The sequence below is a fragment of the Pleurodeles waltl genome, chromosome 9 (assembly GCF_031143425.1).
Source record: "Pleurodeles waltl isolate 20211129_DDA chromosome 9, aPleWal1.hap1.20221129, whole genome shotgun sequence".
Lineage (NCBI taxonomy): Eukaryota > Metazoa > Chordata > Amphibia > Caudata > Salamandridae > Pleurodeles > Pleurodeles waltl.
The window spans coordinates 956,843,997-956,916,085 of record NC_090448.1 but is presented as its reverse complement, the minus strand read 5'-3'; the positions used below and the strand labels follow the sequence as shown (position 1 = coordinate 956,916,085).

The window sequence follows — 72,089 nt, the reverse complement described above, 5'->3', positions numbered from 1 at the left end:
TAGGAAGTTGGTCGGTCAATATGCGGTGCTTTTTGATGTTCAGACAAGACCACCTGCTTATGGGGATTTGCCACTTCTGCAGGAGATGCTTCTGTTGTGTGAATAGATTACCAGTTCCTTTGAGGCTTCAGTATTTCAATATTTTGTGACCGCATTTCAGTGCAAAACATTGATACATAGATTCTCAATTTGATATTTGGAAAGGATGCCTGCATCATGCATACCCCTTCCAGAATCGGTATGCATTTATAATCCCATTTTAGGAATTGGCAAAACTTTCTTGATTCCTAAAATGGGATTAATACAATTGAAAAACCATGTTTACAGTTGCAAATGACAAACTGGAGCGTTTAGGACTGTGAAAATACTTAGTACATCTGGACACAAATACCTTACAGACAGCAAACATCCTTGGCCATTGCCATCTGTTGCAACAAGTTCTGCCTTATTCAGGTAAAACAGGATCCTAGCATTTATTATAACAGCCAATCTAAACTGAACTAAACTGGTGTTCGCTTGCAATGAAAGCTTCTTGCTTGAAATTTGCATCAAATCTTAATTTAATTACACCCACATACTCTCATCTTAATTTGAAGCCTTGTGTGAAATTCAGTTCTGCGTTTTGCATAAAGACAGCGATAGTGTTATAGTTTTCTCCAGGCTTAAAGAGTATGGGGCAGATGCAAAAACAGAATTATTCTATTGCAAGTACAACCTCTGCTTCTGCAATCCTGATTTGTACAAATGTGCAAAAATCCTAACTCAATACAACACTTTTAAGTATGTGCATTTAGAGATGTGCGGGGATTGAGGCACAAACCCCAGTGCCCATATTTGACCACTAGCAGCGCATCCCGTGTACATCATTTGACAAACCCACACATCCCGTAGTCTCCTACACCAACTCTCGGTTTTTGCTTTTTGCACAAATGTGTGGATTCTTGCCATGAGGGATAGTTCAGGCATCTGTGTTGCTGTGCCATTCAAGCTCAGGAAAACCCTCCTTTACATTTATTTTTCACCTGCCAAGGGTTCATATAACTATTTGAAATGCATGAAGAAGGGCATTTTAATTCCTGACCTTAATTTTTAAGCCTTTGCATTACAGAAACAGAGGCTTGCTCACTTTGGCAGGACACTGTCCTTTTCTCTTGGAGCATGGATTCCATTAAATACACAGGAGTTAGGGCCTAATTACGAGTTGCCTGTTATTTAGGGTGTTATCTTGTCCCCCGGAGGGGCCGAGCGGGGACTATGCTTTGCCTTCACCTGCGCAGCCTCTTCCCCTGTGGAGCTGGTGTTTCACAATGGGTGGATCAGCACAAGGTATAACAGTGTCGGGTGTCTCCGGACCTCGTACTTTCAAGTTTGGAAACACCAGACCACATGGATACCCTTCGAGGCAACTGGTAACGAAGTCATTAGAAGTGATGGGCTCCTTCATGTGCATTGAGGGCCAGGTTCTGTAAAAATGGCCACTAGATCCTGCTCCTCAAAAATGCCCAAGCCGCTTTTGTAAATTTGAGATTTCAGTTTTTTGCAATGTTATACATATCCAGACCGCACATGGAGAAGACGAAGATCCGCTTTTTTTTATTACAAGCCACATCAGGCTATAAACTGCTTCTGTCCCCTAAAGTTCATAAATCTGAGCCTCAGCCCTAATTGTCCTTCAGTTGGTCCCTACTATATCTGGTAACCTCACAAGACTGCTTTGGATAAGTCATGTGTTGCTCTTAACTGTTCAACATTTATTTTTTATAAAATATCAGCAGGGACTTAGCTATAAGTGGTGCAGCCATCCAGTGGCTCTAGTGCCCAACCTGCCGTGCAGTCGTGTTTACATTTTAGTAGATGGGTGGTATGAAAAACAAGCCTTACAGTGACAGACAGAAGGGTTTTTCTCTACACATCTAGATCAGAGTGGCGGGTTAGATATGCAGGTGCTACCTGTAAGATTGTGTGACACAGAGTTGAAGCGCTCCCATCCTGTTCCATGTGCCACACGTGCAGATGAAGGCTTATGTCCGGACACCCCAGCAAGAGGAGCATGTCTGGTCTGTAAGAGAGCTCGTCTGCATGTTCCCAGTGCAAGAGAGCACATGCATTAGTAGGAAATACTGAGTGGGTGTGCCTTAGAGTTTCTGGGATGTGGCACAGTAACATCCTTTACAATCGGATCCTTAGGGTTGCAGCATGACAAGTTGTAGGAAGTTGTCTCTTTATATAGTGGACCAAAAAGAAGTACACTATATAAAGAGTCCAAGCAAACCCCAAAAGAATTACAGAGGCACAAATGACACCCCAGATGTTCTCTTCTGTGTTAGTGTGGGCGAGCAGTTCGGCATATCCGAGGATGGTACTAAGCATGTATTGTACACACAAAGGCAGTAATCGAGACACACACTCAATAAAGAAATCCAACACCAATCTGTAAAAATAACACACAGTTTTATATAAATTTAGATACTAAGTGCACGGAAATCGAGTGAGTAATTTTCGAGATATAGATTTTTCCAGTTTTCAAAAGTTGACAGTGCAATTTGTGGGTGTGGTAATGCTGTCCTATGGGGAAAAACATGTACTGAATTCAGGCACTTAACAGTGATTTACGGACTGTTCTCCAGGACTTAAGCTGAGTATGGGGCAGGGTCCAAGGTCAAACCAATAGGTCACCTTGGGAGGCTCTGGAGCGTCTGAGTGCAGAGGTGTGTTACTGCGTCAGATGTCCCATTCACTTCAATGGGAAACGGTCCGGTTACAAAGATGCTGCAAGCAGGGACTTTGGGGGCAGGCCGGGCAAACCCACAGGGGGGCTCAGTTCTTGAGATGCTCATGGATGTGGCCGCAACTTTGGTCCTTTATTCCCTTTAAAGTGCTTTGTTCCTTGCTGTTTGGTGTTTGTGTTCCCTGTATATCAGAGTCTGGCTTGTAGTGTTCTCACAATCCAGCCTGGCCTGTCTCTGCTCATCGAAGCTCACCCACTTCCTTTGCATGCTTTTTCGCTCAGAGGTGGTCCCTGAATAATCCAAGTGGTAAATCTGACCATCACTAAAAAGTTGTTGAGGTTTAGTTATCCCCACTTCCCTCCTCCCAGTGGGACGTGGTCCGGGGTCCTCCACTCCCACCGGGCTCACAGAGCAGCACTCGACAGGGGCATTTTTTACAATTAACAGTGACAGAACAATTTCCATTTTAATGAAGTCATAACCCTATTTTAATGAGATTAACTCTGGTACTTGATGTATGAAAGACGAGTAAAACTGAGAATATCTCAAGCGTATTTATTTGTCCTCACTTGCTGCTTACACCTTCATGTCGTACCGCTTGCAGTCCCACACACCCAGCATTCTAAAGCAGCCTCCCTCAGTATCGGCCATTCCGTTACCTCGTGAGAGAGAGGGGGTGGAAGGGCTGTACCATTATGTTATTTTTAATTGCTAACAAAAGGTGTTCTCGAACACAACATAACTATAATGCTAATTATAACACATCCCCCAACCTGCACAAATTTGAGCTGTATGTGGTGAGAACAAATTACATTACATGGCATCAACACATAGCAGTGCTTTGGGGTGCAAAAACCTAGTCAAATGTAATTCTTATGGCACCTTATTTTGTGACATAGGCCCTCATTACAACCCTGGCGGTCGGTGATAAAGTGGCGGTAATACCGCCAACAGGCTAGCGGTAACTCCCCCCAAATTATGGGCATGGTGGTGAGAACTCCTATAGACAGCCACTTTACCACACTGACCGCCAGGGCGGAAACAACCGGCACCATGGCGGTAGCCGCCTACAGCCAGACGGAAGCCAATGTTCTGCCCACTGTATTAAGACACAGGAAACCGCCACCTTTTCCTGGGCGGTACCAACAACATCAAAAGCCTGGTGAAAACACTGCATAGAAGGGAAAGGACTCACTTTTGGAGACACAGGGAACAACCACATGGCCATGGAACCAGAACTTCAGATCTTCCCAATGATTCTCAACATCCTGCTCCACCATGAACACCAACGAAGTCGAAGACAACTGCAGTGAGTACAGCCACCTAGCACACAGGGGAGGGATGGAGGAAAAAGAGGGTGACACACACACACACGCACAACACCCCCCCACTCCCAACACCATACACACAATCAAATGTAGAAATAAAACATATTTACCCCATAGCCCTCAGGAATAATGCAAGGACAACAGTAATGTTATAAAGTGAGTGTAATAATATAAATACAGTAGAAATACAAAAATGCAATATAATGGTATATACATATGTACAGTTCAAGGGACACTGCCCAGTCCTCAATGTACGTGGGACACAGGGCTACAGGCTAAAGTCCAAGGCCCCACTTGTCACCTGCAGCAACACGGAGCGAACACTGCAGAGGCATCAGTTGGAAAATTGGCAGGCACCTCAGGGGGACGGGGGACAGGGGGGCACCTCAGCCGGCAGATGAAACAACACCACTGGTCCAACATGCCCTGTGCTCTTTGTCCTGGGGAGTGCAAGGCCACAGTCTCTCAAGTGAGTGACTTGCTGGCTGGGTCTGGATGGGGCAACATGCCCTGTGCTCTTTGTCCTGGGGAGTGATAGGCCACAGTCTCTCAAGTGGGTGACTTGCCCACATGCTCTGGGGGGGGGGAGCAAGATGTCCTGTTCTCTTTGTCCTGAGGGGTGCAAGGCCACAGTCTCTCAAGTGGGTAACTTGCCCACATGCTTTGGAGGGGGCACCAATCCCTGTGCTCTTTGTCCTGGGGAGTGCAAGACCACAGTCTCTCAAATGGGTGACTAGCCCACATGCTCAGGCGGGCGCAACAAGCCCTGTGCTTGGTCCTGGGGGGGCTGAGGTGGGTCGGTCTCATACCCACTGGTTCTGGAGGGGACATCGTGCCCGGTGCTTCTGATCCTGGGGAGGATGGGGTGAGTGGGTGTCACATCCAGTGGTTCTGGAGGGGGCATCGTGCCCTGTGCTTCTGATCCTGGGGAGTGCAAGGTCACAGTCTCTCACCTAGGTGTCATTACCACATGATTTCGGGGGGCAGACCGCACAGCAGCCCATGGAGGCAGGACTACATACCGTCCGCCGGAGGTGACGGCTGCTCAGTGGTGGTAGTGGTGCTGCTGCTGCTAGTGGTGGGGGGAGGCTCCAGCCCATCCCCTGCAGCCTTGGACAGCTGCCCACTCGTGGTAGTGGTGGTGGTGGTGCTGCTGCTGCTGGTGGTGGGGAGAGGCTCCAGCCCATCCCCTACAGCCTCGGATAGCTGCACAATCATGGTTGGTGGTGGGGGCTCCAACTGTGTTTGCCTGTGCCACTCTTGTGTGTTGTCCTGGGTGCATGCTCGTCTGCATGTGTGCTTGGGACAGGGTGGGGTTTGTGGGGAATGGGATTGGGAAGAGGAAGTTGGAGAGGGGAGGGTGGAAACAGGGACAATGGCTGCCAATAGAGAGGAGACCAGAGCCTAGATTGATCTCTGTTGGGCCGCCAAGCCAGTGTAAATGCCCTCCAGGAATGCATTTGGCTGTTGCATTTGGGCTGCCAGCCCCTGGATGGCATTCACAGTGGTTGACTGCCCTACAGAGATGGATCACAGGAGGTCAATAGCCTCCTCACTCAGGGCAGCAGGGCTCACTGGGGCAGGGCCCGGGACGAAGGAGATGCCCACCCTCCTGGATGAGCAGGCATGGGCAACTCGATGAGGGGCTGCTGGGAGGGCAGTGCTGGTATGGGGTGTGGCCGCTGTACCTGGGGTGGGCACAGAAGTGTCTGCCACCACCAGGGAGCTCCCATCGGAGGAGGTATCTGTTTCCTAACTGTGCCCTCCAGTCTCCGCCATGGTGCTCCCCTTGCCCTCTGTTCCAATGGTACCCTCAGCGTCGGTGGACTCTGCCTCCTGGGTCCTGTGGGATGCAGATCCCTCCGTTGCCGGTGCCTCTGCTCCTCTGCCACATGATGCTAATGCACGTAAGGACAGGGTGACAAAACAAAAAGGGGAGAGAAGAGACAAAGGATACACTGGGTCAATGTCTGCACCAACACAACCGTTGGCATGCACAGCACACTCACACACAGGAAGCAGCCCTACGCACTATGCAATGCACTAGCGGTAATAATGATAGCCACCAGGGCATGGGGAGGGGCACATAACGCCAACTGCAGCACACCTGGGACCCACACAGCCCAGATCAGTAGTGGATGTCTACAAGCTAGGTAGCAGGATTATCACTTCAGAACCCTTGCCAACATGGGACCTACTCTGCAATGTCAGGCCTGGCCAAGGGGCAACCACTGACACACAACCCCCACCCGGGTACCACCCCACAAGGTGTTAGTAGTAATGATGGGAACTGTACCCACCCCCTTGTGGCAGCTGTGATGCCCTCAAACACCCATCCAGCACTGGATAGGCCACTGCCAGTATGCGGGCCATCAGGGGGGTCAGGGTTCAACGGGTACCCCTTCCTCATTGGGAGGCCATCCCCAGCTGGACCTCCACCGTCTTCAGTGCCCAGCGTCTCAGGTCCTTCCACCGTTTGCGACAGTGGGTGCTCCGCCTGCCGTAGACCCCCAGGGTCCGCACCTCCTTGGCGATAGCACGCCATATACCCCTCTTTTGATGGGCGCTGACCTGCGGAGAAATACACAGAGGAAAAGGTATCAGTCAGACCGTCCTGCCTGTTACACTTATGGCCCACCATACCCCTGCACATCACCATTTGCACACACAGGGCCTAGCACACAAGCTGCACACCGCCTAGGGGACATCCACCAACACCCCCTACACGAGGCCTTCACACACACCACTCTATGCATTCATGCCCCATGCATCGTGCTCACAGTGTACTCACCTGTTGGTCTGGAGGCCCATACAGCAGTCCGTACTGGGGTAGGATCCCATCCAGCAGTCGCTCCAACTCCACTGAGGTGAAGGCCGGGGCCCTTTCCCCAGTCACAAGGGCCATGGTAGGTTCCAGAAAAAGGTCACAGCAGCACATGCAGTGTAGGTCCTCTCCTGTTGAAGGTCAGGTACCAAGTGAGTGATCAGATAGAATATAGCGGTCACGTCAGCGGCGGTGCATACCGTCACCGCCGGCGTACATCGCCATTGGCCACTGTATCCCATAGGGCCCAATAATAACCAATGAGGAGTTGCACTGCAGTTCACGACCAACTCCTGCAACGGCGCACAACGTCAGCGGAATTACCTCACTTCCACCTGTCCCTCCACACAGGACAGACGGACGCCATTTCGGGGGGGGCAGGATAACAACTGCGTCACAGTTCAAAATTGGACAGACAGGACAAATACCACTTATGCATTAATATTAACATCATGCATTGTATTGTTGTGGCTACGAAGTTCAGTTTATGACCAGCTCCTCACTATTTTTCACCATAGATTGCTACTGCTGCGGATGAATAGGAGATGGAGACATACACCTGTGTACAGACCCCTAGTGGACTTGGCAACAATGGAGGACAGGCACATTATCCTCACCTATAGACTTGACAGGGCCACAATCATGGAGCTGTGTGCCCAATTGGAGACTGACCTAATATCTGCTATCCGTCACCCCACTGGGATTGCCACTCTTGTGAAAGTCTTATCTGTGCTCCATTTCTTGGCAACTGGTTCTTTCCAAGTGACAGTGGGCATGACAGCGGGAATGTCACAGTCAATGTTCTCAATAGTGCTGACCAGCGTGTTGTCGGCCCTGATTAAACACATGTGCAACTACATTGTTTTCCCCCAGGTGGAGGATTTGGCCACAGTGAAAGCTGACTTCTATGCAGTGGGACATATCCCAACATAATTGGGGCAATTGATGGAACACATATTGCATTTGTATTTGTCCCTCCCCCGGTAAAATGAACATGTGGTTAGAAATCGAAAGAGTTTTCACTCCATAAATGTACAGATGGTGTGCTTGGCGGACCAGTACATCTCCCATGTCAATACTAAATATCCTGGGTTGGTGCATGATGCCTTTATCCTGAGGAATAGCAGCATCCCAAATGTGATGGGCCAACTACAGAGGCACAGGGCGTGGCTAATAGGTAAGCCCTGGTTCCCACCAAGTAGATGTTGGAGTATGGGTATGGTGTGGACCATATGGGATAGTGTGTGCCTACATGTTGTCCCTCAATATTTGCAGGTGACTCAGGTTACCCCAACCTATCATGGTTACTGACCACTGTGAGGAATCCCAGGACAAGGACAGAGGAACGTTACAAGGAGGCACATTGGCGAACAAGAAGGATTATCAAACGTACCTTTGGCCTCCTGAAGGGCAGCTTTCGGTGCCTCCATGTAACAGGTGGATTCCGGTGCTACTCACCCAAGAAGGTCTGCCAGATAATTGTGGCATGCTGCATGTTGCACAACCTTGCCTTGAGATGCCATGTGCCTTTTCTGCAGGAGGAGGAGGCTAGAGATGGCCGCTTGGCAGCAGTGGACCCTGTGGACAGAGAGGATGAGGAGAATGAGGATGAGGACAACAGAACTGCAGTGATTCAACAATAGTTCCAATGACACACATATAAGACAGTGTTACTTCACATTTCATTGTCATTTTTTGGTTTATCTTTGTCACTGGCATGCTGTTATTTCCCGCTTCTATGTCTACTTACCGTACACTTTGGCAACTCTTTTTGCAGATGTTGGTGCCCCACTATTGCTCCTGGTGTGATCACTGCAGGACACTAAAGGTCTTTCCTCTGTGCACATTACTGTACAGTTGAATTGCAATGTTTGAACCTGGTTAAACGAATACATACTTAAAACATTGGACATACTCCATACTTGTATTTTTTAACGAGGTGTTTATTGAGGTGCTAAGAAGAAGAGGGGCAAGTGCATTGGGATGGGGTGATGATGGAGGAAAGTCCAGGCTATTGTTCCAGTCTATTTGTAGCACAGGTGCATTCGCATTGGTTCTCCTTCTGCAGGGGGAGGGGTGCTGGTGGCCTGTTGGTCCTGTGGCGGGGCCTCCTGTCCACTAGCAGCAGCAGAGGTGGAAGGCAGTTCAGATGTCTGGCTAGTGGCAGGGGCCCGCTGGCTGTTGTAGGACTGCCTCCCTCATAATGCTGGCCATGTCTGCCAGCACCCCTGCAATGGAGACCAGGGTTGTGTTAATGGCCTGCAAGTCCTCCCTGGTCCCCTGGTACTGTACCTCCTGCAGCCACCTGTTTTCCTGCACGTTGGCCAGGATCTGGCCCAGCGTATCCTGGGAATGACCAGAGTTGCTGTCATCACTGTGGGCCTCATCTGTGGGGGGACTGGATGTTGCTGGCACCTCCTCTCCAGTGACATTGGCTGGGATACCTGTGGGGAATGTAAATGCAGTGTTATTGTGTCTGTGTGTGAAATATTGTGGCTTGCCCTCTTTGGTTGTATTTGCCCTGTGAATGGTGTCCATGCATTGGTATGGCATGCAGGGCTTGGGATTGGGATGAGTGAGATGTGATGGTGGGCTGAGTGGGAAGTCGTGGAGAAATGGAGGGAGGGTGAGGGTGGGGTATGTGATAGCATACAGGTAGGGGGGTGATAGTAGTAAAGAGTTGACTTACCAGAGTCCAGTCCTCCTGCTACTCTGGCCATGACCTCAGGATGCATGATTGCCAAGACTTGCTCCTCCCATGTTTTTAGTTGTTGGGAGGAGGTGGGGGTCCACTGCCAAACCTCTAGATAGCGAGCTGGTGTCTTGCTGCTATGGAACATTCCTTCCCCCGTAGGTTGTTCCACTTCTTCCTGATGTCATCCCTAGTTCTTGGGTGCTGTCCCACGGCGTTGACCCTGTCCACGATCCTCTGCCATAGCTCCATCTTTCTAGCAATGGATATCTGCTGCACCCGTGCTCCAAATAGCTGTGGCTCTACCCAGATGATTTCCTCCACCGTGACCCTTAGCTCCTCCTCTGAGAATTGGGGTTGTCTTTGTGGTGCCATGGGTGTTGTGTGAGATGTGTGGGTGAGGGTGTGTAGATTGATGTGTTAGGGTGTGTGATGTGGGGTATGTGGGTGGTGTATAGGTTTAGGTGGTGTGTGGCTTGTGTCTTGTCTGTGGTCATGGTGTCTGTCTTGTGCCAATGGTTTGTATTAGTAAGGGGTTGTGGGTAGTGTGGGTGTGGTGTGTGTATGGGTGTCAGGTGTGTGTTATTCAAATTGACCAATCTAATGTTTTTTTGTATGTGTGTGTGTATTTTGAGCGCAGCGGTATGTACCACAATGGATTACCGTCATTGAATGTCCGCTGTGCTGATTGGTGGGTCATAATGTGGTGGGTGTTGTTCTGTTGCCGTAACGGTGTGGGTTTTGATACCGCCAGTTTATCACTGCCCTTTGGTGTGGCAGACTTGTGTCTGTGGCTGAATAGTGACGGTATGTTGGAGGCAGTCAGCATGGTGGCAAGTGGGATTTACCACCAATGTCATAATGAGGGCCATAGTCTTTGTGCCAACCAGGAGGCTTACGAATTCTTCCTTCCCAGCACCTGATGTTGGAGGGTGACGAGGTGCTATTGCTTTTGATGTTTCCTGTGGGTTCTAATCTGTCCATGCTTCACATTTGACCATTGTCCATTATAACAACATTGGGGGTCATTCCAACCCTGGCGGTCGGTGTTAAAGCGGCGGCAAAACCACTAACAGGCTGGCGGTAAAAAAAATTGAATTTCGACCCTGGCGGAAACCGCCAACAGAGACCGCCACTTCAACACACCGCCCGCCACGGCGGCACAAACAAACAGCGCGGCGGTCACCGCCAACAGACAGACGGGAGTCAATGTACCGCCCACCCTATCACAACCCACCAATCCGCCACCTTTTCCGGGGCGGTAGCCCCGCCGATAAAAACACGGCGGAAACAGCCATTTCAAACGGAAAACGCTCACCTCCATACACCCCACGAGGAATCAGGACAGCATGGAACCCGAACTCCACATCCTCCCAGCGATTGTCTTCCTGCTCCTCTACCAGGAGCACGAACACCGGCGCAGATGACAACGGTGAGTACTGCACCTACGACACAGGGGAGGGGGGAGGCCAAAAATTACGGGGACACACATACGCGACACACCCACCCTCACCCTCACCCACTACAACACACACATCAATGCATAGCAATACATCACAGTTACCCCCCCAGACCCCCCGGAAGAATGCAAAGACAAAAGGAAATGATTATAAACATTAGAATATATTGTATTACTGGTTTTAAAATATATCACACATTAAAAACTTTTATATAGATACATTGTCTAGTCCGATATTTGTATCAGGCATTGTACGTGGACCACTGGGCCCAATTCACATGGGCAAAGCCCACACAGGATACCTGACTCCAACGGAGAGAACACTGCAGGGGCATCAGATAGCAAAACTACAGGCACCTCAGGGGGAAGGTAAGGGGGGGCACCTCAGCCAGATGAGTCCACGATGCCAGATCCACGAGGGGCCTCCATGGCCACTGTTCCATCCTGGGGAGTGCAAAGCCACAGTCTCTCAAGTCTCTACAGTGGGTGGCACGCCCACTGTGCCATCCTGGGGAGTGCAAAGCCACAGTCTCTCAAGTCTCTACAGTGGGTGGCTTGCCCACTGTGCCATCCTGGGCAGTGCAAAGCCACAGTCTCTCAAGTCTCTACAGTGGGTGGCTTGCCCACTGTTCCATCCTGGGGAGTGCAAAGCCACAGTCTCTCAAGTGGATAACAGTCTCCACTGGTTCTGGAGGGGGACTGGTGCCCAGAGTGCTTCGTGCAGCCCTGCCCGACACAGATGCGGGCCTGCCCCTTCCGCCAATGGGCCAGCGGTGCTTGAGATGAAGGGCCCAGTTCAGCGGTGCTTGAGACGGCGGTGCCCAGTTCAGCGGTGCTTGAGACGGCGGTGCCCTGTTCAGCGGTGCTTGAGATGAAGGGCCCAGTTCAGCGGTGCTTGAGACGGCGGTGCCCTGTTTAGCGGTGCTTGAGACGGCAGTGCCCTGTTCAGCGGTGCTTGAGATGAAGGGCCCAGTTCAGCGGTGCTTGAGATGAAGGGCCCAGTTCAGCGGTGCTTGAGACGGCAGTGCCCTGTTCAGTGGTGCTTGAGATGAAGGGCCCAGTTCAGCGGTGCTTGAGATGAAGGGCCCAGTTCAGCGGTGCTTGAGACGGCGGTGCCCTGTTCAGCGGTGCTTGAGACGGCAGTGCCCTGTTCAGCGGTGCTTGAGACGGCGGTGCCCTGTTCAGCGGTGCTTGAGATGAAGGGCCCAGTTCAGCGGTGCTTGAGACGGCGGTGCCCTGTTCAGCGGTGCTTGAGATGAAGGGCCCAGTTCAGCGGTGCTTGAGATGAAGGGCCCAGTTCAGCAGTGCTTGAGATGAAGGGCCCTGTTCAGCAGTGCTTGAGACGGCGGTGCCCTGTTCAGCGGTGCTTGAGATGAAGGGCCCAGTTCAGCGGTGCTTGAGATGAAGGGCCCAGTTCAGCGGTGCTTGACATGAAGGGCCCAGTTCAGCGGTGCTTCGGATGAGTGCCCAGTTCAGCGGATCCGCCCATGGCGTGGAGGTCATTCGCCACCTGACCTCTGGCTGGTTGCGCCTTCCTGCCCACCTGGGATGGGGCTGGTGGGGCCCTCCTGGGCTGCAGTACCGGGCCTGTTGGTGTCCTCCTGCCCACCTGGGATGGGGCTTGCGGGGCCCTCCTGCACAGCTGGGCTGCTGGCGGTCTTGTCTGGCGTGCTGCCCTTCCCAGCCTTCCCTGTTCGCCTGTGGCCCTTCCCCACCTTTGGCGGTGTGCCTGCTGGCACAACACTCCCTGCCGGAGCCATGGTAGGGATTTTGGTCCCTGGTGTCTTAGGCCTCTCGTGCCGGGCACTGACAATCTTCGCATGTTTTTGCGGGGGTGGGCTGGCCGTGCCTTGGCTCCCTACTGAACTGGCTGCCCTTGAGGGTGGGGGACTCCACAGTCCATGGCAGACCGTCTTTACAGGGCCCGCTTTTGTGGTGGCTGAGGTGCTGCCTGGAGTCCTATGGGATGGACGGGGTGGGGGAGTTGTTGGAAAGAGGTCAAGTTTTGATAGGAAAAGAAGTTTAGGAAGAGAGGGACGGGGAGGTGTAGTAGGTATGGGAGTGGAGGAAGAGGTTGTGGTTGTAGGAGTTTGAAGTCTGGTGTCTTTGGGTGCAGGTGCTTGGGCTGGAGGCTGTCGTGAGGTGGATGGCTGTTGGGTGGGTGGCTGTCTGCGTTTGTGTAGCTTGGAAGAGGGGCTGACAGACACACTGGGAGAGGACACAGGGGACGTGTGAATGGTAGTGGGGGTGGTGACTGCACGTGTGCGGGTGGTTCTGGTGGGTGTGCTGGTGATGGACGTAGTGGCTGAAGATGTTGTGCATGCAGGTGTGAGTGGAGATGTCACAGGGAGGGAGGAGGGAGACGAGGAGGATGGGGACACAGTGGAGGCAGTGGGTGTTGGTATGTCTGTATGTGGATGTTGCTTGTGTGAATGCTTGTGTGATGTGTGGTGCTTATGTCTGTCTGAGCTTCCCTTGGTTGTTGAGGTGTGTGCAGGCTAGTCTGATTGTGTGTCTGGGATAGGTAGAGGTACAGGGGATTGGGTATGGGTAGAGGAAGTTGGAGGGGGGAGGCTAGAGACAGGGACAATTGCTGCCATCAGTGCTGAGGCCAGAGTGTTGAACGATCGCTGATGGGCAGCCTGACCAGAATGAATGCCCTCTAGGTATGCATTACTCTGGTGCACCTCCCTTTCTACACCCTGGATGGCATTCAAAAGGGTAGACTGCCCAACAATGATCGTCCTCAGGAGGTCAATGACCTCCTCACTGAGGGCAGCAGGGGTGACAGGGGCAGGGCCTGAGGTGCCTGGGGCGAAGGAGATGCCCACCTTCCTGGGTGAGTGGGCACGGAGCAAATGCTGAGGGGCTGCTGGGAGGGCGGTGCTGGTGCACTGGGTGGCGGCTGTACCTGTTGTTGCGGGGGGCACAGATGTTGCCGCCACCACAAGGGAGCTCCCTTCAGAGGACGAGTCGCTGTCACTGACATCCGCACGAGTCCCCGCTGTGGAGCTCCCCTCGCCCTCCGTCTCACTGGTGAATTCCGATTCCGTTGCATGGCCCGCCATGGCCATGTGAGATGCAGCTCCCTCGTGCTCCGATGCCACTTCTCCTCCGCCTGATGATGCTAATGCACAAATGAACAGGAAGACAACAAAAAAGGGCGGTGGGGAAAAATAAAGAAATGTTGAGTGCATGCATTGGCGACACCATTGGCGGACAGGACAGACACCTGCACTACGCCGCGCACTGGGGGTCGACTACGCAATCCGTGGGACATGGCCTTCAAGTCTATGGACGACATCTGCACACATAGATGACACAGGGCAATGAATAGCTGTACTTGGCACCCTACAGAGGTGGGGGGCAGGGGCACAGGGCCATGCCTTACGGAGGGGCCTAGCCTACAGATATAGCCCTGGCCTAGGGATACCCACAGCCCTCCTCCCCCACCCAGACACCTGCAGTGCGCGCAAAGTCACCAGGATTTCAGTGTACTCACCCCCTTGTGTCTGCTGTGATGTCCTCACGCGCCCATCCAAATCAGGGTAGGCCACTGCCAGGATCCGGGACATCAGGGGGGTCAAGGTCAGACTGGCACCCCTCCCACGTTGGGAGGCCATCCCCAGCTGAGCCTCCGCCGTCTTCCTGCTCCAGCGTCGGATGTCCTCCCATCTCTTCCGGCAGTGGGTGCCCCGTCTCTGGTGGACCCCCAGGGCCCGGACGTCCTTGGCGATGGCATGCCAAATATTGATTTTCTGGTGGGCGCTGACCTATGTGACATGTACAGGGAGAGAAGAATAATCATCCACGAGTTTCTCCAATTCCTGAGCAGTGAAGGCAGGGGCCCTTTCCCCAGTCGCATGAGCCATTGTCTCTTCCAGACCGAGGTCACAGCAGCACTTGCAGTGTAGGTCCTCTCCTGTGGAAGATCAGGTATCGAGTGATTAAGCAGATAGAAAATGGCAGTCACGCCCGCGGTGGTGCGTACCGCGCCGGTGCGTACCGCTACCGCCGGCGCACATCGTCATTGGCTCCTGAGACCCATAGGTTTCAATGTTAACCAATGCTGCTTTGCGCCGCGGTCTTCGATCGCCTACCGCCACGGTGTGCACGCTAGCGCATTGACCTCACATCCCATTGTGAAACTTCACAGGTCAGGCAGCCGCCATTTCAAGGGCCCACATGGCTTAATTTCTACTGCGTCACACATACCTAGGCCTTGCATCAACATTCATACAAGCCATACAATGCATTGGGAATCGTGTTATGTGCAAGCTGTGGGAACGTACCTGTGGGTTGATTGACACTGTGCTCGCTGTTGTCCTTCATAGGCACCGTCTGCTGGGACATGCGAGGAGATGGCGAAATCTTCCCGTGTACAGACCGCTGGTGGACCTGTCGACAATGGAGGAAAGACATGTCATACTGACATACAGGCTTGACCGAGCCACTATACAGGAACTGGGTGCCCAGCTGGAGCCAGACCTGATGTCACCAATCCGCCAACCCACAGGGATCCCCCCTCTAGTGCAGGTGCTGTCAGTACTCCATTTCCTAGCAAGTGGGTCATTTCAAACAACAGTGGCCATATCATCAGGGATGTCCCAGCCCATGTTTTCCAAGGTGTTGTCCAGAGTGTTGTCTGCCCTGCTCAAACACATGCGGAGCTACATCGTCTTCCCTGAGGTGGGGTATTTGGCTACAGTGAAGGGTGATTTCTATCCCCTTGGACATATCCTCAACATCATTGGTGCCATTGATGGGACACATGTTGCTTTGGTCCCCCCCAGCAGGAGTGAACAGGTGTACAGGAACAGGAAGAGTTATCATTCCATGAATGTCCAGATGGTGTGTTTGGCTGACCAGTACATCTCCCATGTTAATGCCAAGTTCCCTGGGTCAGTGCATGACGCGTACATCATGCGGAATAGCAGCATCCCTTACGTGATGGGTCAACTCCAGAGGCACAGTGTGTGGCTAATTGGTGACTCTGGTTACCCCAACCTGTCATGGCTACTGACCCCAGTGAGGAATCCCAGGACAAGGGCAGAGGAGCGGTACAATGAGGCCCATGGCCGTACTAGGAGGGTGATCAAGCGGACCTTCGGCCTCCTGAAGGCCAGGTTTAGGTGCCTCCATATGACTGGTGGATCCCTAATGTACTCACCAAAGAAGGTGTGCCAGATCATCGTGGCCTGCTGTATGCTTCACAACCTGGCTTTGCGACGCCAGGTGCCTTTTTTGCAGGAGGATGGTCCAGATGGTGGTGTTGTAGCTGCTGTGGAGCCTGTGGAGAGTGAAGAGGAGGAAGGCGAAGAGGACGACATAGAGAACAGGAACACAGTAATACAGCAGTATTTCCAATGACACACAGGTAAGAATCCACACCGGCATATTACATATACTTAACCCCTACTACCTCTCTACTGTCTGACCTTTTCCCCCAGTGTATGGTAACTGAGTTGTGACTTTCCCTTCCGATTTCACAGATGTGGGCCCCACTGTGTGACATCTGCTTTGTTTCCCCCTGGACTACAACTGTGTGACAGTGGTATGTTGGCATCACAATGTGAATATGCCATTTGGCACGGTAATGTCTAATACATTTGTACAAAATCACAGCCAGACTCCAGATAGTTTTATGCAATACATGTGTTTATTACAGTGCTCTAAATTGATGGGTGGTTGCAAATCGTTGAGGGGTGATGGTGGAGGATTGTCCATGGCAGAGTCCAGACTATCAGTATCACAGGTGCATTGTCCAGATGCCTGTGGAAAGTGGAGCAGGGGCAGTTTAAGGTTGGACAGGGTGTCAATGTGGGACAGTGGGATGACAATCAGGGAGGTATCCTTTCCTGGCTGGGGTCTTGGCATCTTACTCTGTCTTCTTCCTGGATCTCAGGGCCCGCTGGCGGGGTGGTTCTCCTTCTGCAGGGGGTGGGGTTCTGGTGGCCTGTTGGTCTTGTGTCGGGCCTCCTGTCCACTAGCGCCGGCAGAGGTGGTAGGCAGTTCTTGGTCCATGCTAGTGACAGGGTCCCTTTGTGGTGCCACAGTGTCCCGCAATGTGGTGACTACCTGATTCAGAGCCACTACGATGGTGCCCATGGCGGAACTGATGTTTCTTAGTTCTTCCCTGAACCCCATATACTGTTGCGCCTGCAGAAGCTGGATCTCCTGAAACCTGGCCAGAACCGTCGCCATCGTCTCCTGGGAGTGGTGGTATGCTCCCATGATGGAGGAGAGGGCCTCGTGGAGAGTGGGTTCCCTGGGCCTGTCCCCCCCCTGTCGCACAGCAGCCCTACCAGTTCCCCTGTGTTCCTGGGCCTCTGTCCCCTGGACCGTGTGCCCACTACCACTGCCCCCTGGTCCCTGTTGTTGTTGGGGTGGTGGGTTAACCTGGGTGCCCTGTAGTGGTGGACACACCGCTGATTGACGTGTCCTGGTGACAGAGATATGGGCCCGCTGGGTGGGTGCTGTGCTGGTGTTACCAGAGGGGGGAAGGTCTGCTGTGGCCTGTGACTGGGTGAGGAGAACTGACTGTCCCGAGGTCCCCGATGGGCCGGGCTGGTCATCTAGATCCAGGGAGACAGAGCTGCTGTCATCACTGTGGGCCTCTTCTGGGGGTGGAGTGGACATTTGTGGACCCTCCTGCGCGGTGACGTGGCGTTCGGGTCCTGCAGGGGTATAAAAGTATGGTTATTGCTTCTGTGTGTGCCATAGCGTGCAATGGGTGGGTGCCCGTGTACCCCAGTGCTTGCATTCCTGTGTGGGGGCTTTTGTGACGGTGGTTTGGGGGGGGATGGGTATGTGCAGTGGGCATGCTTAGGTGATGGGTGTCCATGCTTTGTGGTCGCATGCAGGGCTTGGTGTTGGGATGGGTGGGTTGTGATGGTGAGACATTTGCAAGGAGTAGGTGTGAGGGGGGTGGGGGTGAGGGTGGGGGTATGAGTTGGCATGCTGGTGGGGTGGGGGGGATGAAGTAGTTAAGACTTGACTTACCAGAGTCCATTCCTCCAGATACTCCTGCGAGGCCCTCAGGATGCAGGATCGCCAAGACCTGCTCCTCCCATGTTGTAAATTCTGGGGGAGGAGGTGGGGGTCCGCCGCCAGTCCGCTGCACCGCGATGTTGTGCCTGGATACCATGGAACGCACCTTCCCCCGTAGGTCGTTCCACCGCTTCCTGATGTCGTCCCTATTTCTTGGGTCCCACAGTGTTGACCCTATCGACTATTCTGCTCCATAGCTCCATCTTCCTGGCAATGGTGGTGTGCTGCCCCTGTGTCCTGAAGAGCTGTGGCTCTACCCGTACAATTTCCTCCACCATGACCCTGAGTTCAGCCTCAGAAAGCCTGGGGTGTCTTTGCGGTGCCATGGGATGGTGTGGGTGATGTGTGGGGTGGATTGTGTGGTGCAAAGTGTGGTGATGTGTATTGGTGTGTAGTTTGAAGTCCGTGGTAATATTGCTGGGTGACAGTGAATTGCGCGTCTGGGTGCTCGGGTCTCTTTTCTCTGTGCGTGTTCACGAATCTCTAGGAGTGGGGGTTTGTGGGTGATGTGGGTGTGTGTTTTATATTGTGTTGGGTGTGTGGGAGTGTTGTTTGTATGTGTATCAGGTGTGTGTATTTTGAATTGTCCAATGTGGCTATGTTTTGTAAGTGTGTGTGTATTTTGAGCCTGGCGGTGTGTACCGCCAATGGAATACCGCGGTTGAAAGACCGCCGCGTGGATTCGTGTGTCGTGATAGTGTGGGCGTATTTCTGTTGGCGTGACGGTGGAGGTTTGGTCATCGCCAGTTTCTCGCTGGCCTTTGGTGTGGCGGACTTTTGTGGATGTCTGTATTTTGGGGGTTTGCCTGTTGTGGGTCAGAATGACCGTGGCAGTTTACCGCGGCCGCGGCGGTGTTATGGCGGTCTTCTGCACGGCGGTAAGCGCCTTTTACCGCCGAGGTTGGAATGACCACCATTGTGTTTCACTTTTGCAATTCGCATGGGGTCATAAAACTTGGAGCCATTTTCACTCCTTCTAAAGGGTTTCTTAATGTATACCCAGTCTCCTGTTTCCCATTTTTGTTGTTTGGTTCCATGTGTGCGGTTATAATACTCTATATATTTGTTCTGGTGTCAAAGGATTTTGGGGGTCATTACAACCCTGGCGGACGGTGTTAAAGCGGCGGTAAGACCGCCAACAGGCTGGCGGTCTTTTTTTTAGTATCATGACCATGGCGGTTACCGCCATGGTCATCCGCCGCTTCCCCGTTCCGCCCGCTGGGCTGGAGACCTGGGTCTCCAGCCCGGCGGCCGTGACAATACCACCGCCGGTATTGTGACCCGGCTTACTGCCGTGGATTTCCAGCAGTAGGAACCGCCATGAAATCCATGGCGGTAAGCACTATCAGTGCCAGGGAATACCTTCCCTGACACTGATAGGGGTCTTCCCCACCCCCACCCCGACTTCCTCCCCTACACCCCCCACCACCCCTGCCACCCCCCAAAGGTGGCAGGGCCCCCCTCCCCACCCCGACCCCCAACATTACCTTACACATACACACCCGACACGCACGCAGGAACCACCAGCACACACATGCACACACCCCAACATACATGCCAACATCCACACACACACACTCAGACACGTACACCCACATTCACACATTCACGCACACATCCATACAGACATACATACAGATAGACATGCACACATTTCCGAAACACGCAACACCCCCGCAAGCATACACGCACTCACACACCCCCCCTACATACACAGACAAACACCCCCATGCACCCACACAACACTCCCCCACCCCCCTCCCCTAACGGACGATCGACTTACCTGTTCCGTCGATCCGCCGGGAGGGGACGGGAGACATGGGGGCAGCTCCGCCAACACCACACCGCCAACAGAACACCGCCGCGCAGAATCACAGGACGTGATTAGCTCGGCGGTGTTCTGTTGGCGTGGCGGTGGAGGTGGAGCAACCTCCACTTCCCTGCCGCCCGCCAGTATGGCTGTTGGCGGCTCTCCGTCGGAAAAACAACGGAGGGCAGCCAACGGTCATAATACGCCGAGCGGCAAACGGCCACTACTGGTGGTCTTCCGCACGGCGATCCCTCGGCGGTCTTCTTAAAAGACCGCCGAGGTTGTAATGACCACCTTTGTCTTTTCTTTCCTTAGCGTTGTACACCACTTCAGTTCTGCCTCCTAACCAACCAGGAAAAAATTTGGTGCAGGGATTTCTTTCTCTGAGTGCTCCAAACGGGGAAATCACTGTAATCAGGTTCGGGGTGTTGTGGTACGCCCAAAGCATGTCTTGGATTGCTGTCTCTACTTGAATATGATTTGTACAAGCTAATTGAATACAGTCTTTTATCATTCTGTTAACTCTTCCCACCATGCCATTGGCTCTAGGGCAGTATAATGTTGTTCCTAAATGTTTGATACCTAGTTGTGTTAAAAATTCCGTCATTTCAAGGGAAGTGAATTGCACCCCATTGTCTGTCACAATGGTAGAAGGCACGACTTCCATCCTGAATGTGTATATGAAAAATGTAATGTGAGTGCTTGTTGTAATGTGATTTATCATCTTTGCAAACACCCAATGCGATTGGTAATCGACCAATACGAATGTGAATCTCTTCATTAGACTTTTACGGTTGATTGGGCCAATTATGCCGAGAGATATCTTTTCCCAAGCTTTGTCCGGAACATGTACTCGGGATATGGGAGTTTTACGAATTGTTTTAGATTTGTCACTGTTGGCACAAATAGTAAAGTTCTTTACCTTAGCTTCAATGGCGGAATCCATTCCAGGAAACCAGTAATGCTCCCTCAGTGGAGCCTTTGTGAGGCTTCTGCCTAAATGACCTTCATGTACCAGGTCTATAATTTTTCCTCTCAATGCATCTGGGGGGACTATTTTGTAATTTCTCATTATTAGGTTGTTATTCATGTTGAGTTCTTGACGCACCTCCCAATATTGTCTGATGTCCTCCTGTAAGTTTTTGTTATTCTTTGCCCAACCTTGTAGAATGTGTTTTTTTAGGCATTGTAACACCTCATCCTCTGAAGTGCACTTTTCCCACTCTTCGTTTTTAATTGCTGTTGAATTGAGTTTCCAAAATGGGATTTTCAAAAGTCTAGTATTCTTCCTCTTTGTCAATGGGATGCTCGAAAGGAAGTCTGCAGCTGTGTTGAGATTCCCAGGGACGTATTCTACTTTAAAGCAAAAACCCTCCAATCTTACGCCCATCTGGCTATGCGTGGTGTACTGTTGGCAGCTCCTTTGCTTGTAAACATATACAGGGGTTTGTGAGCCATACAAATTTTTAATTGTAGTCCCCACAAAAAGATTTTGAAATGTTTGATCCCCCCAAAACATGCCAAGGCTTCCTTTTCAACTACAGAGTAGTTCATTTCAGACTTTCTGAGAGATCGTGAGGCAAACTTGATGATTCTTTCCTTGCCATTAATGATTTGGGAGAGGGTGGCCCCCAGTCCTTTGTTGCTTGCATCTGTAGTTAGTATGATTTTCCTGTTGGGGTCGAAGCTGCACAGACGTGGAGCTGTAAGGATAGTTTCCTTCAATTTCATGAAGGATTCCTGATTCTCAGCTAGCCATTTGTACTGTATGTAATTCTTCAACAATTCCCTTAAATTAGCTGTTATGGCAGCAAAGTTCTAGACATATTTTGCCATATACTCCGCCAAGCCTAAGAAGGATTTGAGTTCTTTAGTTTCTCGAGCGCAAGCTTCCTTAATTGCCTCTAGTAAGCATATTTTGGGCTTAAAGCCCTCCTTGGATATGGTGTGGCCTAAATAGTCTAGAGTGCTAACTTTGATTCTGCATTTGTCCTTCCTTAAAGTGAGCCCTGCACCTTTGAGCTTGCTGAGGACTTTGCATAGTATTTCATTGTGCTCCTTCACTGTGGAGCCGTAGAGAAGGACATTGTCTTGGAGACACAAGGTTTTGGGTATTCCTTCCAGAATGTGCTGCATTATTTTTTTAAATACTGCGGCCGCTGATGCCAGACGAAAGGGCATTCTGCAGAACATGAAAGTGCCCATAGGTGTGGTGAACGCAGTTAAGCACCTAGACTCCAGGTGCAATTCGAATTGGTGATATGCCATTGATAACTCAAGTATGGAAAAACATGTGTCTTCATCCATAGTACTTAGCATTTCATGGATGCGAGGCAGTGGATGACTCTCAACACATATGTTGTCATCCAGGTTGCATAGATCCACACATAATCTGATGCCATAACCATTAGCCTTTCTGGCTAAGACAATTGGGGATACCCATTCTGAGGTTGTATGACTCCTAACTCTTTTAGCCTGGTTAATTCCTTTTCTAATGGGCCCAACATTAAGTGCAGTATAGGTCTTGTCTTATGTACCACTGGCTTGTAGTTTGTTTTCAACTTGATCCTCTGTTGGTATTGTTTAAGGAGTCCTAATTTTTGTGAAAATACTTCAGGGAATTCATTGCATATATGTTCGCTTGCAGTGGATTGATCCACTAGTAGTACTTGCTCTGGGTTATTGGGATCTAACTTTATAGTTAATTCTTTCTGATGTTACCAACCAAGGAAATTCGAGCCTTCTTGTACTATGTACACTTTACCTACAGTGGATCGATCTTTGAAAGTGATGCGTGTACAAATCATGCCTTTCAGGGGAATCTGGTCCTTAGTGTATCCGCTTGGTGAGATATCTGGGGATTCGATCTTAGGATCACTATTATAGGTTATCAACTTGAAGTCGGAGATGTTAATACGTGTGAATGGTGAACAAGAGTCCGCAAAACTTCTCACTGGTTTGCCATTCAAATTAACGTTGCACGCAGGCTATTTTATTTGATTGGTTGAGCTGTCATCCCCTATTTGTAAAATTATTTTTTTATACTTTGGAAATCTTCATCTCTCATACTATTCTCCTTGCCTCCAGAGTTTCTTGACCAGTCTCTGCAAACTCTTGCAAAATGACCCTTCTTATTAAATCTCCTGCATATGGCACCCTTGGCTTGGCAATTCACAAAGTTGGCCAAATGGTTACTGCTCCCACATCGATAACACTTAGTTTTACTTTGTATAGGTTTTTTTTTTTTGCGATGCTCTTTGCTTTAATCACTTTTTGATTGAATCTTGCATATACTGCTCTCCAGATCTTCTGATATTTTGGACACCTGTTCACTTGCAGTGGTGATCTTAATTTCCTTCCAACATACTACTGTGTGTTCTATGGATCTGGCAATTTCTATGGCTTCCAATAAGTGCAGTTCTTTTTGCAGTAGCTTCTCTTGGATTTTAATGTTGTTTGTACATCTAACTAGTTGGTCTCTTATTAAAGAATCTGTGAGACTTCCAAAATCACAGAATTTGCTTAAACCTGGAAGAGCTGCGATATAACTATTCATGTTTTCTTGTGTGCCTTGCACACAGCTGAAGAACTTGTGACATTCCAGAACAATGTTTATTTTTGTCCCCATATCGATTTTGAAGCTTTAGTAAAGTGATTTTGTACTCATCTAAGTCATTATCCAATACTTCTGGTTCCGGAATGGTTTCAAAAAGTTTCCTGCCATGTGGTCCCAGGGTGCAATAAAATATGTTGTTTTCTTACTGGGTTAAATTTATCACCTCCTATAGCTATCACTAGGACACTTGTACCCATTCACTCCATGGTTCGTTAGGTTCCCCTGACTCATTGAAGAATGGTGGAGGTTGAAGCATACTGACAGCTGCCATGGTGAAAAGAAGTTTTACAATTTATGGTATGTATGTACAACGTACGTACTTTAATTTGTAGTACAATTATTCTTTACAATAGACAGATTCATATTTGGTCAGTTAGCTGTGAATAAGGGCTGCTTCAAGAAGATTGTCAGAATGCAGGAAAAGCTGCTACAAACACAAAATTGACAATAATAATGCTGAGTGTTAAAGGTTAACCTACATATTACACCGATTCACAAAAGTATTCAATTACAATATCTACTTATAATAAAGAAATTGTAAGCTGTATAATCCCTTCGTTGTTTTACACAGCCAGGTGATGGCACACTAGGATTAAAAATGTTTGTAAGGTACACTTTTACAATGATAAACGGTTCTTTGTATGAACATTCCACACATAAAATTGTGAACAGTCTTGCTAATTGTTTATTGTCATCACCTGTGTAAAATATTAGAAGAAAGCACCCACCCCCCGAAAACTTTGGCTGGAATCATGCCGCTAAATGGTTCAGGTCAGGAGCAGAATGTTCAATTATGAAGAACGCAGTGTGCGGTTCACCGGCAATAAACTATGACACGCAGAATAAATTACTTCCAATGAAATTACATGGTGAGCGCGTCACCGAAGACGTGTTAATGCTTGCTGGCCAGGTCGCGGTGAGTGCGATATAGAGAGCGTTTCTTTTCCTGAACGGTAGTTAGAGGAAGGCGCGGCACGATGACACGCACAATAAATACTTCAAATGAAGTTACATGGTGTGCGCGTCACCGAAGGCGTGCTAACACTTGCTGACTGGGTTTGGGTGCACGATACCAGAGGTGAAGCTTTTACTGAAGAGTTGAGAGGGGAAAGGCGCAGTACATCAGACAGTGCACCACCGGGGCTTAACCCTTCAGTATCCAGGGGAAGTGTTTCAACTTCAACCTGACGTTGCTGGGTTGGAGGCTTTGTATACGTCCCACTGGAGGCGTTAATTTATGTGTGCAAGCATGGTGTCACAGTACCTTATATCGAGTAGAAAGTACGAAGTATAACATTCATGGACACCCTGAGGGAAGGCGACCATTTGAAGGCTGGAAGCAGCAGCGCACAGAAGGGGTGAAGACCACACTGCCCCTTTACACAGAGAACTCGTCGCCAATATTTGTTGTATGAAAGACGAGTAAAATGGAGAATATCTCAAGCGTATTTATTGGTCCTCACTTTCTGCTTACACCTACATGTTGTCCCGCTCGCAGTCCCTCACACCCAACATTCTAAAGTAGCCTCAGTTTCAGGGCCATTCCATTACCTCGTGAGAGAGGGGATGGAAGGGCCGTACCATTATGTTATTTTTAATTGCTAACAAAAGTAGTTCTCGAACACAACATAACTATAATGCTAATTATAACAGTACGGCATAGTGAAAACACTTTTACAGTACTCCTACTGTTTGTAACTCCCCACATCTCATTACATTCTGATAGTTGTATACATGTTGTTTACATAAATTGATGTTCCCTTGATTCTTTTGGAAATAGGTGGGATGTGTGGCATTGCATATAATTACAATACAATTGCAATTGTGCAGCGCACTTAGAAGAGACAATGTTCAAGCAATGTGGGCAGTTTGCCAACCAGAGGAAGGATGCAAAGGGAAGCCTCTGACAATATAACAAACACACTTGTATAACCAGGAGAACTGAAAAGACAAACACCTGGAGAGGAGTGTGAGAAACAGAGAGAGAGGCATAGGGATAGCTGAAGATGGTAGAGTTACAGAAAGAGAGCGGATCAGAGAACCGAACATTGGAATATGAAGTGAGGAGAGCAACAGTGATAGCGAGATAAAATAAGGATGGTCCTTACGCTGTAGCAATCTTGGTGCAATCTCAAAACTCCCCTATCTTCACCCAGAGGGGTCTTTATTTTGAATTGAGACTGGAAATGCAAATTCATTATTATTGCATTGACAGTGAAGCAGATTTGGCCCACAATAATAACAGACTGGAGTAGATTGCAAAACCATGAAGGTTTATTAATGAATTATGTAAAATTACCTCTCTAACCAAATCTATTAAGTAAAATCAATATTCACCTGGATACAGCATGCACAAATATGTTCCAAGCAGTTCAATTAGTGATGCGAAAATTTCATTATATTGAAGGCAACATGTGCAAACTGATGCAAAGACTCGTTTTCATGAAGGAAATACCCTAATTCCAAGCTAAGGATGTGGGCAGGCCGGGAAAAGTAAAAAAAGCAGCTGGTGTCAAATAAAATAGAATTGAAAAATGAATCAGATAAGGGTTCCAAATCAAATTAGAAGAAAATTACTTGCTCTCTAGAGTATCTCTGCAAGCAGAAAAATAAGGAGCATTAGTCTCAGGAGATGAGACAGGACGTCTGCCTGCAGGGTTGGACAGGGGCAAGTGATCTAACTAACTAACACACTTCACACAGTAAAAACATGCCATTTCATCCAAATGGTACAATATTCAGGTTTCCCCCCAGAAGAGGACCAATTAAAGCCCAGTGTCCTCTCCCTACTTAGTGTCAGCCTCCTTCTCACAGAATAATACAGTGCCTTCTCCTTGTCCCACTGCGACCTTCACAATATCACAGAAAAGGAGTATTGCTGCCTCAGCTTTCTCACCCACTGCAGGTTTTGAAGTTTTGTTTCAAACTAATCACTATACTATGATCCTCAAAATGAAAGTTAGCAAAGAATAACATTTTAAATGAGTGCATAGTGTTTTTGGTATCTGAAATGAAAAAATATTATGCATAGTAAGCAGAAATGCAATGTTTATTTCAAAATGGAGTGTAGCACTTAGGCGCACTCACACCAAATTTAAATGCACGTTGGCTAAAAAAAAGTTAATCATCATCATCATCAAATTCTTTATTCGATTGTGTATCTCACAATCATAAAAACAGGTAATACATATGGATAACACCAACCAGTAAACACATGAAATAAATAAATAAGATAGATCAAAGGATACAACAGTTAATACCATATAATAAAATTCACTACAAAGAGCCAAGTTCATATATAATTCTATAAAATCGTATAAAATCAATAAAACAGTATATTTAGAAGCGAGAACTATTAAACCTCTCTAAGGAAATATAGTAGAAGGCCTCCCTGATTTGCTTAATGATGTGAACTAGCCTTAATTACAGCACATGAATGTAGATCTAATCCATTGCAGATCATAATTGATGGAAGGGACTGCAGATAAATAAAAGCTGGGCGGCATTGTTCAAAATGCATAGAGTTTAGAAATGGAATCACAAACACTTTCCTTAATTCAGAATAAAATTTGCAAAAAAAACTATATGCATTGTACTTTGCTCAGACAATGAATCACAAGGACATTTTTCTAGAATTGGAGTCCAGTCGTTGGGAAGCGGAAAACTGACGAGACGATGAAAAGTCTCTAGTCTTAAGCATGTAAGGACATATCGGTGCCTCGAATTCAGTACGTATTTTAGATATGGTTCCATGCCGTCTACTTGCTGTAGCAGAAGATTCCTCCTTACACTAGCTTTCTGTGACTCAATGACCGACCTCGAGTCAGCCAGGTAGGTAAGACAGATGTTTTTCAAACCTTTCCTAGAAAATGTTTCCAACTTGTCTGGAGTGAAGTATAGCTCAGGGTGGCCCAGGTCCGTAAGAAAATTCTTTATATAGTTCAGCCATGGAATTTGCAGCGAATAAGTTAATAGTTGAGCATCTTCAATGATAGCCCTATTTAACCTAGCAGAGTCAGAAGTCCATACCTTGTGCCAAAGTAAAATTGGTTGCATGCTTATTAAATCTGTAACATATGTTGCCCCCATTTCTGTATGACACACCAAAGTTGAAGTAGATTTTGGGACACTTAGGATGGACTTTAGAAAATCATTTTCGGTTAGCTGTAGGGCATTGCATTTCCTATATCCCCAAAGGCCTGCCCCATACAGTGCAACAGAAACACATTATGCATTATAAATTGCCATCATATCTTTAGGGGTAGCCCTACCAACCTTTTTGGATTTTTATTTTACGGCCATGATAGTTTTTGTAAATAATACATTTCTAGACCTGGTGGCTTGCAACCAAGTACCTTTATTATCGAACATGATACCTAAATAGGAAAACATTTCTGTGTCATCTAATTTGACACCTTTTAGCGTGACTTGAATTTTTTTTACAGGTTTTGTGCCACAGGTCATTAGAAAGGTTTTGGAATGATTAATTCTAAGACCTAAGTCTTCCATATAGTTATCAAAAGTTGTTAACAATCACTGCAAAGCTACTGGGGTACGTGCCATCAAAGCGGCATCGTCTGCATACATAAGTGCTGGTATCTTTTGAGGACCAACTCGTGGAAGATCTCTGCAGGCAGTAGATAGAACATCCTATAATTTATTAATGTATAAAGTGAACAATAGGGGGGCTAAAACACAGCCTTGACATACCCCCGCTTTATAGGAAAGGCAGAGGTATATTCCCCCTGAAACCCATAACGCACCCTAGCACTGGCTCCTGAATATAGTTCCCTGATGAAGTGAACTATTGTGATATCTACCCCCATATCCAGTAAGATGGACCAAAGTTTGCTGTGGATTACACAGTCAAATGCTGAAGTCAGGTCCACAAATACAAGATATAAGGCTCCTGACTTGGCCTTGGTATATTTGTCAGTTATAATATCTAAATTCAGGGCCTGTTCCACCGTACCTGAAGCCATATTGTAAATCCGAAAGGGTATTATTACAGCCTATTTAGTACAATGCGTCCAACAATCTTTGCAAGAGTATCAAACAATGAAATTGATAATATGCTGGATTCTGGCGATCTCCTTTTTTAAATATTGGGACAATAATGGACTCTGCCCAGGTTGAAATAAAGGCTGTGTCACAAAAGGCTTGTAAGACCTGTGTCAATAATGGGCCCCACAGTAAGACATTTGACTTATAAATGTCAATTGGGACTCCATCTGGGTCTGGTGCTTTCCCACTCTTACTAGTGTTGATAGCATCAATAACCTCATTTAGGCCAAATGATGGCATAATAGGGTAGAAATCCAACCTATGGGCGTTTAAGTCTAGGGCTAGGTTTTCTGAGGAGTATATTCTGGAAAAATGAGTAACCCGCTCCTCTTCCCTGATGGCTATTTCAATAGTTGGTGGCGTTCCATCACACAGGAGGGGGGAGTTCACTATCCTCCAGAATTTGACATTGTCATTCTGAAGACTTGCGTCATGAAGAGAATGCCATGCCTCATTTTTTAAGTTCTGTTTCCGTTTTTTTTTGGCCTTTTTATACTCTTTCCTAGAAAAAGTGATTTCATGTTTGTCAGAATTTTGGCTATGTGGGTACTGTTTGAGTCTCTTATGGGCCTGTGTACATTCACTATCGAACCACCCTTTGTCTCCCCGTAATCTAGTTTTCCCCATACTTGCTGTAAGAGGCTGTTTTATTCCAGTAGTAATTGCGGTGAATGTTTTAATGTACTCCTGTGATCTGGTATTATCTAAAAGACAAATTTCAAACTCATTAGAGTATTTAGTCAGCAGTTGTTTCATAAAGCCTATAGGTTCAATCTGAGACCACTGAATAGTGTAACCATTCCCTGCGCCCAGTTCGATATTCGCTACCTTCTCTGCTGGATCCCTCCGTTTATTTATAGCTTGAGGCAATGCAAGGCTTAAACTTTGGGGATAGTGGTCGCTGAACACAATATCATGAATTTGATACTCAGATGTGCAAAAAGCAAAATTGTTAGAAACTAGTATAAAATCGATTATTGTATTAGCACATCTGCCGTTAAAAGTAGGTTTTAGCTGTGAGTTGCTATCACTTAGAGTATTGCAAAAGAAAAGGTCAAATTTGAATAAAACGTCGTTCAACAAATTACCATAATGGTTATGTGTGAAGTGGAATAAATCATCAATTCCACCTGTGCCAAAAGAACAGGGTTTCTCGTCTATTTGAGGGCACAGGTGAGTATTGAAATCGCCCCCCCACACAATGAAGGTCTCTTTGAGTGAATAATTACATACACGGTCCAAATCTTCCTGCAGTAACCTAAGTATAGAGGAAAATCTTTGCTGGAGGGCATTGTTATAAAAGTTAATAATCACCAATTGTGCTTTATTTTGTAATTCACATACTATCAATTGATAAAACATGTAAAAAATTTAACTAGAATCCTTTAGTAAATCAAACCTATTGGAGATAAATGTGGACAGTCCACCCTTGGCCCTGCCCAGTGAACTAGGAACTGCAGGGGTATGAAATGTCCTAAAATCTTTTATATGAATAGGAACCACGGACAAAGTCTCTTGTAAACAAATGCAAGAGAAAGATCTGATAAATTCTAGCAACTCCTCATTCTCGATTTTAGTACACAAACCCGCCACGTTCCAAAAGAAAAATTTATCTCCCACTGTGTTTCTCCCCAATCCCACAGGTGCAAGTTGTGTTACTTTCCTTGTTGGTGAGGAGATGTTAATCTCCGTCTCTATGTGGAATATGGGAGTTAATGTAGATATAGCCAATTGGACGGGAACTCCACTTATTGGAGTTTCATCAATAACGTCCTGTCTGGATAATTTTACCATTTCCATCCTTATGTCTCCCATGCTCCCCACCAGGCCATCGCCACCCTTCAGTAGGTCAGGCACAGAACTCATCGGTACAGGACTAATCCTGCCCACAGTCTGGTCTGTTAACAGTCAATCAACTTCTTCCAAGGAAAGGGCGTGGAATCTGTTCTTAGTAGGAAGCGTGTCATTACTTTCAAATCTACTTTGTTGTTTTGCAGAGTTAGGACTAGATCGATCATGCCTTGCGTTAAAATTGTAGAAAAAACCTAAAGGGAGCAGTGAAATGCCATTATCGGTAATCTGTCGCAGACTTAAATTACTCAAAATGTCTTGAACCAATTTTGGTGTTTTAAACGAGAGGACCACGCAGTCGCCTCTTAATGTTTTGTGGTTCCTACCCACCCATTTTACCCTTCTGACCATTTTAATATCTTCAAAGAGTGGATCGATCATGCCAGGTTTCATACTAGTCCCTATCCAATTCAATGATTTATTTCTCAGAGCTGTCCATGTTTCCCTATTATACACGGGCAAGGTAGGTACATTTGCAAGAACTACCAAATAAGAAGTTGCCGCGGGAGGAAGATCTAATATGTCTCTTAATGTTGATGGAATATCCCAGGAGGGTTTCAGTCTGTTCTGTGGCTCCAAAGCATTTGTGTTTGCTTTTAAATGTTGGGGACTTCTAGTACTGGTTGGAGAAAAACAAGGATCTGCGTGCCGTTGAGTGACCTGGGAAATAATTGGTGGATTATGTCACTTTTGAGCAAGTTTGAATTTCGGGTTAAATCAATGTCACCACAAAGTTGGGTAAATACAGGTGTTGGACCGAAAGACTGAGCCTTCATTAAAGTGAGCATTAACTCTATGTTTCCTCCACTTGGGTTAAACGCTTTATCATTAACTGAAAGGATGACCTAACTAGATATTCCAAAGCATTGATAGTGTCTAAGGTGTTAGTTTTCGCTTTAGCTGTGGTTTGTTTAGGCTTCTGGCCAGGTTTTATGTGTTCAAAATTAGTTTGAACATGTTCCATGGATTGAATTCCAAAATTGCCATATCTGTTTATAACAGATGGCTCTTGACTAGAGACTCTACCCTTTCTAACTAGCTTAGGTTTCCTTGTGCGTTTAGGTGAAAGTGAGTGCTCGTCAGCCTCTGAGATAGACTCATTTAAATAGTGGATACATAAATTTAAACCCTTTGTTTGGATCCCGCTTTCCAACAACTTTGTCGATTTTGGAGGGGTTAATGCTGGCGGAAGAGGGTTATTAAGAGCAGGAGGAGATCCCGACGGGCACTTCTGAGTTAGTATCCTTTCCTCAACGTTAGTAATCTGTTTATCAATAGCACCCATTGCTCCTGAAATAAATGTTAGTATTGAAGAGTGATCTTTATGAGTGGTAATATCTTTTGCACTTAGTTGCTTCCTCTTACCCATTTTTGGCTAGTTGCTTTATGCTAGGAGATTCAGCCAATATTGCTCCAAAATACTTCTGGCTAATAACTAAATTTAGGAAACCTAAAACAGATGAGATTAATCTAAAATGATCTTACAGCAATACAAAGATAAGAATAACCTTATCAAAATAGAGGGAGACTATTATCAAGATTACCTCCTAACGACCACACACTTCCAGGTCCCAGAGTCACAATCGCGGAGGAAATGTCAGGGGGGGCCCAGACCTGCCTCTTCCTGGCGATGACGGGCAAAGGATGGGCTCGCCCTTGGCGCGGGCTTTGCCCGGGCACTGCCCATGTGTCCCGCGAAGCGGGAGCATGAGCGTTGATTTAAAGGGGCCTCCTGGCCCGGCCCCTCCTTCTGGTGATGTCCAATTCGCGCTTCCCTGCGCCTGAAAGTTGATCAAATATATGTTTCATTCTGCTAAATCTAAGTATAAGCAGCATGAAACCAATAATTTACATAATATGACTACACAATGAATAAATCACTTGTCAATCATGTAAGCTAAGGTTAATGCGAGATACAGATTAACATATTATTTAAGCGCATACAAAAGAAATCAATTCTGCGTCATCAATTGCAAGACTAAGCTGAGATTCATAGAAAAAGGAGACTGAGAAAAGTGAAGATGTGATGGAGAATGAAAGAAAACAAAAATGTATGAACAGTAAGCTGTACCACAAGTGAGAGAGAGGCAAGAGGGAGAATAGAGAAAACAGGGAACAACATAAACCATGGAAATAATGAAAGAAAACAGAGTAACGAAGAAATGCAAAAGGGGCAGAAAAAAAGAGAATAAGAAAAGGAAGAGAGAGGCACTGAGAGCAGGTGACAGAGAGAGCATCATATCATGCAAAAGAGAGAAAGAAATGGTTATAGGAAGGGGGATTAGAGAGGATAAAAATAGGGGGACAAAGCTGATGAAAGAAACACCAGGGAAAGAAATAATTAGAGCAGTTTCAAAGAGAGTGTGAGCAAGCATGAGAAAGAGAATCATACATACAGAGCAAGAGATAGTGGGTTAAAGAAGTGTAGCTCTCGGTGCAGCAGATGAAGTGTCTTCCAGCCCAGGGGATCTGAGGGGCGCACTGCAGTACTACTATCCTTGTCTTTTACTACCCATCAGAGGCAGAAGATTGGGGCATGAGTAGGCTGCGCACTCACTAAATGGGTTCATAAAGCAAAAGTATTCTTTCATATGTGAGGAAAAAATAATTTAAAGCAGTGGTCTTCCCACGGTGGAGCCGACTGGCCCGTGTGGGGGTGGACAAGGGTCTTGGGGTTCCCCTAGGCTTTGGTAAGAATGGAACTGTTTGACATTTTACGATAATTACAGATTCGCAGAATACCAATTTGTTTATTTAAGGGGGTTCAGGATACATTGTTTAAAGCAACGGAGTGGCTAGAAAAATAAAATATCACACACTTGAACTGTATCCTGAATTGTATTGTGTAAACAATTGTGATATACAAGCCTCATTTGGAAGGAGTGGGTGCATTTTGCTCCCCTGTGGTAATTCAGAAAACAATATAGCACTTTACTCTTCAGTTCTCAAAGAATTTGGTCAAAAAGTTAGAGGCTTTCCCAAAAGTTTTATATGGGCACTTGCGAAATATTTTAGTTCATCCACGCCACATACTGTGGCTGACCTCTCTGAGATAAATGTGTCATTCCTTCCAAAGAAAAGCTAAAAAATGGGGGAAAAATGTATATTCAACAGAACAATTTTCAAACAAAGTGGCTAAAAAAACGATGGGGCAGATTTAAGAGGCCCTAGCGCCTCCTTGCTCCACACTAGCGTCATTTTTTTTATGTTAATGTGGCCCAATGAGGCCAAAATCGCTGAGGCATAATGTATGCAAAGGGGGTGTTCCCCCTTTAGGGTGGCCAAAAATCTAAGGGATTTCTTTGCATCTTTTTTTCTGCACATTTAACGCCTGCTCAGAGCAGGTGTTAAAAGGAGGCACACCAATAGTTCCAGTGGTCCTCAATGAACTTTGCAGGATTAGCGTCAACATTTTTTACGCTAATCCTGCAAAGCTCTGAACTAGCATCAGAAATTCTGACGCTAGTTCCTTATCTACCGCCTTGGTATGCTGGCTCTTAGATATGGCACACACATGGTGGCATTAGGGGGCGCTAAGGGGCGCAAGAAAAATGACGCTGCACTGGGTGCAGTGCCACTTTTCTTAAATCTGGCCGTGTTTTACAGACAGTTGTGAAAAGACACTCATGATTTATTTTGATACCTTTATGGTGAGCAAGACAAGGCATATGCACCACACCGACATTGTGGTGTGAAGTTTCTCGAAATCCATCTATCTCTCATCTTTCTTTCCATATGTGAATACTCCTTCACATTTGTCTTCCTTCTTTTATTCATCCTTTTTCTTTCATTGCTTGTTTCCATTTTTCTTCTTCTCATGTTGGCATCTGTCCCTCTTTTTTCTTTATTTCTTACATCCATTCCTTGTTTCAAGTCACGGGAGCCACAAGTAACAATGTAAAGATTTTAGGATTTTATATAAACCTCCCCCCATCTGGCTCCAATTGCTAAAGATGGAGACGAGGGTTCTTGATGCCCCTGACTTTGTTTAAAGAATAATTTAAATACACTAATACCACAACAATCAACTTTGACAAGTAAGAATAGAAATGGGCTGCTGCTGTGCATTCTCCATGATGGAAATATCAGTCTGTGGTCCTCCACCAGTCCCGATGAAGGCCTTGAATTAAAATAATTTGGGACCAAAAAGTGTTGACATACTCACCCATACAATATTTTCCAAACTCGCTTATGACGATAAATGGCTGATAAGAAAGGACTTTTAAAAATAAATAGTGCTCTCCTTTCAATTGGCAGAACATTGATCAAATAGATGTGAGCACAGAGCTCTGTAGCACCCTAACTAACTCTCGTATCTGTGTCTCACAGTTTATTCAAAATAAGGCTATTGTTGTAACATGCACCATTACAAATGATCACAAATTCCATATAACAACACATTGTTTAACAAGAACATTTCTGAATGCATAGCATTAAGACTTTTTACATGTATGCATCATTGTCGAATTCGAAGACCACGACATAGAAGACCCTCTTCTTCACTGGGTAGATACTATTAAGCTCTTCAGATGTTGCTACTTAAAGAAAAACATCTCTGAGAAGCTTCATTTACTTTTGTTTATAAATAAATACTTTTTATTTTCTCCGGTAGCCAATGAACATTTAGTTAAACAAAGCACAATGTTATGTAAGAACACCTTCTGCTTCACCGTCATTATGGATCATGCATATTTGCCAGGCAGAAAATGCAAAGCAGGTGAAAGGTATTTAATTATGTTGGAATTGTGTGTGTTCGATTAAAAGTTTTTAAGGAAAATATCCACCTGATTACAACAAAATGAATACCTGGAACATTATCAATAAATGTCAGACATACAATTCAAGGGTAGTTGCCCAGATGTTTTAAAATATAGGTCGTAATCAGAAAATATGAGTCCAAGGCCGGACTTTTAAGAATTTGATTTATTGACCTAAGAAGTGTTTCATGGGCATTTGTAAGGTCTTTATTTTTCTGACCATCAATTTTTTATCAGCTGAGGTTTGTCAAATGTGAATATATCCTATACTTAAGAAAAGAAAAGCAATTTAGTACAATAATCTTATGAATCAACCAATGTCCTCATTACAAACGGGATGATAATCCTGATTTGTGCTCATGCAGAAGTTTGCGATTGAATCATGATTACTACTGATGCAGTGATATTACACTTTACCCCTGCACTTCAAATCATATCAAATCAAATCATACTTTATTTTGACCATAGGTCATAAAAGTTTACACATAAAACGATAAAACACAAAAGGGCATTCATTATCATCGTGCTTTACAAAGCACCACACTGACTTAAAATAGAGTTTACATTAAATAAGAATAGCATCTCTAAGGCCAAAGTCTCTGGGAGTAAAAGGTCAATCATAGGCCAAGACGCTCCCGGTACAAGGATTTACATTTTGGTGCCAAAATTACTAAAACATCTGCACCACAAAATTAAGATTATACAAATGTTTAAGAACCAACAAGACAATAAAAGTTGTTACAGATTCAAGTTTTACGGTTATTACCATCTTCAAGATAAGAACAAATAATCCGACCCAGGATCTAAAGTGATACAATTTCATATTAAATCAAATAACATGCTTTGGCAAAAAAAGAGCCTACTGCCTGCACGATCATATAGCAAAGAAAGTGGGGAACAGGATTTGCATTTCAAAAACACATAATTTAATCATTCGCATTTCAAAAACACATCATTTAATCACGGTCAAATCATTAGAAGCTCGTACACAGTGTGACAAGAAGCATACATCATAACTTAAAACAGTTGTCAAATTCATGTTGAAATAGCGCACACACTAAACGAATGCATAGAAATAACCCTTTACAGCTAGCAGTGGTGGTAAAGTAACAGGGACACAGGTTAATTGCCCATGTACTATCTAAAAAAAAATCAGTTCCAAAGCCCTGTCCAAGCCACATGGTTAAATAGTTCTTTACCCGTAATACACGCTAAACACTGTGACCTGATGCTGTGATGGCCCTATGAAGAGTGGACCAAGCTGCTGAGTATGTATGTAGTAACTGCATTTACTACCTGTGACGGACCGGACTGGGTTGGCCCGCACTCTGCCCCTGCTTGTGCTGGCACTTCCCCTGCTGACTCGGAAGCATCTCCATGTCCCACCAATCACGAGGTCATAAGTCAGAGCTGGCGGGGAACTGGCCCTTTAAATCACCAGGCATCGCGTTATGCCGGGATGGAGGCGAACGAGAGAGGAAGGAGGGGGAGGCGAACAGCGAAGGAGACAACGGAAAAGAAGAGGACGAGAGCAACGGAGGAGGCGTACGGAGGATCCAGTGCCCTCACGGAGCAGTCCGCTCCGATCGAGTGCGGGAGGAGGGAGACGCCAAGGAAGTCGGTGTTCCCAATCGGGGACGAAGAGTGCGGACCCTGGGGAGCAGAACGCGACCACCCACCACGCTTCAGGAGGAGCGTTGCAGAGGCAAGTGCCTGGCAGTGGCCTGAGCAGGGTTAGGGAGGATAGGAGGGGGAGTAAAAACACAAGGGTTGGAAGGCATTTATGTAATAGACATAGTCACGTAGTTGGAGGGCACGTAGTATCACTAACAAATGCTCAAAAAGGGTAAGGGAAGCAGGATTTAAGGAGAAGGGGTAAAAACAAGTGCAACAAGGAAAAGGTTATTAAACAGGAAAAGAGAACAAGGTGCAAACAAGACAGTGACAGCGCGTCAGGGACCCAAGGGGAACAACCCAGACGAAAGGAGCAGAATAGCAACCAGAAAAGACACCGCAGACCAGAAAGAGAAAAGGGAGAGAGGGAGAGAGAGAGGGAGAGAGGGAGAGAGGGAGGGAGAGAGGGAGAGAGAGAGGGAGAGAGAGAGGGAGGGAGAGAGGGAGGGAGAGAGGGAGAGAGGGAGGGAGAGAGGGAGGGAGAGAGGGAGGGAGAGAGGGAGAGAGGGAGGGAGAGAGGGAGAGAGGGAGGGAGAGAGGGAGGGAGAGAGGGAGGGAGGGAGGGAGAGAGGGAGAGAGAGAGAGGGAGAGAGGGAGAGAGGGGGAGAGAGAGGGGGAGAGAGAGAGAGAGAGGGAGAGAGGGGGAGAGAGAGGGGGAGAGAGAGGGGGAGAGAGAGGGGGAGAGAGAGGGGGAGAGAGAGGGGGAGAGAGAGCGGGAGAGAGAGGGGGAGAGAGAGAGGGAGGGAGAGGGAGAGAGGGAGAGGGGGAGAGGGAGAGAGAGGGGGAGAGGGAGAGAGAGAGGGAGAGAGAGAGAGGGAGAGAGGGAGAGAGGGAGGGAGAGAGAGAGAGGGAGGGAGAGAGAGAGAGGGAGGGAGAGAGAGGGAGAGAGAGGGAGAGGGAGGGAGAGAGAGGGAGAGAGGGAGAGGGAGGGAGAGAGAGGGAGAGAGAGGGAGGGAGAGAGAGGGAGAGAGAGGGAGAGAGAGAGAGGGAGAGGGAGGGAGAGAGGGAGAGGGAGGGGGAGGGAGAGGGAGAGGGGGAGAGAGGGGGAGAGAGGGAGAGAGAGGGAGAGAGAGGGAGAGGGAGAGGGAGAGGGGGAGAGAGGGAGAGAGAGGGAGAGAGAGGGAGAGAGAGGGAGAGAGGGGGGAGGGAGAGGGGGGAGGGAGAGGGGGGAGGGAGAGGGGGGAGGGAGAGAGAGAGGGGGAGAGAGAGAGAGGGGGAGGGAGAGGGAGAGAGGGAGAGAGGGAGAGAGGGAGAGAGGGGGGGAGAGAGAGAGGGGGAGGGAGAGAGAGAGGGAGAGATATAAACCCAAAGACCAGGAAGAGAAAACCAGTGGAAAAAGGGAAAGACAGGAAGGAAATAATAAAAGCACCAACACTTACCGAGACTTTTCTTCTTATTCCCACCTGTGCTTCCCAAGAGACCTGAAGGAACAAAAAGAGAAGAGGAAGAAACCATGAACCCCTGGTTGGACTAGATATATGGAGGGAGACTACAACCCAAGACAAACATCCATTACAATAGACTGCTGTAATCAACCAATAAAATAACCCTTACCTGTATATTCGACGATTCTTGTGCAATTACTCGCGCCAAACCTGCAACACTACCAGTGTGGACAGGTCATATCTGCAAATTCTATGGGCATTGGCACGATCATATGAAGACAAAGCCTTGCACAGAGGGATGGTCCATTTTTCCCCTGGGAATTTTATATAGGGGGCAAAAAAAGACCAGGTGTTCAGTTGACTCCATAAATAAATTTCATTTTTTGCACTTATTGGCCTCAGGGCTATTCTGCGACCACTGGGCAGTAAAAGTTTTAACTGGTAAAGTGTTGTATCTGAACTGAAGGAATAAAGTGCCGGCACGTGCAGGTATTGGCAGATCAAGGAATTGCCCAGGCCATGGCTCCGGTTTAACGAGCAAAAATTCTGATGTTAAACGACCCACCCCATTATTATGAAGGATCTGCTCATTGGCCTTCTCCCAATATCTCAATTTGACTAATGAAATAGCGTTAGCTGGGATTGAGACGGGCCTCTCCCAAACTTGGGGGATGCCCAAATCATCCCAGACTAATTTCATCTCCCTCAGCCAACTGACCTTTTTCCAGCTACTTTGATTTCTTGTTAGGTTTTTAATTGCCTCACGAAAAGGTTCCAGTTCCCCTGCCCTCCAGAGGCAGATCCAATATAATGGGGGTCTCAAGCCCGCTACATCTTTAATACTGTTCATCCCAAGATCTAATCTGAGGGGGAGCATCAGGGTGCCCTTCCCCATCCTGGCTATGTCTAATAAAATTGTTGTCTTTAATTTGTAGAACTTACAGCTGTCTTTGAAAACCCCTTTGATCTGCCAATAGGCTGTATATTGCTGAGAGGGAGCTTAGTGAAGAGTAGACCGCTTTCCACTTGACATTACGTTTGTCGTGGTGAGATGCTGCGCATCGTCCCTAGAAACAGGGGCCTCACTTATGGGCAGCAGAACCCTAATAGATAGAATCAACGGGTCATGGTCGCTGTTCTTTTACCACCATATCGACCAAATGCCCCCACAAACGAATGTCTTGTAGAAGGTAATCAATATGACTCTTATAAGCTCCACTACTGAAGGTGGGGGAAGAATTTACATCTGAACAGGTGTGACCGTTGCAAGCACGGAGACTGTATGCAAGTGTAATGTCAACAATTTGATAAACCGTTCTGCTAATTCTACGACTTTTGTTCATTGCTAGTTGCCCCAAAGGATGTCCTCTTCTTGGTAAAGCTCCTGAGCCAATGGATAAGGCTCAAAAGTGGCATTAAAATCCCCTGCAATTAGAATACAGTGAGTGGTGAATCTGCTGGGTAAAACGTTGTCTAAAACAGTTAAGACATCAGATTCCCCTTCACTTGTTCCGCCAGGTACAATCTGTTCTAATTTATATGTAGAAATTAGCACACATTCCAAGTTTGCAACTCGGAACAGGGTAGAAGTTCTGGTCCAAGACAGCCAGGTTGGAGAGGTTTGAATTTCGCATGTCCGTTTGGCCGTAGCAAGGCAGTCGGCCAAACCAACATGTGCCTTTCAAACTGAAGTGGCCACTCCTCACTGCTGCCAAACATTGGCAGCAGTGACGCACTGGTCCCGCCCTGCCCTCAAACTGTTTGCTGGCAGAAAGCGTCAAAAATAAAATGGTAATAAAATCATTGTATTACCAATTTATTTTTGATGTTTTCTGCACAGCAGTGGGGGGTGGGTGTAGGAGGCTGGACTGGCTTGTAGTGAGTACCAAGGGGTACTTGCACCTTGCACCAGGCCCAGTTATCCCTTATTAGTGTATAGGGTGTCTAGCAGCTTAGGCTGATAGATAATGGTAGCTTAGCAGAGCAGCTTAGGCTGAACTAGGAGACGTGTGAAGCTACTACAGTACCACAAGTGTCACTTGCACAATATCATAAGAAAACACAAAACACAGTTATACTAAAAATAAAGGTACTTTATTTTTATGACAATATGCCAAAGTATCTTAGAGTGTACCCTCAGTGAGAGGATAGGAAATATACACAAGATATATATACACAATACCACAAATATGAAGTATAGTCTTAGAAAACAGTGCAAACAATGTATAGTTACAATAGGATGCAATGGGGACACATAGGGATAGGGGCAACACAAACCATATACTCCAAAAGTGGAATGCGAACCACAAATGGATCCCAAACCTATGTGACCTTGTCGCTGGGACTATTAGAAAATAGTGAGAGTTAGAAAAATAACCCTCCCCAAGACCCTGAAAAGTGAGTGCAAAGTGCACTAAAGTTCCCCTAAGGACAAAGAAGTCGTGTTAGAGGAATAATGCAGGAAAGACACAAACCAACAATGCAACAACGATGGATTTCCAATCTAGGGTACCTGTGGAACAAGGGGACCAAGTCCAAAAGTCACAAGCAAGTCGGAGATGGGCATATGCCCAGGAAATGCCAGCTGTGGGTGCAAAGAAGCTTCTACTGGACAGAAGAAGCTGAGGTTTCTGCAGGAACGAAAAGGGCTAGACACTTCCCCTTTGGTGGACGATCCCTCTCGCCATGGAAAGTCGTACAGAAGTGTTTTCCCGCCGAAAGAACGCCAACAAGCCTTGCTAGCTGCAAATTGTACGGTTAGCGTTTTTGGACGCTGCTGTGGCCCAGGAAGGACCAGGATGTCGCAAATTGCGCCAGGCGGTAGAGGGGACATCAAGCAACACAAGAAGCCCTCTCAGCAGCAGGTAGCACCCAGAGAAGTGCCAGAAACAGGCACTACGAGGATGCGTGAAACGGTGCTCACCCGAAGTTACACAAAGGAGTCCCACGTCGCCGGAGACCAACTTAGAAAGTCGTGCAATGCAGGTTAGAGTGCCGTGGACCCAGGCTTGGCTGTGCACGAAGGATTTCCACCGGAAGTGCACAGGGGCGGGAGTAGCTGCAAAAGTCGCGGTTCCCAGCAATGCAGTCTAGCGAGGTGAGGCAAGGACTTACCTCCACCAAACTTGGACTGAAGAGTCACTGGACTGTGGGAGTCACTTGGACAAAGTTGCTGGATTCGAGGGACCTCGCTCATCGTGCTGAGAGGAGACCCAAGGGACCGGTAATGCAGCTTTTTGGTGCCTGCGGTTGCAGGGGGAAGATTGCATCGACCCACGGGAGATTTCTTCGGAGCTTGTAGTGCAGAGAAGAGGCAGACTACCCCCACAGCATGCACCACCAGGAAAACAGTCGAGAAGGCGGCAGGATCAGCGTTACAGAGTTGCAGTAGTCGTCTTAGCTACTTTGTTGCAGTTTTGCAGGCTTCCAGCGCGGTCAGCAGTCGATTCCTTGGCGGAAGGTGAAGAGAGAGATGCAGAGGAACTCTGATGAGCTCTTGCATTCGTTATCTAAAGTTTCCCCAGAGACAGAGACCCTAAATAGCCAGAAAAGAGGGTTTGGCTACTTAGGAGAGAGGATAGGCTAGCAACACCTGAAGGAGCCTATCAGAAGGAGTCTCTGACGTCACCTGGTGGCACTGTCCACTCAGAGCAGTCCAGTGTGCCAGCAGCACCTCTGTTTCCAAGATGGCAGAGGTCTGGAGCACACTGGAGGAGCTCTGGACACCTCCCAGGGGAGGTGCAGGTCAGGGGAGTGGTCACACCCCTTTCCTTTGTCCAGTTTCGCGCCAGAGCAGGGCTAAGGGGTCCCCTGAACCGGTGTAGACTGGCTTATGCAGAATTGGGCACATCTGTGCCCAAGAAAGCATTTCCAGAGGCTGGGGGAGGCTACTCCTCCCCTGCCTTCACACCATTTTCCAAAGGGAGAGGGTGTAACACCCTCTCTAAGAGGAAGTCCTTTGTTCTGCCATCCTGGGACAAGCCTGGCTTGACCCCAGGAGGGCAGAAGCCTGTCTGAGGGGTTGGCAGCAGCTGCAGTGAAACCCCAGAAAAGGCAGTTTGGCAGTACCAGGGTCTGTGCTACAGACCCCTGGGATCATGGGATTGTGCCAACTATGCCAGGATGGCATAGAGGGGGTAATTCCATGAACATAGACATGTTACATGGCCATATTCGGAGTTACCATTGTGAAGCTACATATAGGTAGTGACCTATATGTAGTGCACGCGTGTAATGGTGTCCTCGCACTCACAAAGTCCGGGGAATTGGCCCCGAACAATGTGGGGGCACCTTGGCTAGTGCAAGGGTGCCCTCAGACTAAGTAACTTTGCACCTAACCTTTACCAGGTAAAGGTTAGACATATAGGTGACTTATAAGTTACTTAAGTGCAGTGTAAAATGGCTGTGAAATAACGTGGACGTTATTTCACTCAGGCTGCAGTGGCAGGCCTGTGTAAGAATTGTCAGAGCTCCCTATGGGTGGCAAAAGAAATGCTGCAGCCCATAGGGATCTCCTGGAACCCCAATACCCTGGGTACCTCAGTACCATATACTAGGGAATTATAAGGGTGTTCCAGTAAGCCAATGTAAATTGGTAAAATTGGTCACTAGCCTGTTAGTGACAATTTGAAAGAAATGAGAGAGCATAACCACTGAGGTTCTGATTAGCAGAGCCTCAGTGAGACAGTTAGTCACTACACAGGTAACACATTCAGGCACACTTATGAGCACTGGGGCCCTGGTGAACAGGGTCCCAGTGACACATACAACTAAAACAACATATATGCAGTGAAAAATGGGGGTAACATGACAGGCAAGATGGTACTTCCCTACACAACCCCCCCCCCCCCCCCCCCCCAAACGAAGGACAATAAGACTAGCCATGACCTGATGAGTCTTCATTGTCTAAGTGGAAATATCTGGAGAGTCCATCTGCATTGGAGTGGCTACTCCCAGGTCTATGTTCCACTGTATAGTCCATTCCCTGTAGGGATATAGACCACCTCAACAATTTAGGATTTTCCCCTTTCATTTGTTTTAGCCAAAGTAGAGGTTTGTGGTCTGTCTGAACAATGAAGTGAGTGCCAAACAGGTATGGCCTCAACTTCTTCAGAGCCCAGACCACAACAAAGGCCTCCCTCTCTATGGCAGACCAACGCTTTTCTCTAGGGGTCAACCTCCTACTAATAAAAGCAACAGGTTGATCCTGGCCCTCAGAATTAAGTTGTGATAGGACTGCCCCTACTCCTAATTCAGATGCATCAGTTTGGACATAGATTTTTTTAGAGTAACAAGGGCTTTTCAGGACAGGTGCAGAGCACATGGCCTGCTTCAGCTCCTCAAAAGCTTTCTGACAGTTTGCTTTCCATAATACCTTTTTAGGCATTTTCTTGGATGTGAGGTCATTAAGAGGGGCTGCAATGGAGCCATAGTTCCTAATGAACCTCCTGTAATACCCAGTGAGGCCTAGGAAGGCTCTCACCTGGGTCTGAGTAGTAGGGGGAACCCAATCAATAATTGTTTGGATTTTCCCCTGTAGTGGTGCAATCTGTTCCCCACCAACAAGGTGTCCCAGATAAACCACCTTTCCCTGCCCTATCTGGCACTTTGAAGCCTTGATAGTGAGGCCTGCCTTTTGCAGGGCCTCCAAAACTTTCCATAGGTGGACCAGGTGATCATCCCAGCTGGAGCTAAAGACAGCTATATCGTCCAAATATGCTGCACTGAAAGCTTCCAGCCCTGGCAGGACTGTATTCACCAACCTCTGAAAAGTGGCAGGTGCATTTTTCAAACCAAAAGGCATTACAGTAAACTGGTAATGGCCTCCAATGGTTGAAAATGCAGTTTTAGGTTTAGCATCTTCTGACAATTTGATCTGCCAATACCCTGCAGTCAAATCAAAAGTGCTTAGATACTTGGCAGATGCCAGTGTATCTATGAGCTTATCTGCCCTGGGTATAGGGTGAGCATCAGTTTTGGTTACCAGGTTGAGACCTCTATAGTCTACACAAAACCGCATTTCCTTCTTTCCATCTTTGGAATGGGGTTTTGGTACAAGTACCACAGGAGAAGCCCATGGACTTTCAGAGTGCTCAACCACTCCTAGTTCTAACATTTTCTGTACCTCTTGCTTTATGCAGTCCCTGACATGGTCAGGCTGCCTATAGATCTTACTTTTGACAGGTAAACTGTCTCCAGTATCTATAGTGTGCTCACACCAAGAAGTGGTACCTGGCACAGTAGAGAAGAGTTCAGAGAATTGATCTAGGAGATTTATGCAATGGTCTTTCTGCTCAGCAGTAAGACAATCAGCCAAAACTACACCTTCCACAAGAGCATCTTGTTCTGTGGAAGAGAAGAGATCAGGTAGAGGATCACTGTCTTCTTCCTGTCCCTCATCAGTTGCCATGAGCAGGGTGAGATCAGCCCTGTCATAGTAGGGTTTCAGGCGGTTTACATGGAGTACCCTAAGGGGACTCCTTGCAGTGCCTAAGTCAACTAAATAGGTGACTTCACCCTTTTTCTCAACAATTGTGTGGGGTCCACTCCATTTGTCTTGGAGTGCTCTTGGGGCCACAGGCTCCAAGACCCACACTTTCTGCCCTGGTTGGTACTGAACCAAAACAGCCTTCTGATCATGCCATTGCTTCTGGAGCTCTTGGCTGGCCTGAAGGTTTTTACTGGCCTTTTTCATATACTCAGCCATCCTTGATCTGAGGCCAAGTACATAATCCACAATATCTTGTTTTGGAGCTTTTAAAGGTTGTTCCCAACCCTCCTTGACAAGTGTGAGTGGACCCCTGACAGGGTGTCCAAAAAGAAGTTCAAAGGGGCTGAAGCCCACTCCTTTCTGGGGTACCTCCCTGTAGGCAAAAAGGAGGCATGGTAGAAGGATATCTCATCTCCTGCGGAGTTTTTCAGGGAGACCCATAATCATGCCTTTGAGAGTTTTATTAAATCTCTCCACCAGTCCATTTGTTTGTGGATGATAGGGTGTAGTGAATTTATGAATTACACCACACTCCTTCCACATGGCCTTTAAGTATGCAGACATGAAATTGCTTCCCCTGTCTGATACTACTTCCTTTGGGAAATCCACCCTGGAAAATATTCCCAGGAGGGCTTTTGCCACTGCAGGAGCTGTAGTGGTCCTTCAAGGAATAGCTTCAGGATATCTTGTGGCATGGTCCACTACCACCAAGATAAACCTATTGCCTGAAGCAGTAGGAGGGTCAAGGGGGCCAACTATGTCAACCCCTACCCTTTCAAAGGGAACCCCAACCACAGGCAGTGGAATAAGGGGTGTCTTTGGGGTGCCACCTGTCTTGCCACTGGCTTGACAGGTTTCACAGGACTTACAAAAATCTTTTGTGTCCTCAGACATTCTAGGCCAATGAAACAAGGGAACAAGCCTGTCACAAGTTTTCATTTGTCCCAGATGCCCAGCTAGGGGAATGTTGTGGGCAGGAGTTAGGAGGAACTTTCTGTACTCCTGAGGAATCACTAATCTCCTGGCAGCTCCAGGTTTAGGATCCCTTGCCTCAGTGTACAAGAGGTTGTCCTCCCAGTAAACTCTGTGAGAGTCACTGACATCCCCATTAGCCTGTTTGACAGCTTGCTGCCTTAGACCCTCTAATGTGGGACAGGTTTGCTGTGCCACACTCAGCTCCTCCATGGCAGGCCCCCCTTCACCCAAAAGCTCAGCAGTGTCTGCTTCCAGCTCCTCTGGTGTAGGTTCTGCACAGGGTGGAAATTCTTCTTCCTCAGAAGTAGAATCCACTGTAGAGGGAGGGATAGTAGGAAGTGGTTTGCTTCTACTAGCCCTCGCTTTAGGTAGCAGTTGGTCCATTGTTCCAGGATCCAAGCTTCCCTGTCCTTTTTGCTTTTTGGCCTGAGCCCTGGTTAAAGCAAAAATATGCCCTGGGATGCCCAGCATTGCTGCATGGACCTCTAACTCCACATCTGACCAAGCTGATGTCTCCAAATCATTTCCTAGTAGACAGTCTACAGGTAAATCTGTGGCTACCACAACTTTCTTTGGACCAGTAACCCCCCCCCAGTTGAGATTAACAACAGCCATGGGGTGGCTAAGTGTGTTGTTGTGAGCATCAGTTACTTGGTACTGGTGACCAAGTAGGTGTTGTTCAGGGTGGACCAGTTTCTCTATGACCATAGTCACACTGGCTCCAGTGTCCCTGTAGGCCTGAACCTCAACACCATTTATTAGGGGTAGCTGCTTGTACTTATCCATATTAAGGGGACAAGCAACTAAGGTGGCTAAATCAATAGCCCCCTCAGAGACTAGTATAGCCTCTGTGGTCTCCCTAACCAGACCAACCCCAACTAAGTTACCAATAGTGAGGCCAGCTACTCCCTTGGATTGGCTATTAGTAGGTTTGCTCCCACCACCACTGCTATTAGTAGGGACACTAGGTGTAGCAGTAGGGGTTGTAGTGGTAGGAGGCTTGGTGCTTTTCTTTGGACAACTGGGATCTGTTGTCCAATGGCCTTTTACTTTACATAAATAGTACCATGGTTTCTTTTCTTTGTTTTGATTAAAGGAGGATTTGGACCCACCACCCCCACCAGAGTGTTTTTGTGGGCCTGATGAAGACTCATTTTTAGATTTGTCCCCACCCTTGTCAGAAGACTTACCATCCTTCTTTTTGTTGCCATCTTTGTCACCCCCTGTATGAACTTTTCTGTTCACCCTTGTTCTGACCCATTTGTCTGCCTTCCTTCCCAATTCTTGGGGAGAGGTCAGATCAGAGTCCACCAAGTACTGGTGCAACAAATCAGACACACAATTATTAAGAATATGTTCTCTCAGGACCAAGTTATACAGGCTGTCATAATCAGTAACTTTACTGCCATGTAACCACCCCTCCAAGGCCTTCACTGAATGGTCAATGAAATCAACCCAGTCTTGTGAAGACTCCTTTTTGGTCTCTCTGAACTTTATCCTGTACTGTTCAGTGGTTAAGCTATAACCATCCAGGAGTGCATTCTTAAGAACTGTCAAATTATTGGCATCACTTTCTTTCACAGTAAGGAGCCTATCCCTACCTTTTCCACTAAATGATAGCCATAGGATAGCAGCCCACTGCCTTTGAGGGACATCCTGTACAACACAGGCCCTCTCAAGTGCAGCAAACCACTTGTTAATGTCATCCCCCTCCTTATAAGGGGGAACTATCTTATGCAGATTCCTGGAATCATGTTCTTTTGCAGGATGACTATGGGGAATACTGCTGCTGCCACCATGGGTTTCTAAACCCAGTTTCTGTCTCTCCTTCTCTACTTCTAAAGTCTGTCTATCCAAATCCAGCTGTTGCTTCTTGAGCTTCAGTCTGGTTTGTTCCACTCTCAATCTATTGAGCTCCCTTTCTAACAATCTGTCATCAGGGTGGGTGGGAGGGACATGTCTTGAAACAGAAGTATGATGAGAATGGACAGAAGGAGACCTGTCCCTTACAGAGGGCACCCTAACAGCTTGGCTGACAGTGTAATGTGAGAGCACATCATCTGTATGATGTGACTCCACCTCAGTACCAACTATGCTAGACTGTCTTGTAATGGGAAGGCTAAGAAGTTTCTTTCCTGAACCTTTACCTGGGAGAGTCCCTGGATCAGATTGGGAACCATTAGCTACTTTTTCAACAGATTGGGCACTTTTAGCCTTATCTTGTTCTCTAAGCATGTTAAGTAACAATTCCAAGGAAGGATTCTTCCCTACACTCAAACCTCTCTCTACACAGAGACTCCTTGCTCCTTTCCAGCTAAGGTGGTCATATGCAAGTTTGGACTGATCAACATTTTGGCCTGTGCCAGACATTTTTTAGAGAGAGTTAAAGTGATAGAAAAAGAGAAAAAAGTTTTCAGAACTTTTAGAAAGACAGAAAAAAAACTTTTAAAACTTTTTAGAACTTTTTAGAAAGTTTAGAAGTACTTTTCAGCACTTAGAAAAGAGTGAAAAGAGGAAATGCAAAACCTTTTGGTTATGTGTATATACACTGAACTTGTTTTGTATATTTTTCTCTTACGAAAAGTACAATGACAAGAGTGGTAAGTAGTTTCAAAGCACTTATCCCACCACTGCACAACCAATGTAGGAGGCTGGACTGGCTTGTAGTGAGTACCAAGGGGTACTTGCACCTTGCACCAGGCCCAGTTATCCCTTATTAGTGTATAGGGTGTCTAGCAGCTTAGGCTGATAGGTAATGGTAGCTTAGCAGAGCAGCTTAGGCTGAACTAGGAGACGTGTGAAGCTACTACAGTACCACAAGTGTCACTTGCACAATATCATAAGAAAACACAATACACAGTTATACTAAAAATAAAGGTACTTTATTTTTATGACAATATGCCAAAGTATCTCAGAGTGTACCCTCAGTGAGAGGATAGGAAATATACACAAGATATATATACACAATACCAAAAATATGCAGTATAGTCTTAGAAAACAGTGCAAACAATGTATAGTTACAATAGGATGCAATGGGGACACATAGGGATAGGAGCAGCACAAACCATATACTCCAAAAGTGGAATGCGAACCACGAATGGATCCCAAACCTATGTGACCTTGTAGAGGGTCGCTGGGACTATTAGAAAATAGTGAGAGTTAGAAAAATAACCCTCCCCAAGACCCTGAAAAGTGAGTGCAAATTGCATTAAAGTTCCCCTAAGGACAAAGAAGTCGTGTTAGAGGAATAATGCAGGAAAGACACAAACCAACAATGCAACAATGATGGATTTCCAATCTAGGGTACCTGTGGAACAAGGGGACCAAGTCCAAAAGTCACAAGCAAGTCGGAGATGGGCATATGCCCAGGAAATGCCAGCTGTGGGTGCAAAGAAGCTTCTACTGGACAGAAGAAGCTGAGGTTTCTGCAGGAACGAAAAGGGCTAGAGACTTTCCCTTTGGTGGACGGATCTCTCTCGCCATGGAGAGTCGTGCAGAAGTGTTTTCCCGCCGAAAGAACGCAAACAAGCCTTGCTAGCTGCAAATTGTGCGGTTAGCGTTTTTGGAGGCTGCTGTGGCCCAGGAAGAACCAGGATGTCGCAAATTGCGCCAGGAGGTAGAGGGGACGTCGAGCAAGACAAGGAGCCCTCTCAGCAGCAGGTAGCACCCAGAGAAGTGCCAGAAACAGGCACTATGAGGATGCATGAAACGGTGCTCACCCGAAGTTACACAAAGGAGTCCCACGTCGCCGGAGACCAACTTAGAAAGTCGTGCAATGTAGGTTAGAGTGCCGTGGACCCAGGCTTGGCTGTGCACGAAGGATTTCTGCCGGAAGTGCACAGGGGCCGGAGTAGTTGCAAAAGTTGCGGTTCCCAGCAATGCAGTCTAGCGAGGTGAGGCAAGGACTTACCTCCACCAAACTTGGACTGAAGAGTCACTGGACTGTGGGAGTCACTTGGACAGGGTTGCTGGATTCGAGGGACCTCGCTCGTCGTGCTGAGAGGAGACCCAAGGGACTGGTAATGCAGCTTTTTGGTGCCTGCGGTTGCAGGGGGAAGATTCCGTCGACCCACAGGAGATTTCTTCGGAGGTTCTAGTGCAGAGAGGAGGCAGACTACCCCCACAGCATGCACCACCAGGAAAACAGTCGAGAAGGCGGCAGGATCAGCGTTACAGAGTTGCAGTAGTCGTCTTAGCTACTTTGTTGCAGTTTTGCAGGCTTCCAGCGCGGACAGCAGTCGATTCCTTGGCAGAAGGTGAAGAGAGAGATGCAGAGGAACTCTGATGAGCTCTTGCATTCGTTATCTAAAGTTTCCCCAGAGACAGAGACCCTAAATAGCCAGAAAAGAGGGTTTGGCTACTTAGGAGAGAGGATAGGCTAGCAACACCTGAAGGAGCCTATCAGAAGGAGTCTCTGACGTCACCTGGTGGCACTGGCCACTCAGAGCAGTCCAGTGTGCCAGCAGCACCTCTGTTTCCAAGATGGCAGAGGTCTGGAGCACACTGGAGGAGCTCTGGACACCTCCCAGGGGAGGTGCAGGTCAGGGGAGTGGTCACTCCCCTTTCCTTTGTCCAGTTTCGCGCCAGAGCAGGGCTAAGGGGTCCCCTGAACCGGTGTAGACTGGCTTATGCAGAATTGGGCACATCTGTGCCCAAGAAAGCATTTCCAGAGGCTGGGGGAGGCTACTCCTCCCCTGCCTTCACACCATTTTCCAAAGGGAGAGGGTGTAACACCCTCTCTCAGAGGAAGTCCTTTGTTCTGCCATCCTGGGACAAGCCTGGCTTGACCCCAGGAGGGCAGAAGCCTGTCTGAGGGGTTGGCAGCAGCAGCAGCTGCAGTGAAACCCCAGAAAAGGCAGTTTGGCAGTACCAGGGTCTGTGCTACAGACCACTGGGATCATGGGATTGTGCCAACTATGCCAGGATGGCATAGAGGGGGTAATTCCATGATCATAGACATGTTACATGGCCATATTCGGAGTTACCATTGTGAAGCTACATATAGGTAGTGACCTATATGTAGTGCACGCGTGTAATGGTGTCCCCGCACTCACAAAGTCCGGGGAATTGGCCCTGAACAATGTGGGGGCACCTTGGCTAGTGCCAGGGTGCCCTCACACTAAGTAACTTTGCACCTAACCTTTACCAGGTAAAGGTTAGACATATAGGTGACTTATAAGTTACTTAAGTGCAGTGTAAAATGGCTGTGAAATAACGTGGACGTTATTTCACTCAGGCTGCAGTGGCAGGCCTGTGTAAGAATTGTCAGAGCTCCCTATGGGTGGCAAAAGAAATGCTGCAGCCCATAGGGATCTCCTGGAACCCCAATACCCTGGGTACCTCAGTACCATATACTAGGGAATTATAAGGGTGTTCCAGTAAGCCAATGTAAATTGGTAAAATTGGTCACTAGTCTGTTAGTGACAATTTGAAAGAAATGAGAGAGCATAACTACTGAGGTTCTGATTAGCAGAGCCTCAGTGAGACAGTTAGTCACTACACAGGTAACACATTCAGGCACACTTATGAGCACTGGGGCCCTGGTGAACAGGGTCCCAGTGACACATAGAACTAAAACAACATATATACAGTGAAAAATGGGGGTAACATGCCAGGCAAGATGGTACTTTCCTACAGTGGGGAATGCTCCTTTACTCCCACGGAGTAACTGCCAATGAGCATTACCCCTTTCAATACCTGAGCATTTAGAATGAGTACCCAAGTGCTGAGGCGACTGCTTTTCATAGAAATCTGAGACCCGCAAGTGAAACGACAAGACAGTTGAATTATAAATAAGGATCCTCTGCTAAAGACTAATTGTATTTCCAGCAATCCTTTCAATGTGTAAACTGCGGCTCAGTAATTTCGTCAATTGTAAGTCTGATGAGTGTGCCTCTTGTGATTTCCACTTAGCAACAAGCCTAGTCCTGGCTGCATAAAGATTAGTAATCAACCTGCTGGTGGGATGATGATGTTGTGCATAAATGTCACCCTCAATCTCATCGACCATCACAATAAGGTAATCCAAAATCAAATAAATATTAGTTAACCGTTTGATTAAAGGCAATTTTTCTTACAGAAACTCTGGGGGGCATATTTAAGTGGCGCTGCACACAGTGCAGAGACACTTTTCTTGCACCCCTTAGAGCCTCCTTAACACCACCATGTGTGCACCATATGGCGGTACTTAGGGGACGAGCATCAAAATGTTTGACGCTAGTTTGGAGCTTTGCAGGATTAGCATTAACAATTTTAACGCTAATCCTGCAAAGGCCATTGAGGCCCATTGTAATCAATGGTGTACCTCCTTCTAATGCCTGCTCTGAGCAAAAGTGCCATAAAAAATGATGCAAAGAAAATGTCTTAGATTTCTTTGTGACATTTTTTTGGGCCTCCTAACGGGGGGAACCCCCCCTTTGCATACATAATGTCTGGCTCAGGCATAATGTATCGCAGTGGGTTACAAAGTGGCATAATACATGCATTGCGCCACTTTTAAATATGCACTGGGATTTTAGCCTCGTTGGGCCACATTAGCGTATATAGAAATTTACGATAATGTGGGACAAGGTGGCGCTAGGGGCTCTTAAATATGCACCTAACTTTTCCCTACAAGACCACCGAACGTGATATACATCTCCTTCGCCATCAAATCCCCATAAAAAATGGGGTGCAAACTGGGAATTTAGCACCGTGTCTGGATTTAGTAAGGTCATATTAATTAGATTTATCTACATCTATATGCACATAGAATTCTTGGAAGCCCCTGGCTCTAATGTTTTTATATGATTTGTCCATTAACTTTATTAGATATGCCTTCCCTTTTGCCAGTTGCCTTGGCTCCCATCCAGTGCCATAATTATACAAAATGATACAGTTCTATGTATTTTTAGATCCTCTCTCTCATGGTCAGAGAAAAACAGACAAGCTGCTCCCACAGGCCGGCTTCTGCTGCACCCTCTTAAAAAGGGGAAGGACACCATCTAGCATTTTTTTAATGCTGTGGGAGGCTGCATGCAATACAGCAGCCCCCTAGCAACATTAAAAAAGCAGTACATTTCCTGGGTCATTAAATCCATGACTCTAGGAGGGATTACCATATTTTTAAGCACTCTGAGCTGAAACTATTTGCTCTTCATTTGGTGCACATGCACTTTATAACACCAAAAGACTATTTTTATGAAAATCCCTGACCCTTCGCATGGCCATTAGGCCCACTTTTTATATTTTGGTGTTCTTACCCTTTGACAAAGTCAGTAGGTTTGCTAACTTAAAATGACACGTTTTGTAATTGTGACATTGCATAGACAGTTGTGTGTGCCTGTGCGAGCCCTTGTACCCAACTTCACATCTCCCACAAGCAGTAGGATGAGTAAAGTGCCTTCCCAACCCCACCCTACACACTTGGCATGCACTGCTTATTACTTCCCATATTACATCACTCATTACATGTTCTATGACAATTGATAACATTACTGCAACATCACTGTGCATGGCAGGGGCACAAGTTCTAGTTACTTTATGGCACAAGTCACAGTTACTTAAGATAAATATGACTGGTTAATTTCAATGATGTCCATTACCATGCACAACCCTCCGCCACCACGCACAGCTGAATACGTAATGTAAAAATGTAAATGCTGTCATTTTAGGTAAGCAGACCTATTGGCTTTGTCAATAAAGGGTGTCACTCTAAGTAAGTTTGACCTACTAGCTTTATCAAAGGATCAGAATACCAAAATATAAAATACTGTGGGCATGTTGGCTAAATTAAGGGGTCAGCATATCAATATAACATATTGGCTTTATCAAAAAGTCACCAATAACTATTATGAAATGTATATTTTATAAATTCACACTTTGCAATGTTTAATAATAATGATTGTCACAAGAATATTTAAATTAAACGTTTTAGAAAAATGAAACATTAAACATGTCTTAAGTTTTTTTTAAACACTTTCAGTCCACAAAGTGCAGCCATAGAACCAACCACACCACACAGGAGACCCTGCACTCAAGCTTAAGGGCATAGAGCTACAGCTCAGAGTGCTTTCTAAAAATATGGTAAGCTCTCTTGGTGTCATGGATTCAATGACCCAGGAGGTCTACTGTGTGGTGCTGGTGTGCTGCTGTGCTCCCTGCAGCCCTCCACAATGTTAAAAAAATGCTTGGTTCCCCTGCCTCTTTCTGGGGGCACCACCAGGATCCAAATATTTAAATAAAAAGCACTTGCAGGGCATTATGGGGTGCTCTTTCTTGGAGCAATAAATAATATTGAGTAGCTCCTGCTGCTCACTTATCATTTATTATTCTGTTTTAGTATGCATTTATTTGGGAGGGGACCAGGTGCCCACATGGGATGCCCACAACATGCCCAATGTTGGAGGCTGCGTCAGGAGCCCAGAGTCCCCCTGCCAGCTCTCCAGACAGCTGTCATACTGACTGTTGGCGGGTGCCAGTGATTATGTTACCGCGGGTGCCCTAGTGTCCACCCAGGGTACCCACAACACGGTCAGTGTTAGAAGTCACTGGGAAAGCTTCAAGGCTCCTGCGTCCTCTACCAGTTCCGGAGCCAGGACCCTGATGGGAGCAGGTCATTTATTTGAGCAGTGGGTGCCTCAGTGACCATCCAGAGTGCACCGATACATTGTTTTTAAAGTTGGGAGCTGTGGGGGGGGGGGAGGGGTGAATCCCCAAGGCTCACACAGCCCGTTTTTTGGCTCCACAGCCTGGACCATGGTGGGAGACAGCCATTTTTTTTAAACCATGGGTACCCTGGTGCCCACCCGGTACCGCTACACCTTATTGTAATATTGGAGGCAGCAGGGGGAGCCCCAAGACCCGACTGTTTCGCAGGCCAGCAGCCATCCTGCGTGTGGCAGGAGCCAGCAATGTTGCTTTGCTCCCGCCTTGGTAGGAGCAGCTTTTTTCTCTGCTCCCGTCTGGCTGAGCAAATCTGTGTGCAGGCAGAGAATTATATTTGTATTTTCTGTCTGCATTCTCCTGGGAAAAGCACAGTTTCTGACTTTGCAAACTTTCTTGCAACCTTTAAACAAATGTTTGAATATCTGGTTTAGAGACTCCAGCTGAAGAAGCTCTGTACAATATTCAGCAAGGTAATCAAGATGTTCTGCAATATATCACTCACTTCTGCCAGTTATCAGCTGAGACCGCAGGGGTGGAACAGACACTGGTTACTCTCTTTTGCCGGGGCCAAATTAACTAGATTCATTATCTGTCTCTGGCTGAATTTCCTTATAACAATGCAGTTCATAGCACCTTAAATACAACACCCTTCTTTTGTTTATAAAGATATCACCCAAGAACCTTTCCATCAGGCTTACAGGCCTTTACCTCAGTTCCGGCAGCTGCTTCTTTTACCTGACACCTTTGAAATCAATCAATTAATCAAGGAGTTTGTAAAGCACACTACTCACCTTTGAGGGTCTCACGGCGCTGGGGGGGGTGGCTGCTACTGCTAGAACAGCCATGTCTTGAGATGTCTCCTGAAGGTAAGGAGGTCCTTGGTCTGATGGAGGTGGGTGGGAAGAGTTTTCACATCTTGGCGGCGAGGTGCGAGAACGATCTGCCACCATTGGTTGTTCTGCGGATGCATGGGACGGTGGCGAGGGCAAGGTCGCCGAAGCGAAGCTGTCAGGTCGGGGTGTAGAAGGAGGACCATCTATTGAGGTATTCTGGTCCAGTGTTGTGCAGTGCCTTATGAGCGTCGGTGAGGAGTTTGGAGGTGATTCTCCTATTGACGGGGAGCCAATGTAGGTCTCTCAGGTGGGCTGTGATGTGGCAGTGGCGAGGGATGTCCAGGATGCAGAGGTGTTCTGGATGCGTTGCAGTCTTTTCTGGAGTTTGGCTGTGGTTCCTGCGTAGAGGGCATTGCCATAGTCCAGTTTGCTGCTTATGACTTGGGTGACTGTTCTTCTGGTTTCAGTGGGGATCCATTTGTAGATCTTCCGAAGCATGCTGAGGGTGTTGAAGCAGGAGGAGGAGATGGCGTTGACTTGCTGGGTCATAGATAGTGAAGAGTCCAGGATAAATCCCAGGTTGCGTGCGTGGTTGGTGGGTGTCGGTGCGATTCCCAGTGTGGCAGGCCACCAGGAGTCGTCCCATGCGGAGGGGTAAAGACAAAACAAAGTCTTCCTTAATCTATGGGAGTCCAAGCAGAGAATGAAGGCCTCCTCTGATGCTCTTTGGAGACAGTCCCCATCTTATCAAGTAGATGACGAGGTTTGGATACCTTCTAAATACTTGCCTCACCATCTCTTGCTAAACCAGTTTAAACCACAATTTTAGAGGCCCTTCAATATAGTGCACATCATAAACCCAGTGACCTTCCAACTTTAGTTTCACACATTCATGGAAGGTGCATCTTGTCTTTCATACCTCTCAGCTGAAGCGCTACATTCCTGATCCATACCACCATGTTTACTCTCAACCTCCACCGGTCTTGGTGGATGATGTTCCTTTATGTGAGGTTCAGGACATTTGTGACTCTTGGTTCTTTTGAAAACGTTTACAATTTTTGATTAATTGGAAAGGGTATCCTCCTAGTGAGAGATCTTGGGAAGATGCTGCCTCTGATCATGCTCCTGTCCTGGTTCGATGATTTTTTTTTTCCAATTCCCAGATAAGCCCGAAGCTTCAGGAAAGGGGCATGCTGTCACGCCACGAGTTGCAACACGATTCACGGATCACTCCGCTGCCTCCCTGGCATCCCACGTTATACAGCAGGATGCCCTAAACAGCTACCTACAGCCTGTGAAGTCCTGCAAGGGGCCGCAGGGGGCCATTCTTCACCTTGCTTGTCAGCTGGGCTGGAGGCATTCCTCTCCTTGGGTGCCATATTCGTTCACTCTGTCGTTTTTTTCTTGCCAGAATTCCTGAGGTAGGCATTTTACCTAACCGATCTATCATGGAGGCCTCTATCATGTATTTCTGTCAGCATCTCCCAATCCTACATGGCGGCGTCACTTACTGTTTTTAGGTACATGAGGACTAGAACTGCCTTTCTCCTTTGTGTTGCAACTTTCCTCGCGCCGCCTGGTGTTTCCTCGCTCCTGCTGGTGTCTGCTTGCTGCTTCTGGTAATTCTTGCTCCTGTTGCTTCCCTTCTGAACCTTTTTATTTTCCTGGTTCTAACATTTCCACTAGCCTTGGAAGCGCCTTCTGAGTCTTGCTGCAGTCCTGGTCTTCTACCATAAGTACCAGTCCTCATCTGTCTCCCGGGAGTCTCCGAACACCATCATAGGTTTTTCCCTTTGGGGTTTTTCCTCTTGAGGGTATTTCTGGAGGGCACTATCTCCTTAGACATTCCATTGTTGATGGCATAGTGGCTACCAGAAGGGGTCACCCCTACCTTTGAAAGACAAAGACAGTCAAAACCTGGACTTGTGGATTTTCCCACAACATGGCACAGGTCATTACATGTCCCCCATCAGCAAGCATTCTCTCCTCTTTCCTTCACCTGTCTCATCCCTTCCCTCCAACCGGGCCTTACAACATACGTTTACCACAGCCCCCTGTACACTTTTACCACATGCTTACAGCAGGTGCTAAATATGTGTTAAACCCCACATGAAGACCCACTAAAGGGAATACCACACAGAATACCACCTTGTAAGTTTGAGTCTGCACAATAATTCCCCATACCTTTTTATTTCAAGCCGCATGAAACCTTGGGTTGTTCATATCATCATAATTTCTAGATTGAACTATGCCCATATTTGCTAGACTGGTGTTCATGAGTCCGCTATTTGCAAGTTTTGAGGTGCTCAGAACATGGGAGCATGACTTTTCATGAATTTCAGGAAGTTTCTCTGAAATGTGCTGTAAGCTGCACTGATTCTGGGATCCATTATAAGACACTCCACTTTGCCCACGCAGCCTATTATGAAACACAGCTCAGGCTTCTTATGCCTTTGCTGCCAAATCAAAGTGATCCCTTCATTTTCGATCTTCCCTCATGCTTCCAGTTGAGGGGATATGGTTGTAGAGAGGGATGTTTCTTCTCCTTTGTAGCTTGCTCTATGTGGAATGCGATCTTTTTGGTCTGCACAAAAAAAGAAAGCCATTCTGTGTTTAAGACGGCTCTTAAAATTCGTTTATTCTATTGATTTTCTAAAATCTTTTCTTATGTTGTTAATCAGTTTAGCCTACGGGTGTTTGTCGCTTACAGCTTGCTAGTAAAGGTTTTCAATATTTTTACTGGGTGCCCTCAATCACTAAACACAGGGCCTGTAGAATGTGAGAAGAAATCAAGCAGAAATGATGATGATGGAGCATTGTAACCTGAGGGAAAGCTAAGGTATCTGGCACCCGACCTATGGGAGTTTGAGAGATAGCTTAGCTGAACATATAATTTATGACTAACCAGATACATACCTCTGCCTCCTAAAGAAAACTCTTTTATGATCAGCTTAGTAAGAAGGGTGTAAAATTTGCCTGAATGTCTGCCTTGTTTGGACTTTCTCTGTGACAGTGTACACCAGCATTCCCCTTGGATAGACTGCATCATTGTCCTGCCTCTTCAAACTAATGTAGTTTGGCAACAAAATGCTCCTGCAACTTTATTTTGCTGTCACATTAAGCCTGGGTCAGTCACAATCAGCATACCTTTGATATTATGTATAATAAGTTATGAATGCAAAAGCATTGCACAATTGAAACAATACTGCATAAAATACATGTTCCAGTGTTACAATGACAAATTGGTAACCATGTTACCTGCTGGTGTCTCTCCTGTGCCCCATTCAAGACGTCCCTCTCTGTTCCCCGGCCAGGTTAACTGCTATAATTAGTATAGCAATTTAGGAGAATGTGACCGATATACTCAAAAGAATTTTGTAGAAATTCGTAACAAAAGTTGTCTTTTAATGCTAATTGCCCCTGCAGGATTTAAAAACAACATTGATATTTTGTATTTGACAGTCTGTGTGTTGTACACTTGCGAATAGAATCAAAACACATGATTGCTATTATTATAACCTATGCTGTTAAGAGGCTTGATTTCTTTTGGAGTGATCTCTTTGTGTGACACTGCCCGTGAGCCACACCTTGCATGTGTTCTAGAGCTTGAAGAAATACATGCATCCTTTCTATGCTAGAACATCATTTGTTACAAAGTTATTTCTAGGCAACTACTGTTTTCTCCTTTTCTGTAGGCCTGGTAGAGGTAGGTCCGCCATCTAATATAAGACCTGCTCATTGTGGATGTGGATCCTGAATATCGACTACAGGATATCATTGGGCACTAATATCCTAGACAGAATATTGAGGGACAAAATATTGAAAGGTAACCATGTTTGATTTTTCAATACCTAACTGCACATCTGTGAAGCTTGATGAAACATATATATGTCAAAGTACATGGATTTGGAGTTAATATAGTAAATCTATATTTCCCTCTCTGCACTTACCTTTCAATATTTTGTACCTTGATGGTTTGTCCACAATATTAGTGTGCCACAATATTCTTGTACTTGATATTCCAGTGTACAATCCTCAACATTAGGTGCAAACAACAACTATTTTGATTTAGAATAGCCAAGGTTCTGGGCAACTTAATTTACAGATGTTAATTTTACCATCTAATTGACACTTTATTATTCAGTCTCAGGAGGCATGCAAGACATGCCATGCATGCATGTTATATGGTATACCCATTGTTATCCTTAATATATACTCCTAAAACAGACGATTCCTCCTTCTACTCCAGAATACCGGAGATTTTGGGGAACAGTGTGGATAAGCCCTTGGTTTGGGCAGGGGACTATAATTGTGTGTTACATGGGAGTTGGATCGCCTCCCGCCGAAACTGGGAACCAAACTACTGATGGTAAAATCTTTTAGAGATGTGATGGCACACTTGGGTCTCTGGGACGGTTGGAGGGAATGGCACCTTGACAGTAGGGAATATACTTGTCACTCCAGAACATGATACTTATTCTTGACTAGACAGGTTTCTGTTGGGTGGTCTCAACAGCTTGCATGTCCTGGATGTTACTCATTTGGGTCGGTTTTTGTCTGATCACGTGCAAGTTCGGCTGCAATTGCAATGGGGAGAGACGGACGCTCACACAGCTCGAGGTTGGAGTATGCTTGCGGATTTGCTAACTGATCAGGGATGTCGGGAAAGAGTGGGTGCAGCCATAAAACAATATATGGACTTGAATTGGAACACAACTGCGTCTCGTGGCCTGGAATGGGAGGCTATGAAGGCTGTCATTCAGGGAGAGTGCATAAGCATGGTGGGTGGGGTGCGCAAACAGTTAGAGCAAGATCTTATGGCCCTAGAGGTGAAACTGGGGGAGGTACAGCGGCAGCCACCGGAAGCGAGCACGGTTAAGAGGGAGGAGCTCAGGCTACACAAGGAGGTTAATGCTTGTTGGGACACACTAAGCAGGACAACATTGAGAGGGTATAGTCAGTGGTTGCATCGCGAAGGCGATAAATCAGGTAAACTCTTAGTGTGGATCTTGAAACGGGAAGTGGAGGCCACGCCTATACTACATATTAGGAACACTGAGGGTGAACTCCTCATGGGACGTATGGCCATTCTACGGGAATTGGCGTCCCACTTCCAAAAGGTATTTAGGGCTGGTACTGTATTGTCGGAAGATGGTGTGGGGAACTTTCAGCGGCAGATGCGGCTGCCGAGGTTGGACCCAGAGAGTGGAGGAGTTGGTAGAGGCAGTGACGGCAATGGCAAAATCTAAATCTCCTGGTAGTGACGGCTTTCCTGTGGAGCTGTATCAAGCTTTTTCCTCCACACTATGGGAGAGATTACTGGAAGTTTTGAGGAGGCGCAGGGGCGTGGTATGTTTGCAGACACCATGCGTCAGGGTTCTGTGTGTTTGCTGCTCAAGCCGGGGGGGACGCTGCTGATTCCTCCTCGTACCGACCGCTAACTATGTTAAATAGTGATGTCAAGATACTCTGCAAGATCTTGGCCACTCGCCTCCAGGGGGCGATTCAGGGTCTGGTGCACAAAGACCAATGCAGGTTCATACCGGGTCATAGTACGTCCTATAATCTGCGTCGCTTTGCGCTAGTCCTACATGAGACTAAGGGAATGGAGACAGATTGGTGCTGGTATCTCTTGACTCAGAAAAAGCATTTGATACAGTAGAGTGGGGATATCTATTGGAGGTATTGCGGGGCATGGGTTTTGGCCCCGGCGTTTGCGCTTGGGTTCGACTACTGTACACTGCCTCAACAGCTCGAGTACGTGTGGGGGGAGAGACCTCCAACATCTGGGAGATTGGCAGGGGTACACGACAGGGATGCCCGCTCCTGCCTCATTTGTTTGCTCTGGCGGTGGAGCCTCTGGTGATCTGGCTTCTTGAGGAGATGGTGCAGTGAGGGATTCTGGTGGGTCGGGCCACACACGTAATTTCCATGTATGCTGATGATGCATTGGTCTACGTGCGGGATCCCCACGTTTCGGTGCTGGCGCTGCTACAGAGGTTGAAGGCATTTGGGGCTGTCTCTGGTCTCATGATTAATATGAAAAAATGCTCCTGTTTCCCTTGGGGTCTCTTTTTGGAATTCCTCAGGTTGAGCTTCCTGGGGATGGTTTATGCTGGGAGGTTGAGTGCTTTCGTAATTGGGTATCTGGGTCACTAACTCTGTAGATGCGTACAATAAACACAATGTTGAGCGAGTAGTAACAGGTCTGGAATGCTCGGTTTCTTTCTGGAATACGTTGCCTCTTTCCGTTATGGGTCGGGCTGCCGTAGCAAAGATGGTGTTTTTGCCGCGTGCCTTTATCTGGTACAGAACTCCTTGTATCTGCTGCCTGCATGGCTTTTTCGTCGCTTGGATAGCCTGTTGATTTCCCTAGTATGGGCGGGCTGGCGAAGTCTGGTGCTGCTGTCTGTCCTGCAGAAGGACCTAGAGGGGGGAGGACTGCCAATCCCCAACATCAGATATTATTATTATGCAGCACATCTGCAGTGTGCAGCCAAATGGATGTCAGAGGTTGATAGTTGGGAAAAGAGGTTGTATGCTGGTGTGTGTGATGGACGGTCATTGGCGCATATTCTGATCTGATCCCTCTGCACCATACCTGGTAAGGACTACTGCTGGGATCTGGGAATGGGTGGTGAAACAGGTGCTCCGACGGGCTCCCTTTGACAGGGAATTAAGGATATGGGATCTGTCTCTGTTTTGGGATATGGCAAGGACAATGTCGGTAGAGGCCTGGAGGTAGGGTGGTTGCGAGGTGGCTGGTGACCTGTAACCCAATAATGAATTTCTTTCATTTACTGATGCTCAGGATCTGTTTGAGTTGGGTTCTGGCCAGTTTCTGCAATATGCTAAAATTGAAAGTGTGGCCCGCGAAATCTGGGACGGTTTCCCGATTGCCCCTAAGGCTTCATAGGTACTGAATGGACTGCTTAATTGGGGTAAGGATACGCACCTGATCACTCGGTTCTACAAGGCACTGCGGGAGGATCAACCGGGTGTGATAAGCGCGGGATGTAAGGCGTGGGAGACTGACTTGGGGCTTCCCATAGAGGACGCTGATTGGGATGCAGCCTTATCGTTGGTCCGAATGGGGTCATGCAATCATGGTTTAAACTATTGCATTTCAAATTTGTCCAGAGAACATATATCACTCCCAGTAAACTAAATAAGATGGACCTAGGTTGAAGACTGTGCTGCCCTCTTTGTGGTGAGCTTGGTACTTCATTCATGCACCTGGCCTGGTCCTGTAGTGTGGTTTATGCTTTCTGGCAGGAAGTGATGGTGGTGATTGTGGAGGCTACGGAGCTCGAATTGGAGGCAACCCCGAAGTCTTGTCTTTTGGGAGTTTTGCGTAAGCTGCAGGGTACGGGGTTTGTGTACAAGATGGTGCAGCTAGCGTTGGTACTGGCCAAGTGTAGAGTAGAGATTGGTTTGGATGAGTATGCAGACCCTGCGACTTCTGGCTGTCTGTGAGATTTGCTGGAGTGGGGGGTGGCGGAGGAGCGACATATGCACATGACACGCAGCGATAAGAGGGCACTTGCTGATATGGCAGCTTGGGGTGCACTGTTGGAGCGGTTCACTGGTGAGGAGGAAGTAGGTTCTGTAAGTAGTGATGAGGTAATGGGGGATGGGGACACATGCCCCCCTCATTGAACAAATGACTACCAAATATGGAGTCGATATATTCCTACATGCTTATGTTATTTAACGCCTGGTCTCATTAGGATGTGGGGCGGGTCTGTGGGATTAAGGATAAGATCAGTGCTGTGGTTATGACTTCACTGACGGTACTCTGGTGTGTGCCCCCTCGGGCATCATAATACATAGAAAACATCTTGTTTTACTGTAACCTGCACTGTGTTGTATGTTTATGTTGGTTTGCAGTTTCTCAAACTAAAATAAAAAAAGATGTAAAACAAATATACGAATAAAAAGTTTATTTAGTACAAAATCATGCCTCTTTCATGTATTTTTCTCTCAATTGCTCACATTGCTTTTATTTTCTCAGTCCTTGTATTTGTGAACTAAAGGTCAGATGCAAATCAAATGAAATGTATTCTAATGCATATTTCTATAAACCTTCTTTCATTATTCCTATATATAGGAAAGCACCCCTTTTGACATGGTTAGTCCCACATTTTGCCTGATTTCTGATTTGGCTTTGACTGTCCCTCTAAGGCACCTGCTGTAAGTGCAGTGGTAAGTCTCCAGATGGGATTCCAAATAGGCCCTGACCATGTCGGTGAGCCCCCTGAGGCAACTTTGGTTTCAGAGGGTGAGGTGGAGGTAGCTGCCCTGGCTGTCTGGCTCAGTAATCTGGAAAGATACAGGCAACAGCCTCATATTAATGGGATTCAAGTTGAAGCTCTGAGAGATTTTGGTGCCAGTGTCACCATGGTGACTGAGCAACTGGTGTCCTCAGAACAGTATCTGACTGCTGAGACATGCACAGTCGTCAATGCTGATAATCATGCTAAGGTACATCCCATGCTGATAGTATCCTTAGAATGGGGAGGGATTACTGGCCAAAAGAGGGTGGTAGTATCTGCTGCAATCCCTGTGCAATGTCTGCTATGAAATGATCTGTAGTCTGGAGCATGGGGTAAGGTTGAAAGAAAGACCCATGCAACCATGCTGGATGGGTCTGTGTAAAAGCAAGAGCACAGAGCAAAGCCCAGGGTGAATAAGTAGAGTTGGAGTCTGGAATAATGGAACAACCTACCAAGAAGAAAGACAAAAAGTCTGGGAAGATAGCTTCCAATCAGACACCAGACCAGGTCCCCTCTCCTCAGGGAGAAGACCTGTCAGCCCTAGAGTGGGGACTGAGCCTCGGGAGCTTGGGCCTTACATAGCAAAGCTCTTAGAGTCAAGGGGGCCTCTAGGGAAGATCTGTGCAGGGACAGAGGACCTGTCCCACTCTTGACGGCCTGAGACAGCAAGCTGCTGACCAGAAAAAGGGAGATACCAGTGGCTCCCACAGGGCCTATTGGGAGGAGGGACTCCTTTACACTGATGAGAGAGTCCCCAAAGCTGGTGCCTCTAGGAGAGTGGCAGTACCTCAGCAGTTTAGAGAGTTTCTCCTCACTTTGACCCATGATATCTCCCTAGCTGGACAACTTGGCCAGGAAAAAACATGAAATAGGTTTGTAAACCACTTCTACTGGCTAGCCATGTCCCAGAAGGTAAAGGAGTTTTGTAACTCCTGTGCCAGCTGTCAAGCCAGTGGCAAGACAGGTGGCTGCTCAAAGGCCCCCTTAATCCCACTACCAGTGATTGGAGTTCCCGTTGAATGGGGAGGGATTGACATTGCTGGGCCCCTTGACCCTCTAGCAGCATCAGGGAACAGATGTATACTGGTTGTAGTGGTTGTAGTGGATGATGCAACCAGGTACCCTGAAGCAATTCCTCCGAGGACTACTACTGCCCCTGCTATAGCTAGGGCCCTCATTGGTGTATTCACCAGAGTGAGCTTTCCAGACAGAGGTACCAACTTGGTGTCTGGATACCTAAACCACATGTGGGCTGAGTGTGGTGTGAGCTATAAGTTCACTAACCCCTATCACTTACAAACCAATAGCCTTGTTGTGAGAATCAACAAGACATTGAAAGGTATGACTGGGTGGACTCCATGAAAAACACAGAAAGAGCTAGGATGTCTTCCATGCCTGCTTCTTGCTTACAGGGAAGTGCCACAGGAGGCAGCAGGTTTTCCCCCTTTGAGCTTCTATTTGGGCATCCTCTAAGGGGACCACTTTGTCTTGTAAAGGAGGGATGGGAGACCCCTCTCAGAGAACCTAAGCAAGACATTGTGAACTATCTGCTTGGCCTTCATTCCAGGATGGGTGTGTACATGGAAAAATCTTGAGGCCAGCCAAGAGCTCTAGAAGCTCTGGTATGACCAGAAGACTGCGCTGGTGGAGTTCCAACCAGGGCAGCAGGTGTGGATGTTGGAGCCTGTGCCTCCTAGGCCCCACCAGGATAAATGGTGTGGACTCTACCCCATCCTAGAGAGAAGATGGGAAGTGTAGGAAAGTACCCTCTTTTTGGCATGTTACCCCCAATTTCTACCTGATGTCAGTGTGTTTTTTACTGTGTCACTGGTATCCTGCTGGTCATGACCCTAGTGCTTATGGTTTATGGCCTGCTTGTCAGTGTGTTTCACTGTTTTCTAAATTGCCAATGGAGTCCTGCTAATCAGAACCCCAGTGCTCATGCTCTCTCTGTTTCTAAATTAGTCACTGCACACAGGTAACTCAGTATTTCACTCCAAATCGACATACTGGTCCCCCCTTATAGGTACCTAATATACAGTAACTCGGTACACAGGGCATTGGGGTCCCAGGGGGCTACCTATGGGCTGCAGCATTTCTTTTGCCACCAATAGGGAGCCCGTGCAAAGGCTTCTACAGGACTGCCATTGCAGCCTGTGTGAAATAGTGCATGCACTATTTCACAGCCATTTGCACTGTACCAGGTCACTTATATGTCACCTATATAGCAGGTCTTCCAACCCTGAAGGCTGGGTGCAAAGTACCTGTGTGTGAGGGTACCCCTGCAGTAGCAGAGGTGCCCTCACATCACCCAGGCCCATTTTCCCGGACTTCGTGAGTGCGGGGGACGCCATTTTAAGTGTGCACTGGAAATGGGTCAATACTTATGTCCAGCTTAACAATGGTAACTCCGAATATGGCCAAGTAAGGTGTCTATCAACTGGGAATTGTACCCCAATACTGATTCCAGTATTGGTTTTACAATCCCATGCACTCTGGGTGCTCCACAGTGGACCCCCAGTACTGCCATACCAGCCTTCTGTTGTTTTCCAGGCAGTCCCAGCTGCTGCCACCTCACAGACAGGCTTCTGCCCTCCTGGGGTTTGCGTAGCTCAATCCCAGGAAGGCAGAACAAAGCATTTCCTTTGGGAGAGGGGTGTTACACCCTCTTCCTTTGGAAATAGGTGTTACAGGCTTGGGAGGGGTATCCCCCCAGAGCCTCTGGAAATGCTTTGAAGGGCACAGATGTTGCCCTTCTTGCATAATCCATTCTACACCGGTTCAGGGACCCCCCAGTCCCTATTCTGGCACAAAACTGGACAAAGGAAAGGGGAGTTACCACTCCCCTGTCCATCACCACCCCAGGGGTGGTGCCCAGAGCTCCTCCAGAGTGCCCCTGGGTTTTGCCATCTTGGATTCCAAGGTGGTGGGGCACTCTGTGAGCATCTGAGTGGCCAGTGCCAGCAGGTGACATCAGAGACCCCTCCTGAAGGTGCTTACCTGGTTAGGTGACTAATCCCCCTCTCGGGCTATTTAGGGTCTCTCCTCTGGGTGTTTCTTCAGATTCAGATTGCATGACTCCAGCAGGAATCCTCTGCATCCTTTACTTCATCTTCTACTGACAGGAACTCTACAAAACTGCAACAAAGAAGCTAAGACGACTTCTGCAACATTATATCTTCAGCTCCTGCTAGCAACTACAACAGTTTCCAGGTCGTGCATCCTCCGAGGACTGCCTGTCTTCAGCCTGCACCAGAAGAACGGAAGAAATCTCTCATGCAGTGATGTAGTCACTTCCCTGCTTCAGCATGCACCTCCCTGCAGCGACGAACAGTGGCTTGGGTCCCCTTTCCAGATGGGTGGTAGACTAAAGTGACTCCGACAGTCCCAATGTCCAGCTGTCCAACTTTGGTGGAGGTAAGAGCTTGCCTCCCCACACAAGACAATACCCCTGTGCACTGCGTGACTTGCAGTTATCAAGGCTTGTGTGCGACCTTCCAAGACGTTCTTCGTACACAGCACAGTTTAGGCTCCCAGCACTCCATACTGCGACGCACAGCTTCCTGAGTGGTTCTCCGGCGGTGTGGGAATCCTTCATGTCGTGCTGCATGGGCCTCCATTTACACCTTCTTTGTCCCCGTGCTGTGGGACTCCTATTCACGTTGCCTTATCTTCTGAGGGCTCTCTGAGTTTCTGAGAGCCCCCTCTGTTACCCCCTCCTGGGTAGAGGCCACCAGGTCCCTCCTGGTCCCGGGCAGTGCCATTTTCTGCTAACTGCGAGCTTTCCGTGTGCCCAGGCTTGTTGGCAGAATCCAGCGATGCAAACCAAATTGCATTCATTTATCCGGCGTGGGACATCTTCTGCACCAACCAGGAACCCGCATCTGTCTTCTTTGGTGCAATACTGACTTTGTCTTCTCACCGGTGGTTCTTCTTTTGGACCTTCATCTGGGTTAACAGGGGCTCCTGTTCTCCCTGACTCTTCAGTGCTTCTTGGACTTGTTCCCCTTCTTCCACAGGTCTTCAGGTCCAGGAATCCATTGTTGGTGTCTTGCAGTCTCTTCTGGTTCTTGCATTATCTTCTATCACGACTTCTAGTGTATTTTAGGAAACTTTCCGTGTTTTACTGCTGCTTTACTGGGCTCTGGGTTGGGGTCTATTACTTACCTTTGGTATTTTCTTACGCTCCCAGTGCCCCTCTACACACTACACTTGCCTAGGTGGGAAAACAACTTTGGCATTCCACTATTTTAGTATATGTTTTGTGTTCCTCCTAGGCCCATTGCAACCTATTGGGATTTTCACTATTTGTACTGTTGTCCTACTGTGTACTTACCCGTTTTTGGTTACTAGTATATATATTGTGTAATTTACTTACCTCCTAAGGGACTATAGTCGCCAAAGTATTTTTGGCCTTGTGTCACCAAAATAAAGTACCTTTATTTTTGTAACACTGAGGGGGTTATTCCAACTTTGGAGGAGGTGTTAATCTGTCCTAAAAGTGACGGTAAAGTGACGGATATACCACCAGCCATATTACGAGTCCATTATATCCTATGGAACTCGTAATACGGCTGGTGGTATATCCGTCACTTTTAGGACGGATTAACACCTCCTCCAAAGTTGGAATAACCCCCTGAGTATTGTCTTTCATTTGTGTGAGTACTGTGTGACTACAGTGGTATTGCAAGAGCTTTGCATGTCTCCTAGTTCAGCCTTGGCTGCTCTGCCTACAGTTACCTCAAGACAGCCTGGCTTCTAGACACTGACTACATTTCACTAATAAGGGATAACTGGACCTGGTATAAGGTGTAAGTACCTTTGGTACCCACTACAAACCAGGCCAGCCTCCTACAGGAAGTTACCTACCTGGTGGTTTATCCATGTAAACCACCTGAAACCCTATCACAACAGAGCTAAGATGACCATGCTCATGGTCACTGAAGTGGGACAGGAAGCAGAGAGTGAACCTCTCCCCAATCTCCTCTGCAGCAACCTAAAAGATGGCTCAGTTGAGGGAGTGGTGTTTTCAGACACCCTCACTGACCAACCGCAGGCTGACTGTAACTAAGTCTTGCAGCAGTATGCTGAGCTCTTCTCCTTGATTCCTGGACTACCTGGTGCACTCATAATGTGGACACTAGGGACTGCTTACCCGTCAAAAACTAAATTTACAGACAGTCTGACCATGTCGAAGAGAGCATCAAAGCTGAGGTCAGCAAGATGCTGGAATTAGGAGTCATTGAACACTCTGAAAGTCCCTGGCCAGCCCAGTGGTTTTAGTCCCCAAGCCTCATTCCCAGTGTGGAAATAAAGAAATGAGGTTTTGTGTGAACTATGGGTGTCTCAATGCTGTGACAAAAACAGATGATCACCATATTCCTAAGGCTGATGAGCTACTTGGCATATTTGGGGAAGCCAAATATCTCAGTACTTTGATCTCACATCAGGGTAATGGCAGATAGGTCTGACCCCTCGAGCAAAAGAAAAGTCTGCATTCTCCACTCCTGACTGGTCACTGTCATGCCCTTTGGACTAATGAATGCCCCTACCACCAAAGGTTGGTGAACAATGTCCCGGATGGGTTAGAAGACTTTAGTGCAGCTTATGTAAATTATATTGCTGTCTTTAGATCTACCTGGCAATATCACCTGATCCACCTGGGGAAGGTCCCTGAGACTCTGAAAAGGGCAGGCCTCACTATCAAGGCAAGCAAGTGCCAGACAGGCAAGGGTCAGATTGTATACTTTGGCCACCTTGTAGGTGGATGTCAAGTTCAACCAGTACAAGCCAAGATCCAGACAATCCTGAACAGGGTAGCTCCAACAACTCAGACTCAAGTCAGGGCATGTCTTTGGCTTGTCTGGGTACTACAGGAGGTTTGTGAAGGCATATAGTTCAATTGTGGCCCCTCTCACAGAACTGATCTCCAAGAAAATGACAAAGAAAGTAAAGTGGACAGTGACACCTTGACACCCTGAAAGAAGCAATGTGCTCAGAAGCTGTTCTCAAAGCTCCAGATTACAGCAAGCAGTTCAAAGTGCCGACAGAGGCCTCTGAACATGGAATAGGAGCAGTTCTGTCCCAAATCAATGATGATGGCCAACCTGTTGCTTTTATTAGCAGAGGTCACTCTCCAGAGAGCAGTGTAGGAGTGCCATTGAAAGGGAAGCCTTCGCTGTGGTTTCGTCCCTGCGAAGTTGAGGCCATACTTGTTTGGCTCTCATCCCCTTGTTCAAACTGATCACAGGCCTGTCAGATGGCTTATGCAGATGAAAGGTGAAAGTCCCAAACTGTTAAGGTTGTCCATCTCCCTACAGGGAATGGACTCCAAAGTGGAAAAGAGACCTGAGACTGACCATGCCAATGCAAGATAGCTTTTCCAGGTTCTTCCACTTAGAAGATAAGACTGTCTAGGGGAAGGTTAATTTCATCCTCTTTTTGTTTGGGGGGATGTAGGTAAGCACCCTTTTTGACATGGTTAGCACCCACTTTTTGCCTTGTTTCTGGTATGGCTTTGACCGTTAGTGAACTGGGCCCCTGCTAACCAGGTCCCCAGTATCAGATCTCTTTCCCCAAAACTGCACAGTTGTTTTGCACAGTTGTCAAACTCTGTAGCTACTACTGTAAGTCCCTAGTAAATGGTACCCGTGGTAACTAGGGCCTGGAGTATTAAGGAAGGTCTCTGAAGGCTGCAGAACCAGTTGTGCCACTCCTACACAGTGCCGCCATTGCAGACTGCATGTGATGGTGCAGGCTAAATTGAAAACACGACCTGTCACACACCCCTGTGTGCCTGGTCCCCTATCACTGTATGTGCCAGGTGCAAGTCACCCCTAAATCAGAGTGCATTAAGGCACATGTGAGGGCCTGTATGAATGAGCAGATATGCCCCTGCTATGTCTCTGTTGATTCTGAGCTATGGTAAGTGAACAGAGAAGCCATTTTAAATGCATGTGCTGGACACTTGTCATTACGAGTTCCGCAGCTACATGATCGCTTCTCTGAATCCCAGGATGTTTGGTATCAAACAACTCAGAATAATAAACCCTTAATGACCCCAGTGATGGATTTATAAAATAAATGCACACAAAGGGCACCTTTGAGGTGCCCACTGAAAATCTACCAACTACTAGTGTCTTGACTGACTGGCAGTGGCGGTTTCTGCACGAGGGCGTCTGGGCTCTGCCATCATAACCGTAACAAAAAAAAAAGTGAAAGAAACTCCCCTAACTCCCTCCCTAAAACAAATGCACACACCTCTTTCTTTCTTGGGGCTGGGGCCTGGCTCGGGGCTACTGTGTCACGTGACATGAGACTGGCAGCATCAGGCCAGGCCCTCCCCTAACTGAGTCTATGTTTGCCGGGCTGACAAGCTCACAGCCTGAGTCCTGTGAGGTCATCAGCTCGGCAAAGACATAGCTCAGAGCACCAGTCTCCACCCCCTAATGACGTGTGGATAAAGTTAGCCCCGGGCGCTTCAGGTTGAAGCCCTGTAGCGCTAGGGGCTTCACGTCAGTCAGGATAGTGGAGGATGGTCACCCCACCCTTTCCCAATTCGTCACAGAGGGTGGGTCTAGCCCTGTGACAAGTTGGGAAATGGTGGGTGGGGCTGCAGGTAGCAAGCTCAAAATCGTGTCTGCGTAGTTTGCTAACAGTGCACAAACACGAGGTGTTTGCTTCCCGCGCTGTGGATGGGAGTCGGTCTCGGTCAGACGGTAGACTCCACTGAAATCTAAGGCAGAAGGTATGACATACATTTGTCTTGTACCACAATCCCTTGTCTGTGCCCATGCCATTTATTTAGAATACTCGGATGAACTACACACTCCTGATAAGACCCCTTTATCCTAACACGTTTTACTTTATGCCAACCCAGCAACAATGAAAAAGTTTCACTAAAGCACCAGTAGCCCTGTCTAGGCCAGGGCAACATTTAAATCATGCAACGTAATTTGCGTATTTTTACAAATTTTGCATTGCGATTGTCAAGCAAAAATCCCAGAAACTATGCCACATTATGTAATTATGAACCATTTCAGCAAAATAAGCACGCAGTATCAGTAAGTATGTAATGCTAATGTCCAGAATCATGCAAGCGGCTGTCGCTCACGCAACTTTGCACACCCCTTGCACTAACACGCAGCAGTACATGCTACCCTAGCACCCACTACTCATCTCAGCTACCCACCTCAAAATGCACCACTCCGTACTAAGCCCATTGCCATTTCTGCTTACCTCAAAGCTGCAGCGCTTCATGCTAAACCATCACCTCTTTAATCAGCATAACCTAAGAATCACAATGGTAACTTGCAGTCCTCCCAAATAACCCTGCACCCAACAACTTTCTCGTCCAATTCAACATAAACTTAACTGCCATAATTCTACAGTAATCGCATACTGGCACAAAGATAAGTTAATACCCCATGCACCTCATTTGCAACCTTCCTTGCTTAACCAGCACCCATTATAATCCATTAGCCAGATCAACCAATCACACAGTCAGTGTAATTTACTCTTGGCCTCTGGGCGTGATCTTCTAGAAGTGTCCCCCGCAGAGATCTTGTGGGGGCTCTGGGAAGAAACTGCTGCCAGGTCCAGAAGCAGCTCAACAGTGCCTGCTCGTGTCA

General features: G+C 47.2%; 1 long non-coding RNA gene across 1 annotated transcript; it reads left to right on the top strand.

Moving 5' to 3' along the window:
• Positions 1-36,461: 36,461 nt before the first annotated feature.
• LOC138260144 (uncharacterized) lies at positions 36,462-38,413 on the top strand. The gene is made up of 2 exons (XR_011198815.1): positions 36,462-36,885; positions 38,272-38,413. It is a non-coding gene; the product is annotated as an uncharacterized lncRNA (long non-coding RNA).
• The last annotated feature ends 33,676 nt before the right edge of the window (positions 38,414-72,089 follow it).